Below are 72,089 nucleotides of genomic sequence, written 5' to 3' on the forward strand. Positions count from 1 at the left end.
AAGGGTTTTGGTTTTTTTTCAGAGATAGGATCTCATTCTGTCACCCAGGCTGGAGTGCTGTGGCATGAAACCTTATGAAGCCTTATGTAGGTGCTCTTTAAAAAAAAAAAACAAAAAACAAAAAAAACAAAAAACTTTTATTTTAGGTTCAGAATACACGTGCAGGTTTGTTTTATAGGTAAACTGCATGTCATGGGGGTTTGGTGTACAAATCATTTTATCACACAGGAAATAAGCATAGTACCCAATAGTTAGTTTTTCAGTTATCTCTCTCCGCCCATCCTGTACCCTCAAGTAGGCCTCTGTCTGTTGTTCCCTTCTTTGTGTCCATGTGTTCTCAGTGTTTAGCTCCCACTAATAAGTGAGAATATACAGTTTGGTTTTCTTTTCCTGCGTTTGTTCACTTAGCATAATGGCCTCCAGCTCCATTCATGTTGCTGCAAAGGACATGATCTTATTCTTTATGACTACATGGTATTCCATGGTGTATATGTGCCACATTTTCTTTATCCAGACTACCATTGATGGGCATTTCTGTTGATTGCATGTCTTTTCTATTGTGAATAATGCAGTGATGAACGTATATGTGCATGAGTCTTGCTAGTAGAAGGGTTTATATTCCTTTGGGTATATACCCAATAATGGGAATACTGGGTAGAATGTTAATTCTGTTTTAGGTTCTTAGAGAAATTGCCACACTGCTTTCCACAATGGTTGAACTAATTTATGTTCCCATCAACAGTGTTTAAGCATTCCCTCTTTTCTGCACCCTCAACAGCATCTGTTATTGTTTTGACTTTTTAATAATGGTCATTCTTACTGGCATGAAATTGTGTCTCATTGTGGTTTTGATTTGCATTTCTCTAATGATTAGTGATATTGAGAAGTTTTTTTCATATGTTTGTTGGCCACATGTATATCTCCTTTTGAAAAGTGTCAGTTCATGTCTTTTGCCCACTTTTCAATGGTTGGTTTTTCACTTGCTAATTTGTTTAAGTTCTTTACAGATTCTGGATGTTAGACTTTTGTTGGTAGAATAGTCTGCAAATGTTTTCCTGCATTCTGTAGGTTGTAAGTTTACTATGTTAGCAGTTTCCCTTGCTGTGCAGAAAAAAAACTTCTTTAGCTTAATTAGGCCCTATTTATCAATTTTTGGTTTTGTTACAATTGTTTTTGGCATTTTTGTCATGAAATCCTTGCAAAGGTCTATGTCCAAAATGGTATTTCCTACATTATTTTCCAGGGTTTTTATAGTTTTAAGGTTTACATTTAAGTCTGTAATCAATCTTGAGTTGATATTTGTAAGGAAGTGATCCAGTTTCAATCTTCTGCATATGGCTAGCCAGTTATCCCAGTGGCATTTACTGAATAGGGATTCCTTTCCCTATAGTTTCTTATGTCAAAGATCAGGGGTTTTAGGTGTCTGGCTATATTTCTGGGTTCTTTAGTCTGCTCCATTGGTCTGTGTGTCTGTTTTTGTAATGGTACCATGCTGTTTTGGTTACTATAGTCCTGTAGTATAGTTTGAAGTCAGGTAGCATGATGCTTTCAGCTTTGTTCTATTTCCTTAGCATTGTCTTGGCTATTCAAGCTCCTTTTGGTCCCATATGAATTTTAGAATAATTCATTCTAATTTGGTGAATAATGGCATTGGTAGTTTGATAGAGTAATATTAAATCTGTAAATTACTTTGAGCAGTATAGCCATTTTAACAATATAGATTCATCCTATTTGTGAGTATGAAATGTTTTTTCATTTGTTTATGTCATCTCTGATTTCTTTGAGCAGTGTTATAATTCTGGTTGTAGGGACCTTTCACCTCCCTGGTTAGGTATATTCCTAGGTATTTTATTATTTTTGTGTCTATTGTGAATGGGATTGTATTCTTGATTTGACTATTTGCTTGGATATTTTTGATGTTTATAAATGCTACTGATTTTTGTAAAATGATCGTATTCTAAAACTTTACTTAAGTCGTTTAGCAGAACTAGGAGCTGTTGGGCAGAAACTATGGGATTTTCTACTTATAGAATCATATCTGCTGCAGAGAGAGTTTGACTTTCTCTTTTCCTATTTGGATGCCTTTTCTTTCTTTCTCTTGCCTGATTGTCCTGGGTAGGACTTACAATACTATTTTTGAATAGAGTGGTGAGAGTGGGCATTCTTGTCTTGTTCCAGTTCTCAAGGGGAATGCTTCCACCTTTTGCTGTATGATGTTGGCTGTGTCTATCATAGATGGCTTATTATTTTGAGGTATGTTCCTTTAATGCATTGTTTGTGGCAGGTTTTTAACCTAAAGGAATGTTGAATTTTATTGAAAGACTTTTCTGCATCTATTGAGATGATCATGTGTTTTTTGTTTTTAGATCTGTTTGTCTGATGAATCACATTTATTGATTTGCATATGATGAACCAATCTTTAATCCTAGTGATAAAGCCTATTTGACCATGGTCTTCATCATGGTGGATTAGCTTTTTGCTGTGCTTGTTTTTTTTTTTTTTTTTTTTTTTTTTTTTTTTTTTTTTTTAGCTTTTTGATTCATTTTGCTAATATTTTGTTGAGCATTTTTGCATCTATGTTCATTAAGGATATTGGCCTGAAGTTTTCTTTTTTTAGTTGTGTCTCTGCCAGTATTTAGTATGAGGATGATGCTGGCCTCATAGAATGAGTTAGGGCAGAGTCTATTCTACTCAATTTTTTGGAATGCTTTCAGTAAGAATGTTATCAGTCTTCTTTATACATCTGGTAGACTTTGGCTGTGAATCTGTCTGGTCTTTGGCTTTCTCTGGTTGGTAGACTTTTATTACTGATTCAATTTCTGAACTCATTATTGATTTGTTTGGGGATTCAATTTTTCCTGGTTTAATTTTCAGAGGTTGTATATTTCCATGATTTATCTAGTTCTTCTAGGTTTTCTAGTTTGTGTGCATAGAGGTATTTATGGTAGTCTCTGAGGGTTTTTTGTATTTCTGTGGGGTCAGTGGTATTTGTCTCTATTTGTCCTTTCTGACTGTGGTTTTTTTTTTTTTTTTTTTTTTTTTTTTTTTTTTTTTTTAAATATTCTCTCTCTCTCTTCTCTTCTTCTTCTTCTTTTTTTTTTTTTTTCCTCTCTGAAAGAGTCTCACTCTGTAGCCCAGGCTGGAGTGCAGTGGCACTATCTCAGCTCACTGCAACGTCTGCCTCCCAGTTCCCAATTCAAGCAATTTTCTTGCCTCAGCCTCCCAAGCAACTGGGACCACAGGCATGCAACACCATGCCAAGCTAATTTTTGTATTTTTAGAAGAGATGGTGTTTCACCATGTTGGCCAGGCTGGTCTTGAACTCCTGACCTTGTGATCCACCTGCCTCGGCCTCCCAAGGTGCTGGGATTACAGATGTGAGCCACTGAGACCAGCCTGGATCTTCTTTTTTTTCTTTATTAATCTAGCTAGTGGTCTATCAATTTTACTTATTATTTCAAAAAGATAAGTAAAATTGATTTCTATCTTTATTTCTTTGTTTACCCAAGCCATTCAGGCTAAGTTTGGCAGGATATGAAATTTTTGGTTAGAGTTTCTTTTCTTTAAGAACACTGAATATAGGCCCTCAATCTCTGTGTCTTACAGAGTTTCTGCTGAAAGGTCCACTGTTAGCCTGATGGGGTTCCTTTTATAAGTAATCTGCCCCTTTCTCTATAGTTGTTTTTAATTGTTTTTCTTACATGTTGATTTTGAAGAATCTGATAATTATGTGTCTTGGGGATGGTATCTTATACAGTATCTTGCAGGGGTTCTCTGCATTTCCTGAATTTGAATATTTGCCTTTCTGGTGAGGTTGGGAATATTTTTATGGATGATATACTCAAATCTGTTTTCCAAGTTGCTAATTTTCTCTTACTGTCTTTCGGGGTGCCAATGAATTGTAGATTTGGTCTCTTTGCATAATTCCATGTTTCTATGTGGGGTTGTTTCTTCTTTATTTTATATACTTTATCTTTGTGTAACTGAGTTTGTTCAGGGAACCAGTCTTTGGGCTCTGAGATTCTTTTCTCAGCTTGGTCTATTCTGCTGTTAATATTTGTGATCATGTTACAAAATTCTTGTTGTGTGTTTTTAACTCCATCATGTCAGTTTGGTTCTTTCTTATAATGGCCATTTCATTTTTCAACTGTATCATTTTATTGTAATCCTTAGATTCCTTGAATTGGGTTTCAACTTTCTCCTGAATCTTCATGATCTTCATTCCCATCTTTATTCTGAATTCTATGTCTGTCATTTCAGGCACTTCAGCCTGGTTAAGAATCCTTTCTGAGGAACTAATGTGATCATTTGGTGGAAAGAAGACACTAGCTGTCTGAGTTGCCAGAGGCCTTGCACTGGTTCATGGGCTGATGTTTCTTGAACTGGGATGTAATTTGGGTATATAAGTTGGCTTTGTTTCTGGATGTTTTCAGAGGTCCAAGGCTTTGTGCAAGATCTTTATCTTAGAAAAATTCTTGTCCTTTTTTTCACAGATGTGAGTAATATTAGCAAAGAATTTCTGGCATTGAAGTTTGGGTTGTGACACAATAGATGGCACTTAAACATAATGGCTTGTAGGTAGGTTCTTACTCAGCCATGTGTGTGGTTTCTCCGTATTTCCTTATGTTTGTAGCCATGCTCCCTCTCAGTGCTCTGAAAGTGTAGACTCCTCTCACACTCAAGTGCTGGCTGCTGATCTCAGCGTGGCATTCCTGGGCTGGGTACCATAGCCCTGGGGCAAGCTCATGCTTTATGTTCCCCCACACCCACCACTTGGAGGAAGCAGAGGAAGGGACCTTGGTAGTGGTTGTGGCCGAGAGCCTTTCACTGTCTCTTGGGACTCTGCCCCACAGAAATGCAGAGCCACCACCAATCAGTATGATCAGCTTGAGTTGGGGCAGCTGCATCGCGGGTCCAAGGTTGGAGGCCCTGCCTGGTGATGAGCAGGTAGGGCAAGGAGATAATGGGGAGACAGACTGAACTCTTTTCTTTAGGGTGGCCATGGCTTGTTGGAGGTGTGGGTAAAGCACTCAGGATATTTGTTCCTTTTGTGTCTGTAATTCGTGGGTTCTTGGTCTCGCAGACTTCAAGAATGAAGCTGCGGACCCTTGAAGTGAGTGTTACATTTCTTAAAGATGGTAGTCTGGAGTTTGTTCCTTCAGAGGTTCAGATGTGTCTGGAGCTTCTTCCTTCTGGTGGGTTTGTGGTCTCGCCTTCAGGAGTGAAACTGCAGACCTTCGCGGTGTTACAGCTCATAAAGGCGGTGTGGACCCAAAGAGTGCGCAGCAGCAAGATTTATTGCAAAGAGTGAAAGAACAACACTTCCACACTGTGGAAGGGGACCCTAACAGGTTACCACTGCTGGCTTGGGTAGCCTGCTCTTATTCCCTTATCTGACCCCACCCACATCCTGCTGATTGGTCCATTTTACAGAGAGCTGATTGGTCTATTTTACAGAGAGCTGATTGTTCCATTTTGACAGAGTGCTGATTGGTGTATTTACAATCCTTGAGCTAGACACAGAATACTGATTGGTGTATTTACAATCCCTTAGCTAGACATAAAGGTTCTCCAAGTTCCCACTAGACTCAGGAGTGGATCCTGCACTGGGGCTGCAGGTGGAGTGCACCCTCACTTCTCAGCTCCTGGGCAGTTGATGAGACCAAGAGCCAAGGAGCAGGGAGCGGTGCTCATTGGGAAGGCTCCAGCCCAGGGGGAGCCCACGGCATGGGCTTCGGGCATGGCTGGCTGCAGGTCCACCGCGGGGGTTCACATGGCGGCTGCAGGTCCAGAGCCCTGCCCTGGGGGAGGCAGCTGAGTCCTGGCGAGACCTACGCAGCTGCTGGCCCCAGTGCTAAGCCCCTCACTGCCCTGGGCCATTGGCTCCCGCAGGCCGCTCCTTGTGCCGGCCGGTGGAACCCGTGCCCGCCCGCGCGCCAGCCTCTGCCGGAACTCCGGCTGGCCAGTGAGTGCTGCACGCAGCCCGGGTTCCCGCATGCGCCTCTCCCTCCACACCTCCGGGCAAGCAGAGGGAGGCGGCTCCCGCCTCAGCCAGTCCAGAGAGGAGCTACCACAGTGCAGTGGCGTGCTGAAGGGCTCCTCAAGCGCCACCAGAGTCGGAGGCTGAGAAGGTGCTGAGAGTGAGGGCTGCTAGCACGTTGTCACCTCTCACTTCCACAGACAGAGGGCAGCAAAGACAGTACCACTGTAGTGACAGAGGCAGAAGGCCTCTCAGTTGTCTCTGGTAGCTCCACTTCAGAGAAAGGCAGAGCTATTGCACTGCTGGCCCAAGTCGAGGGACTACTAGTAGGAATGCTCAGCGGTGGGTGGTGCAGCTACTCTGCAGTCCTGAGCCAGGGGCTCTACCTGGTGAAGAGTGCACGGTGGGGGCTCACAGGGGAGAGACACAGGGCTCTCCATATGGTGGCTGCTGGATGTTGGACTTGTCAGTGTGGTGACCGCGCCCTTTTTACATTCCCCAGCCCCAGGACAGGAATAGCAATGGCAGAGGAGTTGTGGGTGTCTCTGGGATTTCCTTGTCTGAGAAACACAGAACCATCACAGACGGAAGTGGTCAGGTGGGTGCGCAGGGTGGTTGTGCTGAGGGTCCAGGTGGAGAGGCCCTACCCAGTGAAGAGTAACAGGGGCAGAGCCCCAAGTGGAAAACAGTTTGTCTGCTTCTCTGTTAGGCAGCTGCCTGTGCTGGGGGTCTGCCTTAGTCCTTAATCACTGTGCACTCCCTCCCAAGCCGGGCTGCAGATCAGCACAAAATGGTGGCCGCGCCTGCTACCTCTCTGAGCTCCGTTCTAGGCAAGTACAGAGCTGAAGCCGTAGATCCTGGGTTGGGGGTGAGGTAAGGGGGTGGCTGGGGTGCCAGGGGGCGAAGGCCTGCCTGGCAAGGAGTAGGAGGGGCGGGAAGCTGCATGGAAAAGAGTCTGCCACTTTTCCATGAGGCAGCTACGCTGTGCTAGGGGTCTGCGTTAGTCCCAAATCGCTGCCCTCCCTCATGAGCCTGAGAGCAACCGAAGTGCAACCATGATTCCTATTTTATTAATAATTGTGCTGATGGTTTAATGCATATATTCATAGATCAAAACATTAAAGTGTACCTTCAAAATGTGTTTTTATTTTATGTCAATTATGCCTAAATAAATAAATAAATATTTATAAAATCTCACCATGCAAATAACATTTAGCATAAGAAACATGTGGAAATACGAGTCTACTCAAATATATGACTGTCTGTAATGTGTGCCTTTCCTCCCTCTGAATTTACTGTGCCTATTTAATTTTATGTATGTCAGTTGGTTCATTATTTTACATAGTAATTTAATATAGTAACCTATATTCTGCTCCTTGCAATTTTCTTATTTCTTATCTCTGGCATAGTTTTGATTGGTCTTCAGTTTGTTTCTTTATCTCAAGGTGTAGGGCATTTTTTTTTTTTTAACTCTTTCACTGTTTAAAAAACTCAAATATATGGTCAGAGTAAGTTTTTCCCAGTCTTAGACATAATTTTCAAATATTGTTTTCTATTCCTTGGTTTTGTCTGTTGTTGATGTTTTGGTTTGTGGATTTTTTTTTCTTTGATTTACATGATTCATTTTCCTCTAATTCTTTTTTCTCGCTTTTTCTGCGAGAATATTTAGTACTGGCAGCTGTATTTTTCTAATATCTTGATTCCATCCTCTCTTTCTTGAGATCTATCTTCTCGTTAGAGTGTGAGGATTTAAGTGTATCTTCTGTTTCAGGAAGTTATGGCAAGGAAGAGATGACCTTAGTTGAGTTACATAAAGCCTTAGAAGAATTGTGTTTCTACTTTTCCTTTAGATGTTAAATTTCCTGTCATGGTTCACTTCAGGTACTGGGGCTAGGGCTTGGAGTAGGCAGTGATGTAGTGTTTCATGATGTGGGGTGTGCCTTATCAGATGCATTTCTTTAAATCAGCTTGATACTTTGTAGCTTGTGCTTCAGTCAGAAAAACTTGTCCCCAGGAGCTGCTTGCTTAAAAGCCATGTTTATTTCCTACTAGTCAGGTAGAGTAATTTGTATGTATTACAAGAATTCTGACAATCATTTAGATTCAGCATTATGATTTTGGGTCAAAGAGAATTCAGAGCCATGTCACGCAAAACTTTTAGCATCATTTTGTGTTTCCTTGTTTTGAGTTTTTGGCAAATTGTGTATACTTTCTTATTTTTAGGAGTACTTTTTTGTAGCTATTTTGTATTTGTATAGGGAGAATATTTTACCAGACTTGATTTCACTATCTTTATCCATAAATTCCAAAGATAAACTCCATATTTAAATATCTGAATTATTATTTAAAAGAATTTGCCAATATATCAATTACTTAAAAATGTGATTTTGAATATATAAAATGGTTTGAATGTTAATGTAAAAAAATAAACTTTGCCCTGAGTGGATAGATCTATTAAATGAAATTCCAATGAGAATTCCTAAGAATTTGTCTAAGAAAGCACTCTAAATCATGAAGAGCTGATATAAAGTTAATTTTTAAAAATGCCTTCTCTGAGTTTTCTTTATTTAAATTTTTCAGTTTGTAGTGGTGGACCTAACAAATATGTACTTTGTTATTGCTGGAGTTCGTGTTCTCTTAGAATGCCCTTGGCAGAGCAACATATTTAATGAATAATGAAACTGGTGAAAAGGGGCAGTGTCCAAAGATTAAGAAGCTCTATGTTAACTCTAAGTAACACTAAATTCCTCGTTTGCTTAATCCAGCCTAAAATCACATACTTTTTTAATATTAAAATTACAACGTATTCACCTTTTATATCATCTTGAGAATTGTGAAAAGGGTGAAGAAACAGAGTTAGATCTTACATATTGAAAGATCCTATTTCTAGTGAGAAATGGACACTATTAAGACTATTTTTACATTTTTAAAAATTATGATAATCAGTATGCTTCTGCAAAGATCAAGTGTGGTTGAATATCATTAATCACTGGATAAATTTAATCTACGATGACTGATAAAGCTTTTGATATGTTCTTGAAAGATGCTTATCAATTAACCAGCATAATATCATATATAGGATAATAAAATACAGAGTGATAATTTTTCAAAATTTCATTTTATTTTGTTTTATGTGAGGATCCTACTTGTTTCAGCATTGAGAATTTCATCTCTTTTTTTGCTTTGGGTAATTTGGGGTTGTAACCACTTGATTTTTCAGTGGCTCTGCATGAAACAGGTACAGCATCATTCCAAATCAGGATTTAGGGCAGCCTCAAGAGCAAAGATTTTGAAATCATGCTCTGAAGATCCTTTGAATTTTTCTTGCCATCATATTATCATCAAAAGTGTCAAGTGGGCAGGAACATCTGTTAATGAGAACAGCTCTTTTTTTAATGCCTTATATACTGGGATTTGTGGTTAAATGTAATAGCACGAAGAGTTGTGCTCCTACAAAATTAAACCTAAACTCGGTGACTACACAATGTCAGTGAGGGAGATGTTTATTAGATTAGATGATCACATCCAGAGTGGACATGGATCTCATTTGCCTAAATTCTATTCTGGAACTACAATACTTTAACATTAGTAATCTATATGAAAATAATTAATATGTTTTGAAACAAAGTAGAAGTGGTGATAGTTATTAAGAGAAAAGCTGACATAATTCAGAAATATTCTACAAATATCAAAAAGAATAAGGCTGCATATAGAAACTTAAATGGTAACATGACAAGGGGAGGAGACATTCTCAAATTGAAGATGGCTAATGATAAAGTGTGGCCAAGCGTCATCACAACCTAAGCATCAAAAAGAATCTTCTGTAAAGAACGCCTTATATTTAAGCACGATATTATGTAATCAAAATATAAACTCTAAAAAGCCAAAATTCACTAGGTATCTATTATGAATTATATTAATCATACATAACTTGGTTTTTTAACTTTGGAAATTAAATATAGGCATAGAGAGATAATTACCTAATTGGGTGATAAGACTATATTCGGTGGTGGACTCTCAAAACTAACAAAGAATCTATACTTAGAAATTACTTATTGGATGCTCACTGAAGTGACAGATGGGAAAACAAACTATGAGAAAAATAGTGAAGAATTTTTAAACAGATGACCAAGTTTAAGAGTAATTCCAAGTAACTTGCTAGACAAAGGGTGGTGAATGAATGTTAATTTTCTCTGCTGAAAACCAAACTGACATATACAGAAACACACACCAAGTGTTGCACAGATATGCAGAAGTGTTGTGGGACTTAAGTTAGACATCTAAGGGATAAAGTGAAAGTGAACTTTACCATGAAATGACCAAAAGCACCAAGAATATAGAAAGTTTTGTTTTTCTAAATTTTACTGAAATTGATATTTTTGTTGAAAAGTGGGATAATGCATAGTACTTTTATTGAATATTAATATATATTTAAAAATTTCTCGTTAATAACATTTCAGACAAAAAACAGAAGAACAGAGATCAAGAAAGACAGCAATATGTGAATAAATGGATATAATTATGAGTTTAGAAATTAGATCTCGTTTCTAGTTAGAGAGCATTTTAAGCGGCATTTGTTTGCATTCTTGGGCCCTGTCATGGGCAGTTTGGGCTGCTATTAAAAATGGAGAAACCCCCTCTCTACTAAAAATACAAAATTAGCCAGGCGTGGTGGAGCATGCCTGTGATCCCAGCTACTTGGGAGGCTGACGCAGGACAATCGCTTGAACCCAGGAGGCAGAGGTTGCAGTAAGCCATGATCACACTGTTGCACTCCAGCCTGGGCAACAAGAGCAAAACTCCATCTCAAAAAAAAAAAAAAAAAAAAAAAAGTACTATAGACTGGGTGGCTTAAATAACAATTTTTTTCCTCATGGTTCTAGAGGCTGGAAAGTCCAAAGTCGAGGTGCCATAGACCCATGTGAGAATTAGGATGTTAGTCTCTTCCTACCCAGAAGACCTAGACACCTATTTACCTACTCACTAGTGACTAAACTATACATGCTAAGGGGAGGGTCATATTTTGCCAAAATACTAAAAGAAAAGTGTTTTCCCTTTGAATAATAGATTTCTTCTTATCATAATTTGGCAAATAGAGTCTTTCATAGGCGGTTCATTCCAAGTTGACTTGTGGTCCTTTACTCTTAGACATCGGATAATATAATTTTGTGGACACCTTTCAAAGAATTGCTTAATCTCATTGACTCTCTGCTTTAAGATACACCCCATTATACTAGTAATATAATAATATTCCCAGTGGGACAAACAGCCACATATACACACAGAATTGGCTGTAAGATATTGTATTCGTTTCCTAAGGATGTCATAACAAAATACCACAGACTGCATGGCTAAAACAACAGAAATTTATTTAGTCACAGCTCTGGAGTCTGGAAGTCTGAGATCAAGGAGATTTTTTCTGAAGCCTCTGTTTGTGTTTGGCTTATAGATGGCAATCTTCTTGCTGTGTGTTAACATGACTGTCTCTTCATGCATTCAAGTTTTTGGCCTCTATTTCTGTGTGTGTGTGTGTGTGTGTGTGTGTTTATATGTGTGTGTGTGTGTGTGTGTGTGTCTCTCAATCTCCTCTTATAAAGACAACAGTCATATTGGATTAGGGCCTACCCTAAGACTTCATTTTAATTTAGTTACCTCTTTAAAGCGCTAACCACCAACTGTGATCACATTTTGAGTTACTAGGATTTAGAACTTCAACATGAATTTTTTTTTTTTTTTTTTTTTTTTTTTTTTTTTTTTTGGTGAGAGGAGCACAGTTCAGCCCATAACCGAGATAAGAGTAAGGATGACCGTGAAAGGAGAAGTGAGCTGGTGTCCTTAAATTACAATGTTACAATGAGAGTTCTCAGAGGTTACATGCGGAAAACCATTCCATGAGTCAAGCTGCTGAAACAATGAATGTACTTACTGTCAGATTTTATTATTGGATGCTGACTCTTGGAATTATATTGATTATATTATCTCATTGTAGATTTGATGAGATAATTTTTGAGGGCTCTTCTTAGTCTATGAGTACAGATGAAAGGAAAAACAGTGAAGAGACAAAGGGAAGAACTGAGTGACTGAAATATGTACTCAGCTTGATCCACTTGCTGAAATGATTATTATTATCTATCACCACTAAATTGTTTGCCCTTTCTCATTTCCTCCTAAGAACTTGTTTACGTGTACACATCAAATGATAGTATGAAATATCCAGGATTCTCCAACAATAAAATTAATTTGCTCTTTTCCTGAATGTCAAAGATAGACATTTGTGGGGGTGAATTATGATATACCACCGTTTTACTCATTTTTTAATGTAACATATGCCTTAAATTTTTAAATGTTAATTCTGTACCAATACTGTGGAGGAATTTTTATGACATGAAATTTTAATGATCTTTCATTGTGATAAGCCAATAAAAAGAAAAAAGGCAAAAAGCCAGGTCTAAAAATATAATAAACTTCAGAGCCTCAGCAGTTGCAACTATAATCATGCACCACATAATGATGTTTCAGTCAATGACAGGCCGCATAGAGGACAGTAGTCCCATAAGATTATAATACCATATTTTACACAACCTTATCTGCGTTTAGATATGTTTAGATACACAAATGCCATGTACTGTAATTGCCTATAGCATTTATCATAGTAACATGCTGTGCAGATTTGTACCCTAGGAGCAATAGGCTATACCTTATAGCTTAGGTGCGTAGTAGGCTACAACATCTACATTGGCATAACTTGTGATGTTCACACAATAACAGAATTGCCTAAGGATGCATTTCTCAGAATATATTCCAGTCATTAAGCAACACGTCATACTGCACTTATGATCAATCTTGAAAATGAGCTGATACAGGGTATTTGGTATAAGGAAAGTTTCATGCATACCACATTCCAACATTATAAGACAGCCACCTTCTTCTCCCCTCAAGTCATTTGTCTGGATAAGCTAGGTTTTAAAGCTTTTGTTTACTTTTTCTGTAAGAAAACACTACCTTCCATTTGCAGTCATTTAGAAGCAGAATGTATTGAGTGATATACTGTGCAATTTCATGTAGCAAATGAAAACAAAAACATATTTTGATGGGTATTTATAGCCTAAGTAATCTCATTTAAATTATGCCCTAGTTTGGTTTGGTTTTCTTTCTTTTTTTTTCTTTCTACTTTGAAGGGTAGAATATGCAATGGCATTTATAATAAGGTATTCCCAAACGTGAGAGAAAAAAAAGAGAGAAAAAAAGAGAATTTTTCTTTATCAGTGATTCAACAGAACTAAAAAAATGCACAATTACAGAAAAAAATGGGTATTTTTGGTGGTTAACTTAACAAGAAAATGGAATTTTAACATGGATACAACTTTTTCCAAATAACAATCTTTTGCTTAAATCTGTCATTGAGAAAAGTATCAACCAATATAATAACAGAATGTATAGTAATAACAATAGAACATGTATTTGTTTTGTCTTTTATTTGCTTTCAAAAAGCTCATTGTCCTTTATGAATCAGATTTTTAAATCTCCATGGTCAGTGGATTAGTCTGAAGTGGGTATTAGTCTTCATTTTATAAGCTGCAAAGACTCATGTGCTGAGAGGAGGCTTGCTTGTAGAAAGTCCATAAAACTAAAAAGATTTAGAATTTGGGGCTCACAAATCAGTGCATTACTCTTTAGATAATACTGTTTCCCAGCAAATCTAACTTGTGTCTTAACTAAAAATTTGCTGTTTTGAAGTTTTTATTCACTGAAATAACTAACAAAATGGAAAATGCATAATAGCTCATTTACAGAACATTTTATATCCTGTAATTAAGACTCTATGAATCAAATTATACAGTGTCAGCTCTATTTCTTTTAGCAGATATCATTGAAAATGAGGCACTTAGCATCTGCCACTGACTTTGACTTGGAGGCAGCTAAATTAACCTTTTGCTTTTATAACAATCTTATTGGCTAAAAATATAGATACTTTCATATAGAGTGAGTTTAGATGTCTGGCAAGAATAACACATAACCATATTATTTTCTCATGCACTAGTTCTTTTATGATTCAGTAATTAGTGAATATAAGTGTCAACTTCTTAGGAATATGCTTGAAAACATATACAGTAGTTACCTCTTATCCATGGTTTCACTTTCCATGTTTTCAGTTACCCATAGTCAACCATGGTCCAAAAATGTTAAATGAAAAATCCCAGAATTAAGCAATTCATACGTTTGAAATTGCATGCCATTGTGAGTAGCATGATAAAATCTCATGGCATCCAGCTCTGTCCCACCTGGCATATTAATCATCCTTTTGTCCAGCATATCCACGCTGTGTACACTTCCCATCCCTTAGTCACTTAGTAGCCGTCTGTGTTACGGGATCGACTGCGGCAGTATCACATTGGTTGTGTTCAAGTAACACTTATTTTACTTAATAATGGCACCAAAAAGCAAGAGTAGCGATGCCAAAGAGAAGCCTTGAAGTTCTTCTTTAAGTTAAAGGTGAAATTCTTAATAAGGAAAAAACATAGTGTATGTAACGCTATGGTGGGAGCGTAAATTAGTTCAGCCATCGTGGAAGACAGTGTGAAGATTCCACAAAGACCTAAAGACAGAAATACCATTCAATCCAGCAATCCCATTACTAGGTATATACCCAAAGGAATATACATTATTCTATTATAAAGATACATGCACACGAATGTTCATTGCAGCACTACTCGCTATAGCAAAGACATTCAATCAACCTAAATGCCCATCAGTGATAGACTGGATAAAGAAAATGTGGTATATATTCACATTTCATATATCAGAAAATATGGTATATGCAATACTATGCAGTCATGAAAGAGAATGAGATTATGCCCTTTGCAGGACATGGGTGGAATTGGAGGCCATTATCCTTAGCAAACTAACACAGGAACAGAAAACCAAATACTGCATGTTCTCAATTACAAGCGGGAGCTAAGAGATGAGAACACATGGACACCTAGAGGGGAACAACACACACTGGGGCTTTTCCAAGGCTGGAGGGCATGAGGAAGGAGAGAATCAGGAAGAATAACCAGTGGATACTAGGCTTAATACATGTGCGATGAAATAATCTGCACAACAAACCCCCATAACACAAGTTTACCTATGTAACAAACCTGTGCTTGTACCCTTAAGCTTAAAATAAAAGTTAAAAAAAACAAAACAAAACATGTTGTATATAGGCTGGGCTCATGCCTGCAATTTCAGCACTTTGGGAAGTCGAGGTGGGCAGATCATGAGGTCAGGAGTTTGAGACCAGTCTATCCAACATAGCAAAACCCGTCTCTACTAAAAATACAAAAATTAGCTGGGCGTGGTGGTGGGCATCTGTAATCCCAGCTACTTGGGAGGCTGAGGCAGGAGAACCACTTGAGCCCAGGAAGTGGAGACTGCAGTAAGCTGAGATTGTGTCACTGCACGCCAGCCTGGGGGACAGAGTGAGACTGTCTCAAAACAAACAAAAACCAAAGAAACATAATATATACAGGGCTCAGTACAATCTGTTGTTTCAGGCATCCCCAGAGGGTCTTGGAACATATTCCCCACAGACGACGGTGAGCTAGTATAGTTTCAAATTACTCAAGTCATTTTAGCAGCATTCCTAATTTCTTATATTTTACTAAGTTTCGTCACTCTGGCAGTTTTTGTTTTTTTTTATTGTTTTGGTTTTTTTGAGACAAAGTCTTGCTCTGTGGCCCAGGCTGGAGGGCAGTGGTGCCATCTCGGCTCACTACAAGCTCCGCCTCCGCGGTTCACGCCATTCTCCAGCCTCAGCCTCCGTGTAGCTGGGACTACAGGCGCCCGCCACCACGCCTGGCTAACTTTTTGTATTTTTAGTGGCGACGGGGTTTCACCATGTTAGCCAGAATGGTCTCGATCTCCTAACCTCGTGATCCGCCTGTCTCGGCCTCCCAAAGTCCTGGGTTTACAGGCATGAACCACCACGCCTAGCCTCTGGCAGTTGTTTTAAATCATGAGCAGACTGTGATATCTATCAGAGTCAGGTCAGTATATAAACATATGAATTAGATTTGGGACAATAACAGGTAGGGGTGAGGGTTTGACTGAGCTGAAGAGTTTATGGCTCCTCTATCAGAAGTCTAGTTTAATTTTTTTTTTGAGACCAGGTCTAATTCTGTCTTCCAGGATGGAGTGCAGTGGCACAATCATGGCTCACTGCAGCCTCAAACTCCCAGGCTCAAGGGATCCTCCTGCCTCAACCTTCCAAGTAGCTGGCCCTATAGGTGTGTACCAAGATGCCCAGCTAACTTTTTTTCAGTTTTTGTAGAGATGAGGTTTCACCACATTGCCTGGGCTGTTCTTGAACTCCTGGGCTCAAGCGAATTTCCCGCCTAGACCTCCCAAAGTGTTAGGATTACAGGCCTGAGCCACCAAACCCGGTCTTAATTTTTATTTAAGACTTTGTCAGCCTGAAAAAGCACTTGTATATATGGGCTGGGTCTTGCCTGCTAATTACCACAGGGCAGCTCCTACAGTGAGTACTTGGTATGCTGTAATTGCCACTCCAGGACATTTCTATTCTAGTGACCTGAACATTTTAAACCATTATTTATAGTTGCCTAACTTCAAACTTAAATTGGAAGAAGCTATAACATCAATATGAAAAAACCATTAATGCAGCAAAAAATCAATTGTTACACAATTGCTTTAGATAAAAATCCCATGCAATTTGTGTAATCCATATGAATTGGATTTGACATCAGAAAGGTGATTTGAGAAAAATTATTTCAGAGAGTGGTGCAAATCATAACTTGTTACCATTTCTCCCACCCAACTACTAACTAGGCTCCACTCTGCTTAGCCTCCAAGATTAGGCACGTTCAGGGTGGTGTAACCGTAGACAGCTTATCACCATTTCAGTTCATCAAATTCTCTTTCTCTCCTTATTTAACAAGGCTGTGGAAGCTATGAATACTCACCAATGGCACTGGGAATTGGCTAGTCTGTGGATTTTAGTCTAAATGCCTCCTCAATCCAGAGTTGATAGTCTCCACAGTGGCTGAAATCCTTCCCCAAGTTGTTTATTATTGTGCATAGGAAGTATATACATCCGGTACCAAGATCTCTCTGTATTAGTTCGTTCTCACATTGCTGTAAAGAACTAGCTGAGACTGGGTAAATTATAAAGAAAAGAGATTTAATTGACTCACAGTTCCACAGGCTGTACAGTAAGCATGGTTGGGAGGCCTTAGGAAACTTACAGTCATGGCAGAGGGTGAAGGGGAAGCAAGCACATCTTCACGTGGCAGTAGGAGAGAAAGTGAAGGAGTGAAGTGCTACATACTTTCAAACAACCAGATCTCATGAGAACTCACTCACTATCACAAGAACAGCAATGGGGAAATCACCTCCATGATCCAATAACCCTCCCAAAAGGTCCCTCCCCCAACATTGGGAATTACAATTCAATATGAGATTTGGGTGGGAACATAGAGCCAAACCATATTCTCCAAGGAAATCTTGACTCCTTAGCACTTCCACATATTAGGAAAGAAGAAAAATACCATTTACATCAATTGTACACATGAAAAGTCTTAAACAAAGGGAGGCTAAGGTTGTTTTCTAGACTCACACAATGAACACAAATTAAAATGGTATACTATGGTCTCCTGGTTCCTCCTTGAATCACCCATTCCTTAAAGTTTTATTTATTTATTTATTTTTTCAAGAAAACCTTTGTGGAAGTTTGTAACATAAACAGTATAAAAGAAAAGAGAGACACATTTCCTAAAATGATGGAAACAGATCTATTATGTAAACATTAATTGAAGGAACCAGGAGTGGTCTGGTTGTTCATTCCTGTGGAATAACTGAGTATGCCTTACGGCAGAGTATGTTGTAGTGTATCAGAGTGTCTGCAGATTTTTTAATAAAACAGGTTTACCTGATCTGTCGTTTACATCTAACCATCTATCTAAATCTATAATCTATATCTGTATCAGTCATTTATACATATCAATCATCTATATCTATTCATCGGTCCTCTTTATCTCTCAGTCATCTATCAGTCTGAATCCATCAATTCATCCATCTGTCTATCCAATGCTTTATCAATCATCTATCTTTTTTTAATAGAAAAAGAAGTTTACTTATGAAGCCTTGAAAAGGGGACATGCTTTAAGTGGTGTTCAAATAAATATTCCAATTTGTATTAGAACCTTGAAATTGTGAAGTTGTGGAGCTGGTGAGAGGCCCTTTTTATCATCATGTGCTTTAGCTTTCTAGGCTACCCTCAGGTGCCATGTGGACGCTATTTTTGCCTGTCTTGGGCTCTGACTCCTTATCGAATATCCTCTTCTGCTCCTGATATTGATGCCATCTTCACCCTGCCTGGGTTCTGATACCCTTCACAAGGGCACTCCTTTGATGGGATCCTCCTCACCCTCTTAGACTGTAACTCCTCATGCTAAGTCTTCCCCTGCATGGATGTCTTTAACTAAGGCCCATGCAGCCTGCTCTTTTAGTAGGACATTCTCTTTGCCCTCTTGGACTCTGACTCCCTGCTAGATCATTCTCCAGAAGGATGTCCTGCTTATCTTGATTGGACTCTGACCACCTGCTTATAGACACTACAGCTATTTCCCCCCCAACCACCACTACAGACACCTGCCTTTTGTATACCACATGATAGCTGTAGGATGGAAGTGCTTAGGAAAGGAGGGAAAGAGAGGATTAAAAGTAGGGGGGTGGGGAGAAAGAGAAAAAGGAAGCTAAAATATACTTAATAAAATACTAGTTCAGATAATTGCGAATGCCAGTATTTTATCTGCCAGCTACATTTACACAGAAGTTTGGCTTTGGATTTACGGCTTATCAAATAGTTGCTCAGGTGCTTTGGTCTCAGATTCAGCATTTGGAAAGCTGAGGACCAAATGAATGTTCTGCTGTAATGTTTGGTACCTCTGAACCTGTTAGTGAACAATAATCATATAATCATGTTAGATCATGTTTAAATAGCATAAAAAAGTAGTCATTGAAATACGCCATCTGAATTTTGCTCAAATCTTATAGGTTAATATCTTGTAATTCCTTCAATTATAAATAAGAATTCCAGCTGTAACTTGAAATGAAAATCTCTTCAAGTGCTTTATATGCCAAAATTCTATTAGTTGGGTATATATAAATGTATATTTATTATTTCCACATTTATTGGTGATTATGAAAGTGGATAATTGATGTATAAATATTATTGGGCATATTTATTTAAAATAATAATATTTATACATAAACCGTCCACTTTCATAATCATCAATAATTAAAATAGGATATTTTAATTTAAATAATTAAATAAGAATTATTTAAATAATGTGAAATAAATAGGACCTCGTAGAGCATGTTTTGCAAAACATTGTTGGACAATTAATATGAATATTATGTAGCATGGTGCTAAAATACTGTGAGGACTTTAAATCCTTTTTAAGCCTTATATCCATATAACCTTACATATCCATGAGTAATAATTCAAGCTGCAATGATGGAGATTATCTTATTATCCATATTCTAATCTTTGTGCTAATATGTATAACATTAACCAGAATAACTTTATAATTTAAGAATTAAAGTTTAGCTATTTTTCCACTCAGGCCTGAAACATCAAAGAAAAAGTCCTATATAGATATACTTCACATTATAAAAGAAGAAAACTTTCACCTCTGAAAAATGTATAAGAAAGGAAAACTTTAAAATCAAGTACAATTAATAGGATAAGTCAGTGTTGATCAAGAAATAATCAAGCATATAGGGAGTTTAGAGATTTAAGAAAATGAAAATATTACAAAAAACCAAAGTATTCTTCAAATAGCTGACTCTCCATGGCCCTTAGGTGAAAATAAGCACACGTAAATACCATTTTGTACCACCAATCTTCATTAGATACTGCAGAAATCTAACTGTTGAAGGTGGTGAGAAAGTGTTGTTCCTGTATTACCAGTAATTATTAAATTAAAAATCCACTTGTTAAAAAATTGCATTTTAAAAATATTTAGATTATATTTAAAATTCAATCTGTATTATATTAGTACTTTTTCATTCATTCTATTCATAATGATTTTGGCTTTGTCTTCTTTCAGCCATTCAACATTAATCTAAAATGTGCATTAGTAGGGGCACCTCTAAGCCATACCTTTGCTTGAAAAGAAATCTCTTTTGAAACATAGATAGATGCCTATCATTTTCTCACATCACAGATTTGCTCCTGACTAATTTGTGTTTATTAGGACAGTGGAAATTGCATTAAATCAGTTAGGCTAAGCTACTGAAATTTCTCAGATAAACTGTTTGTTTTGCAAATTGTGTAAATGTAGATACCCTCAGAGGATTTCTGATACTTCCTGATTCTAGTCTCTTCCCAGAGCATTTGTAACTTCTGTAGAGTGTATTGTTTTATGTTTTCATCAAAGCTTCACCAGAATCATAGGGCACAGTCAGGGTGATACTGATTCAATAACCCTTCTTTCCTTAGTACTTTATAAGAATCACTCTCTTTTATTGCATTTGGTTTCTTTGAACTTTCAACAATTTCTCTTGGGCTTTCTGGAATATATTAAGATGTATGAAACACTAAAATATGATGTCTGAAACCTAACAAATGAGAAAATCATACTGGCTTCCTACGATAAATGTACTCAAGATGAATATAAGAGTTTAGTTTAGATATCCTAAAAGAAATTTAAACAGTAAATCACTTTAATGTGAATTATTTTCTGAAATCTTTGTCATCGTGTAATCTTTGCAAATCATTCAGCAATTGCATGCCTGAACTATTAATTTTTTAAAGTGTTAGACATTTAATGAGTCACGTAAAATTTATTGAGTCTCCTTCTATATGCTATCTAATTTATTCATCACAACTCTGTGGAGTCAGTACTATTAATATCACTATTTTACAAAAGAGGAAATAGATGCTTAGTGAGGCTATTATGCCCCAAATTATGCTGGAACATACAGAGCTAGATTTGAACTTAAAGAGTCTCATTTCAAAGCTTGGACCTTTATTCATATGGTACTCAGAATCTAGTTAGGGAAATCAATAAAGTATACTGGTTTACATAACGGCGATTCTTAACTCTGAGCAATTAGATTCCTAATACCAGTAAAGACAGATAATATGTGGCTTAGGATGAACATACAGTCATGGAGGAAGTGATTGGGACAAGGTGGGTGGTAGTAATATTGGCTGAATCTCAGAAGCTTTTGTATACCTTATATAGCTCATTAATGTCTCTGTTATCATTTCCTTGTTTTTTAATTAAAATACACTTTCAAATTAAATCATAGTAAACTATGATTAACATTAAAGTTACCATTTTAAAGTTGTACAATACAGGTTTTAGTATATTTACACCACCACCACCACTATCTAATGCCAAAACATTTCCATCACTACTAAAGAAACCCTGGGCCCACTGAACAGTTCTCTCCATTCCCTGCTCCCCGCAACACCTGGTAACCTCCATTTTACTTTATGTCTCTATGAATTTACCTATTCTAGATACCCAATATATGTGGAATCATATAATATTTGTCCATTGATGTCTGGCTTATTCTAATTAGCAGGTTTTCAAGGTTCATTTACGGTGCAGCATGTAACCCTCATGCCTTTTAATGGCCAGTCTTTCATTGTGTGTGTCTGTGTGTCTGTGTGTGTACACACAGTACATTTTGTTTATCCATTCACCTTTTATCGAACACTTGGGTTGTTTCGACCTTCGGGGCATTGTGAATAATGCTACTGTGAACACTGGTGTACAATTACCTGAGTCCCTGTTTTCCATTCTTTGGGTATATACCTTGGAGTGGAATAGATAGCTCATACGGCAATCCTGTGTTCAGCTTTTTGAGGAACCACTAAACTTTTCCACAATGGCTGCATCATTTGCTTTACCACCAGCTTTCAGGAGGGTTCCAGTTTCTCTATATCTTTGATTAGATTTATTGTTTTATATTTTTATTGTAGTTGTTATTGTAGTATAGCCTTCCTAATAAGTAGGAAATTTTATCTCATTGTGGTTTTGATTGGCATTTTCATTATGACTCGTGATATTGAACATCTTATGTGCATATTTGTGTATCTCTTTTGGAAAAATATTTGTTCAGATCCTTTGTCCATTTTTGAATTGGGTTGTTTTGCTGCTGTTGAGTTGTAAGAGTTTCTGTATATTCTGGACATTAATTGCTTGTCAAGGATGACTGTAGTCAACAAAGTTTACAATAATATGTTACATGGTTTCAAAAAGCTAGATGGAGAATATCGAATGTTCCCAACACAAATAAATGATATATGTTTGAGATAATGGATATGCACTAATTACCCTAATCTGATCACTATATGTTATATGTATGGAAGCATCACTATATACCCTATGAATATACAATATGTATAATTAGTTGTCATTCAAAAAAATAAAATTTAAAAACATTAAACAATTTTGTACGTCTAAGAACACTACCAAAAGAGTAAAAAGCAAATACGCAGAATGGGAGAAAATATTTGCAAATTATATATCTATTAAGATTTATATTTCACTGTTGACAATTAGGATGCCCTCAGAAACTTAAATGGAAATTGGAAACAAGTTTCAAAATACAGGTTCTGCAGCCTGTTTGAACTCAAATCCTGACCTTTCACTTTTTACTTACATTTGACATGTTAGTTAACCATTTTGTGCCTCAATTTCCTCACCTGTATGATACAGATAACGATAGAACTTATACCATAGAATTACTTTGAGGAGTAAATAAAATTAATACACGCAAAATACTGAAAATGATGCCTCCTCCATTGAAGCTGGCCTATAAATATAAGCTATCATTAAATGTAGAATGCATATTTCTGGGGCTTGTAGAAGGTTACTCTTCTTTTGTTTATGTGTAACATATCCTCTTAAGGGAACAATAGTTGATATATACGGCTGCACATCACAACAAAATGTCCTCACCAAAAATGTGTCTAGATTTCCCTAAGAAACTGAATGTAATATTTAACTTGAGCAAGGGATGTGGTTATATTTCCTCAGACAAACTCATCTTGGAGAGGGTTACTATTGGCTTTATGGAGCTACTTAGTGTATCAGCTTTATTTCCTCAAGGAATTGTAAAATGCAAAATAAAACAAAACAAACTCTCCAGCTTGTCGTCCACAGCTACAGCATAGTGAAAAAAGGTTTATTAACTTGCTAGCACAAAGGTGACATGGTTGACAAAAATGTGAAAAGGCGACAGTTCAGGTTCTAAACTTAGTGTAAGGTATATGTGTGTGTGGTAATTTCAGGCAGCGTTCTAATTTTTCTTGTTGACAAAAAAGATGTCCTTTTTTTTTTTATCACCACAAATAAAGTGTCCGAACTCAAAGCCTCAAGATTCAGATATCTTTAGTAAAATGAACACATGCAAATTTAGATGGTACATTTCTTTATCTCTGTATGGAGTTATGCTCACTGGAAGATTATTTGTTTCTATAGTGCTGACAGGGATGCTACTAGATTATTAAGGTCCAAGACAGGGTGATACAGATGCAAATTTTGGGAAGAAAAGGATGGATTTATTTTACAAACAATTAATACATCTGATTTTGTAAAGTAACAGGCTGAGACTGTACAACTGAGTGAAGGTTGGGCTTTGAAGTCTTGTGAAGGGGTGTGACAGAATTCAGTGATGAAAATCTCAGATCAGCAGGAAATAGTTTGAGTATAGGCTAAGTCTAACCAGGATGAGGAACGTGAGATCATAAAATGGAAACTGGCATTAATACACTAGGATTAGTTTGAGGTGCCATGTAAAATAATTCCTAAGACAGATATTTAATGAATACTTTTTCAGCCTTTCCCCTTTCTAATAGAAACATTTAAGCTTTATATTTATTTTTGAAGTCACCCTGTCCCACAAATTTTCATATATGATATTTGTAGTTTCATTGATTTTTGTATTCTTTTCAAGTTTTCATTATGATTAATTTGCTGACTACTGTTTTTTTTTGGGAAAATGTTCTAAAATATCCAAAAGTATGCCCTCTGTTAAGAATTTGTTGTCAAATTATATTTGACATTTGGCATTGCTATATACAATATCGATGTTGAGGATTTTTCACTTTAATTCTTCTGTTGTCAAAAATCACGGTCTGTATGATACAGAACTTACCATATGTTCTAGTAGATTGTAAGTTTTCATAAGCATTCTGTATGTGTTGAAGAGGAATGCCAATTTTATAGGGTTCTGTGTATATATATGTCCATTATACCAAGCTACCTAATCATTTTGTCAAATCTTCTGAATTGTCTCTAATTCTTTGTTTGCTTCAAATTTTGATTACTGGAAGAAGAATGTTAAATTCTCTCACTAAAATAGTAAATCAATTAAATCTTCTTTACATTGTGTCAGTTTTTGCTTTATATATTTTGAACCTATGTCATTACTTCAGATAAGTTTAGAATTGTTTTTACTTCTAGTGAGTACATCTTTTACATTATTTATTGAGACTCTAGCATTCCTCCTGATTCGACACTATAACTATTTCTGCATTTTTTTATTTAGTGTTTATTGCTATATAATTTTTATTCTTTTACTTAAAAACTTGTGATTTTTAAAGAGTAATTTAAAAATAGCACAGAACAGAATTTTCTGTTTTTAATTCCAATCTGATCATCTTTGCTTATTGATGCCTGAGTCAATTTACTTTTATTACAATATCTGATACATTATTGAAATATTTTACAATACTCTGCTTGCATACTTTTTGATCATTTTATTTCACTTTCTTACTTTTTGGGGTTGTTTTTATCTATTGTTCCTGCTGCTGTTGTCACTTATTATTATAATTCTGTTAAACCAACTTTAGTTTGGAAGTTTTACTATTATAATTTAGACAAAATTAACTAAAAGCTTAAGTTCACACTCTTCCTAAGCAATGAAAATAGTAGAAAATTCTTGAATTCTTTTTTTTTTTGAGATGGAGTCTTGGTCTGTCTTCCAGACTGGAGTGCAGTAGCACCATCTTGCCTCACTGCAACCTCCGCCTCCTGGGTTCAAGCAATTCTCTGTCTCAGCCTCCTGAGTAGCTGGGACCACAGACGCCCACCACCGCAACTGGCTAATTGTTTTCTATTTTTAGTAGAGAAAGGGTTTCACTATCTTGGCCAGGTTGGTCTTGAACTCCTAACCTTGTGGTCCGCCTGCCTCAACTTCCCAAAGTGCTGGGATTACAGGCGTGAGCCACCGTGCCCGGTCAGAAAATTCTTGAATTCTAACTATACTCTCCACATATTGTATATGTTAATCTTGAGTGGGCTTTTAATCTCTTTGTGTATCTCATAAATTTAACATTGATATGATTTTATATACTAAATAATTATTTGTATTGTCAAAATATGTGAGAATATATTTTCTCACCATTTCTTCTTGCTACTCAGATCCTCTTTCTTAATTTTGTTTTTAAATTATTTCCTTTAGAATTCCCATTAGTACGATTCTATCGTTGGCAAGATCCTTGTTTCCTTATCTGAAAATGTTTTTATTTTATTTTCACTCTTGAAAGATAAATTACTTGGCTTTAAAATTCTTATTTGCTTTTCTCTATGAATTTTGAAGATATTGTATTATCTCATATCTTTGATTGTTGTTGTTGAGAACTCATCTGCCATTTTAATTTGTGTTTCCTTGTAGGTAATCTGTTTTGTATCTCTGCTAAGATGTTTTATTTGTCCTTTTTCTTTCTGAATTTTGCTGACATGTTTTCTTTGAGCTGGGTTTATTTTTGACAAAATTTGTTTTTCCTCATATGTTATGATAATGACATTTCTACTTGAGGTTTGCTGTGCATTTTAATCTAAATATTCATTTGTTAATTTCTGGGAAACACTTTAAAACAGTCTTTTTATTCCCCGTTATCTCTATTCTATATCTGTAGATATCTGATTAAATATATGTATATTAGTTTATTTTCATGCTGCTGATAAAGACATACCTGAGACTGGGCAATTTACAAAAGAAAGAGATTTATTGGACTTACAGTTCCACATGGCTGGGGAGGCCTCACAATCATGGTGGAAGGTGAAAGGCATGTTTCACATGGCAGTAGACAAGAGAAGAGAGCTTGTGCAGGGAAACTCCTCTTTTTAAAACCATCAGATTTCCTGAGACTTATTAACCATCACGAGAACAGCACAGGAGACTCGCCCCCATGATTCATTCACCTCCCACTGGGTTCCTCCCACAACACATGGGAATTCGAAATGAGATTTGGGTGGTGACACCACCAGGCCACATCATTACACGCCTGGCCCCTCCCAAATCTCCTGTCCTCCCATTTCCGAACCAATCATGCCTTCCCAACAGTCCCCCAGAGTCTTCACTCATTTCAGCATTAACTGAAAAGTCTACAGTACAGAGTCTCATCTGAGACAGGGCAAGTCCCTTCCACCTACGAACCTGTAAAATCAAAAGCAAGTTAGTTACTTCCTAGATACAATGGGGATATAGGCATTGGGTAAATACAGCCATGCTAAATGGGAGAAATTAGCCAAAACAAAGGGGCTACAGGCCTCATGCAAGTCCGAAATCCATCAGGGCAGTCAAATCTTAAAGCTCCAAAATGATCTCCTTTGACTCCATGTTTTGCATCTGGGTCATGCTAGAGGTGGGTTCCCATGGTTTTGTGTAGTTCCACCCCCGTGGCTCTGCAGGTACAGTCTCCCTCCAGCTGCTTTCACAGGCTGGTGTTCAGTGTCTGTGGCTTTTCCAGGCACATGGTGCAAGCTGTCAGTGGATCTATCATTCTGGGGTCTGGAGGACAGTGGCCCTCTTCTCACAGCTCCACTAGGCAGTGCCACAGTAGGGACTCTGTGTGGGGGTTCTGACCCCACATTTCCTTTCCACACCACCCTAGCAGAGGTTCTCCATGACAGCCCTGCCCCTGCAGCAAACTTCTACTTGGACATTCAAGTGTTTACATACATCCTCTGAAAAGTAGGCGGAGGTTCCCAAACCTCAGTTCCTGACTTTTGTGCACCCACAGCCTTAACATCATGTGAAAGTTGCCAAGGCTCGGGGCTTCCACCCTTTGAAGCAACAGCCTGAGCTGTACTTTGACTCTTTTAGTCATGGCTGGAGTGGCTGGGATGCAGGACACGGAGTCCCTAGACTGTACACAGCAGAGGGACCCTGGGCCCGGTCCATGAAACCATTTTTTCTTTCTAAACTTCCGGGCATGTGATGAAAGGGGCTGCTGAAAAGGTCTCTGATATGTCCTGGAGACATTTTCCTCATTGTCTTGGTGATTAACATTCAGCTCCTTGTTACTTATGCAAATTTATGCAGCCAACTTTAAGCTTGAATTTCTTCTCAGAAAATGGGATTTTCTTTGCTATGGCATTGTCAGGCTGCAAATTTTCCAAACTTTTATGCCATGTTTCCTTTTTAAAACAGAATGCCTTTAACAGCACCCAAGTCACCTCTTGAATGCTTTTCTGCTTAGAAATTTCTTCTTCCATATATCCTAAATCATCTCCCTCAAGTTCAAAGTTCCACGTATCTTTAAGGCAGGGGCAATATGCCACAAGTCTCTTTGCTAAAACATAACAAGAATCACCTTTGCTCCGGTTCCCAACAAGTTCCTCATCTCCATCTGAGGCCACCTCAGCCTGGATTTTATTGTCCATATCATTATCAGCATTTTGGTCAAAGCCATTCAACAAGTCTCTAGGGAGTTCTAAGCTTTCCCACATGTTCCTGTCTTCTTCTGAGCCCTCCAAACTGTTCCAATCTCTGCCTGTTACCCAGTTCCAAAGTGGCTTCCACATTTTCAAGTATCTTTTCAGTAGTACCCCACACTACTGGTACCAATTTACTATATTATTCCATTTTCATGTTGCTGATAAAGATATAACTGAGACTGGGCAATTTATAGAAGAAAGAGGTTTATTGGACTTACAATTCCATGTGGCTAAGGAGGCCTCACAATCATGGTGGAAGTTGAAAGCATGCTTCCCATGGCAGCAAACAAGAGAAGAGAGATTGTGTGGGGAAACTCCCCCACCCTTTTTTTTTTTTTTTTTTGAGATGGAGTCTTGCTCTGTCACCCAGGCTGGAGTGCGGTGGTGCGATCTTGGCTCACTACAACCTCTGCCTCCCGGGTTCACAGGCGTGAGCCACAGTGCCTGGTCCCCTCTTTTAAAATCACCAGATCGGCCAGGTGCAGTGGCTCATGCCTGTAATCCCAGCACTTTGGGAGGCCAAGGTGGGTGGATCACGCGGTCAGGAGATGGAGACCATCCTGGCCAACATGGTGAAACCCTGTCTCTACTAAAAATACAAAAAATTAGCTGGGCGTGGTGGTGGACGCCTGTAGTCCCACCTACTCGGGAGACTGAGGCAGAAGAATGACGTGATCCCGGGAGGCGGAACTTGCAGCGAGCTGAGATCTCGCCTCTGCACTCCAGCCTGGGCAACAGAGCGAGACTCCGTCTCAAAAAAAAGAAACAAACAAAAAAAACCCATCAGATCTCCTGAGACTTATTAGCCATTATGAGAACAGCACAGGAAAGACCCATCCTTATGACTCAATCACCTTGCCACCTTGCAGCAGGTCCCTCCCATGACACGTGGGAATTCAAAATGAGGTTTGTGTGGAGACACTGCCAAACCACATCAATATGTTACACCCTTTCATTCTATCCTTTATCATGTTTCTCTCTGCTGCATTTTACATAATTTGTGTTGATCTATCCTTGAGTGCAACAGTTCTCTGTTTTTATATATCAAATCTTCTGTTTAACATTACTTCTAATTATTTAGTAGTAATTTCAATTAAATACTTCCAGTGTTTATATTTCTACTTCTGGCATTCTGTTTCAGTCATTAACACTAGAATTAAATGTTGATCATAGCATATGTGTGTGTGTGTGTGTGTATACACAAAATGAATTACCACATAATAATAAAAGTGAATGTATTACAGCTGTAACTGTGAACATATATGAATATCAGAAATACTAATTTTGAGCAAAATAAGAAAATAACCAAATGAATAAAGTACAGTTCTATGTATGTAGAATTTAGATATAAACAAAGCTAAATATTATATTAAGAAAACTGTGAATACAATTAACAGAATAATTATTCTATAAGTCAAGGTAGTGGTTACAATGGTGAGGAGGAAAGATCTTGATTGATAAGAATCATAAAAGGATCCTCTAAGGTTCTACAGAGTTTTTTTTTTCTTAAAAACTAAGTGGGGATTACATGGATATGGGCATGTACATTTTTTCTGCTCTTATACACAGATTCTATTTTATTCTTCTAAAAGCATTTCCAATTTTACTTGAAAATACCTTTTGTCTTATTCATGCTCTAAATTCATTTATTGTCAAAAAGAAAAATCACATGCGCTTACTCCAAAATCCACATTTGGTAGTTGGAATACCTAAACTCCTTGTTGTCTAATTCAATCGTATGTTCTTTCTGCTCACTACGCCTCACATTGGCATAGTTCTTTCTGTATTGTGAGTTTATGTCTGGTTGGGGTTTGTCGTTTTGTGCTGCATGTAGTCTCAATGGTTATGAATCCTTATAGAGAGGACTTTGGAACCTACTAACACAGGACCAATTGAATTGTTTAACTTGAGATTTAATTAATTGCAAGATCTATAAATTCAAATCCCTATCAGTGTAAAGGCAGGCCTGAGTTATACATTTTTAGAGCAGATTTTTTTCTATTTTATTATATTTTTCCACCAAGAGTCCTTTCTAAGCCAGATAAGTTTCCTGTGACATCTCCTTCCTGGAAGATGGACTTTCCTTAGTCTTACCTTTCTTCTCTGGCTTTGCTCCTGACTTTCAAGATTCTAGATATTAGAACAGTAAGTATCCCAAGACTGGTGGCTTCAGTGCAGCTTCCCAGTTTGGCATCCTAAAACCCTTTAATTTTTGATAAAAAATGTTAAGATTATTTCCCTTTTTCTATTTACTTAAAAAGCATGTTTATTTTAATTTTATCTAGCATTTCTTTCTCTCTCTCTCTCCTTCCTTCCTTCCTTCCTTCCTTCCTTCCTTCCTTCCTTCCTTCCTTCCTCCCTCCCTCCCTCCCTCCCTCCCTCCCTCCCTCCCTCCCTCCCTCCCTCCTTCCTTCCTTCCTTCCTTCCTTCCTTCCTTCCTTCCTTCCTTCCTTCCTTCCTTCCTTCCTTCCTTCCTTCCTTCTGCAGGAAGACTGTTAATATGTAGTCACAAATAAACAAGAAATAGAAGATACAATCAACCATTGTTGGCTTGGAATTTGCCTGTTAAAAGCCATGAACCAAGTATTAGTAAACAACTACATGATGACCACAGAATATACCTCTAAGGCAGAATGCGGGTTAAATCTGTAGCAAATGTTGCAATCCTCAAGTCACTTAGGTCAAACTAAATTTTAAAGAGTCCCTGACTCACCAAACCTGATTGCTGAATACAGCTTTATGCTTAATATGTAAATATCTCACTATAAGATTAATGTTTTTGGCCAGGTGCGGTGGCTCACACCTGTAACCTCAGCACTTTGGGAGGCTGAGGCGGGCGGATCACTGAAGCTCTTGAATTCAAGACCAATCTGGCCAACATGATGAAACTCCATCTCTACAAAAAATCAAAAAATTAACTGGGTGTGGTATTGTGTGCCCGTAGTCCCAGCTACTCTGGAGGTTGAGGTGGAAGGATGGCTAGAGCCTGGGAGGTGGAGGTTGCAATGAGCTGAGATCATGCCTGGGCCATAGAGCCAGACCTTGTCTCAAAAAAAAAAAAAGAAAAACAAAAAGATTCACTTTTTAAGGTATGGCATTAAAGACTACGTCATTATCTACAAAAGACTATCATTAGATTTCCATGGGTTACCCTATAGGGGTTCAATTTTGTTTTCTAGGGAAAACAGGATATGTAGCCTCATTATTTGTAAGTCCACTATATGTAAATGTATTAAGATATGTATCACATGTCATATAGAGAAAGATGATTTTTGGTATTGATAACTTTGAACCAGCTCCTTTCTATGGTTTAGGATGCTGAATTATCTGGAGGAGATGAGATCCTTGTTGTGGCAGAGCTAAATAAGTAACGCAGCTCTTTACGTCAATGATGTAGTTAGCTTGGGCACAAATGTGCTTACTGAAGGATGGGAGACCAGTGAATGAGTTTTATTGAGCTGGAGATTGCCAGGAACAGAGAATATGCCATCATGGTGACTGTGAGGTGGTAGGATCTCCAATATCTGGCAAGTCTCAGCAGGACAGTTGTGCCTTCAATGACCAGCTAAACATCTTATTCACCCAGCACATTTCTTAAAATATATACTGTACCCTGGGATGTCAGCAGCTCTTGGACAGGGCAGATGAATCTGTTTACTTATGACTCTCATGGAGATTTGTACACAGACTAGATAGCAAACCACCTTTGTTCCTGCAGCGCCTTGTCAAGTGCCAAGGATCCCAGAACCTACTGCTCTCCGTGATTCCAACATAATAGGTTCACAGACCTGCATTTTGGAACCCTTGAAAAGATGAACAGGCCTCAGGAATCATGAGCACACCACTCACCAATACCCCTGGGGTCTGCAATTAACTGCCACTACTTGGGCCTGCTGCAGTCTGGTATTTATGAGTCTGTTTCACCCTGTGTTACAGTTTGCCTTGTTTATGGTCAAGAGGGAACCTCTTTTTCTCCCTCTCCATTTGCCAAACTTGTGGAGGGCAGAATCCAGACCTTGTTAAAAATTTAATCCTCTGAAAGAATTCAAAAACTACTTTGTGAACTGAATTAAATTTTAATTGTTATCATTTTCCCAGTTATGCTCACCCAATATCCTGATTGGTTGTTTATAATAACAATAAATCCTGTCAAGCACATAATATGTAGCTGTAGGCTCTTTTTGGAACTAACACGACTCACTATTTTCTGCTGCTTCTGCAAGCTTTGTGGAGTGGCACTGTATTTTTTTTAGTCTACATTGACAGCATACAATATAATGGTTCATTTAGGATGAGTTTTTATGGGGCCTGTCAAGATTTAGCTGTGTTTTGCACAGTAAACCTAATACTAAATGACAAAATGCATCATAGCAGATACTTCACAACCATTAAGGTGGAGGCAGCGAATTTGTAGAAGATTACTGTGCATTGCAAATGGTGGAGCAGCTAAGATAATAAATAAAGTATAATTGAAATCCAGGGGGCTTGGAATATTAGTGGTGTAACAACCCTCTGATCTACAGAGTGTGTGAGAAATGCTGTAGGAAGATTGGCTGCAACTCGTGTTTGTTGGTCTCTTTGCACAGCAGGTGATGTGCTGAACTTAATAACCCGCTGTTCAATCTTTTTATTTAAAAAATAAGATGGGAGCTAAGTCACAATTGCTTTGGGCAAGTGTCTTACAAGAATGTTTGTGTTTAGAAGTGAGCTAATTTGATTAGAGAGCCATGAAATCTGTTTAACAGGGTAATGGAACGTCAACTAAATCTAAACTGGCAAAAACCCAGGACTTTGAAAATTATTGAATATTCAATATTGACATGCTCTGAAAATAGATGTCTTAAATATGAGGAAGGAAAAAGGGCAGGAGAGAGGCAGAGATATTCTACAGCATTTGTGACATTTCTATTTCTATCATAAAGTATTGTGGCAAAACAATCACACAGGTAAGTCACCATAACAATTTATAACTCTGTGAGGTCAGGGAATATGTTTTATTTATTTTTGTAATTCCTGACCCTCAAAATCCGTATCTCATGCTTTTCACCTGCTAACATTTCAAACACTTGCTACATTTTTGCCAGATAAGGAATAACATCATCTGTCAGGATGTACTTCATATTTATTGGCTACAGAGCCAGTTGGATACAGAACAGGGAATTGGGTTTTAATGACAAATAAAGGAATGACCCCTGCTTTTAAAAAAGTTAAATGAATGGGAAAGACATTGCTTATATCTATAAAAACGATTGCTAAAAACATGAGAGTAAGTAGACCGCTAGTGTTCACTTGCTTTGTTAGAGGTCAGACACGGATCTGGGTTATCAAAGTGTTATTAATACATAAAAGAATCCTCCATTTCTTTTTAATTAATTAATTAATTAATTTTTGATACCGTCTCACTCTGTCACCCAGGCTGGAGTGGAATGGTGCAATCTTGGCTCACTGCAACCTCTGCCTCCCGGGTTCAAGCAATTCTTCTGCCTCCGCCTCTCAAGTAGCTGGGATTACAGACACTACTATCATGCCCGGCTCATTTTTGTATTTTTGTAGAGATAGGGTTTCACCGTATTGGCTAGGCTGGTCTTAAACTCCTGATCTTGGGTGATCCACACGCCTAGGCCTTCCAAAGTGCTAGGATTATAGGCGTGAGCCACTGCGCTCAGTCCATTTATCTTATTAAAATAGAAAAGAAGAATATTTTCCAATACCTCAAAAATACCTCCTCAAAAATAAATAAAAAGTTTTAAAAATATATCGCATTTAAATATGTAACACTACTTAACCAATGTCACAACAAAACCTTGTCTACTCCATTGCTCAGTAAAGACATGAGACCTTTATGTGTGACACAGTTAAGTTAATTTATATTTTGGCTCACTTTCTTTTTATCTTTTTTTTTGATACAGGGTTTTTCTCTGTCACCCAAGCTGGAATGCAGTGGCACAATCAGAGCTCACTACAGCCTTGGCCTCTTGGGCCCAGACAATCCTCCCACCTTAGCCTCCTCCTTTGTAGCTGGGACTACAGGTGCACACCACCACACCTGGCTAATTAAAAAAAATTTTGTGAAGATGGGGGTCTTGCCATATTGCCTAGGCTGGTCTCCAACTCCTGGGCTATCCCAAAGTGCTGGAATTACAGGTGTGATCTATTGCAGCCGGCCTCCAGCTCACTTTCAAGCAACACGGGAATCCTACTATAGCTCAGTCGCTGGATGACATTAATTCTTAGACTCTTCTTTATTTCTACATGACAAAGCATATTGAATAGTAGCAGGCTTTGTTTAGGTGAAGGATGAGGCATGGCAAAGCCATGGCAGGACAGAGACACAGTAACAGATGCACTATTTAGGTGGCCTAAGTAAAACAAATCTTTAACTCAACAAATATTTATTAGAATCTTTTCCATATGCAGCATTATGCTAAACCTAATAGTTTACAAAAGTGAATCAGAAGCTGGCACTGCCTCAGAGAATCTTAGATTGCAGTGGAGAAAATAATTCACAGGCATAAATAGTTAAGAGGGAGAGAATTTCTACCAAAGAAATTACCTCCTTGGTAGAGCATATACATTGTTTATGTTGACAAGATTTCAATTTCTATTTCTTGTCTTATGTTCTCAACTGACCATTAGTTTGTCCTTGTACTATCAAATGCTATTTGAGCTGGGAATTTCCAATTTTATGTCCAAAAAAATGACTCTTTTATCTGTTTTCTCAACTCCCACATACTTAACTTTATTGCTTAATTTCTTATTTGCACAAAAATGAAATCTATTTCTAAAGAATTCAGGTTTATAATCTAAAAATGGTTTATTCCTAAACTGACTATACATCTCTGTTTGATGGAAACCGTCCTGGAATATACCTATTTTCTTACCTTAAATATTAATGGATTTCTTTTAATCACTTCCAAAAGTGTTCTGCTTTGGATAAATTATATGATTATCCTATAAATCCCATCCCTTCATGTTTCTTATTTCTCCATAATTAAGAGATCCCATGTATCCTTTGTGATTCATCTTTACTTTTTGTCAACCTCATGACTCGGGCTTGCATCACTTTTTGCCCAAATGTCTTTAGGATTCTCTAGATTTTCTTTGAATCATTCAGTCTTTTCATCACCATTTTACTGTAAAAAACAAAAGGAATAGGCTGGGCACAGTGGCTCATGCCTGTAATCCCAGCACTTTGGGAGGACGAGGTGGGCAGATCACTTGAGGTCAGGAGTTCGAGACCAACCTGACCAACATGGTGAAACCTTGCCTCTACTAAAAACACAAAATTAGCTGGGCATGGTAGCGCATGCCTGTAACCCCAGCTACTTGGGAGGCCGAGGCAGGAGAATCACTTGAATCCAGGAGGTGGAGTTTGCAGTGAGCCGAGATCATGCCATTGCACTCCAGCTGTGGCAATGAGAGCAAAATTCTGTCTCAAAACAAACAAGCAAGCAAACAAACAAAAAACAAAAGGAATATAATGAAATCATACTTTCAACATGCTCTGATTATACTGATAAAACTTTTCTGATTTTTTTTTTCTTATTAATCAAACTCTAAAGCCCTCTGGATTTAGGGTCTTTATTAACTTGCCTTCTCCTGGTGATTCCACTTTTCACTTTCCTTAATATTTCTCTCTAGTTTAGTTAGGCCAGTCCCACTTTTTGCTAAGTACAACTCATTGTTTCCCATATTGTTCCCATATCCTAACTGACCTGTAGTGTCATTCATGGTCTTGACAGGAAGTGGATGGCACATTCTACCAGGTGGGTTGAAGGAGTTTAGTTAGTGGACTAGGAAGTGTGTGCATGACTTAAGGAATCCAACATTCCAGCCCTTGGGCTAGCCAGAATAGGAAACCCCTAATCCTAGCTTTGAAATAACAGGAGACAGGAAGAGTTACTGGAACCAGAATAGCTCTATGAGGAAGACCTGTTAATAAGAGTAGTGAAATTGTATAGAGGGACACAGCTGACCCATGGTGAATTACTAGAGGAGAGAGAGCTGGGGAAAGAATTTGTATGACATTACTCTCTACCTCCCTACTTATTTCCTGCTGGTGCCTCTTAATGGCCAAACCCAACCAGGAATCAGAAGAGCAAAGGAATAGATTCAGTCTATACAAATTACATACTGGAACACAGGCCAGGGTGCAGAAATGCAGGAATTGAATCTGGAGGAACAAACAGAAAATACCCAGCACAGCTCTAACTTGTGCAATGACCTCTTCTCTACTTAGTGAAGCCTTATTATTTTTTGCATAGAGAATCTGAAGTCACAAATACCCTAATGCCAGGTTAATAATTTGTACCTGTTCATCTATTCACGTATTTTACATACCCACTGACTTATATTTGGACTCATACTAATTAACTCAGGGGCCCAATTAGAAAAACAGAGAACTGAAAACTGAGGAACTGAAGCATATGGTTTGCTTCGGAAAGGTAAGAGAATTGTGGAATATAATTTAATTAGTGGTGGGGCTGTATGCATTATTATCTCATTCTCCTATTGGGTAGAAAGCCATTTACATTTAAGATTTTTTTTAAGAATTAACCAGTAGAGTACATTATCAAAGGGATTGTATTCAGTGACTTCTTGGGTCATTTTCCATGGATGTTGGAACTCTAAATTGGCAGGAGAAAGGGAGAAGGCAGCTTCTTGTAATGAACACATTTGTTGATGGGGCTCTTCGTGGAAGGAATGAGAATTTGCTTGGTAGTTTTGTAGACTCTGATTTTTACACAAATGATTTTTCTATTAATTAAAAGACAAAGAAACAATTAGTGGGAAGGTAGAAATGTTTGACACAGTTGTATGTATTTTCTGTTGGACAGCCAGCATCCATTCCCCTTTCCTCTTGATAAAAGTATATTCTTCTTTTTATTGGGGTTTTGTCATTTCCCCATGCAGCCCATATATTTCAAAGGAAACTGGATGCTTCTTCAGCCATAGAAGTAAGGCCTCATTGGCTAAAAATAATCTACCACATCTCTTCCTCTGTTCAGAGTGATTGGTTCAGGGCCTATATTCTAAATGTGAGCAAGGAACTGAGGGGTAACAATATCTGAAATTTCTGGAAAATACGCTTTTTCACATTCTGACAGAACCATGGTAGAGGCATTTGCTCTTATCTATGTGACATAAATGAAAAAGAATAGAAGCCTGAAGACATGGTGAGACAATGTAAGACCACAAGGACAGAAAGTTGCTAAGAATGAAGTGAAGACCAAGGACAAAGAACTGGGAAAGAACAGGGTTTTGGTCGGAAATGTGAACTGCCAAAGCAAGCTTTCTCTGAATATAGATAGAAAATTTCAGAACAGGCCGGGCGCGGTGGCTCAAGCCTGTAATCCCGGCACTTTGGGAGGCCGAGACGGGCGGATCACTAGGTCAGGAGATCGAGACCATCCTGGCGAACACGGTGAAACCCCGTCTCTACTAAAAAATACAAAAAACTAGCCGGGCGAGGTGGCAGGCGCCTGTAGTCCCAGCTACTCGGGAGGCTGAGGCAGGAGAATGGCGTAAACCTGGGAGGCGGAGCTTACAGTGAGCTGAGATCCGGCCACTGCACTCCAGCCTGGGCGACAGAGCGAGACTCCGTCTCAAAAAAAAAAAAAAAAAAGAAAATTTCAGAACATTTTACTTAGGTGGGCCAATATAATTCTTTTATAGTTTGTGCTATTTTGACTTGAGTTTTCTTTGATAGTAACCAAAAGATTATACACTGATATCGAAGAGTAGAACTATAATAGTAACTCAATTTTTGGTATTTTCCTTTCCCATTTTGGTCTACTGCTTATTTGATACGATTATTTTTTATTTCTGTGAATTAATCATTCTTTGCCTTTTAAAAGAGTTATATGTATTAAAATTTAAATATGAGAACCATTTTGAGTTTTGCTCAAATCTTACATTAGTCTTTCCCTTATCTGAAGATAATTGTAAATGCCACATATTCCTCTTACCCAGTATCAGGGACAGATTACATTAAATTGAGCCTCACCTAACCCTCATTACCGCCCAAAGGCCCCATCTCCAAACACCATCACATTAGAGGTTAGAGTTTCACCATATGAATTTTGGAAAGACATAAACATTCAGCTCATAAGAGCGGGCCTGGAAAGTTTTTATTTATCCAATGCAACTTATATTGGCCCCAACTAGTTTTCCTGGCACTTATCCCCAATCTTTTGCTGTTTCTATATACATCACAGCAAAACTGGTGATAATGTAAGGGACTAGTGCCCATATAAGAAGAAACACCAGAGAGCTTACTCTCTCTTTCTCTTTACCATGTAAGGACACGGTCAAAAGGTGGTTGTCTGCAAGCCTGGAAGGGAGCCTTCACTAGGAACTGAGTTGACTAGAACCTTAACCTTGAACTTACCAGCAATCAGAACTCTAAGAAAATAAATTTTTTGTTGTTTAATACATTTGATATTTTTTTTGTTATGGCAGCTTGAGCAGACTAGGACATCACCCTTTCTTAATGAATATTTGGTCATGTTTTCATTCGCATTTTAATATTTTTAAATTTTAACAATCACTTTTGTATTTTTTTTAGCAGAGGGATGATGCATTCTTCAAGGAGGTTATATATGAGAGCAATAATTTGTAGATGTTAGTCATTATGTGAAATCCATCTGTCTTTACTAGGCTTTTCTGTTCCTTTAGAAGCTGGACAAGTGGAAAAATACAACATTTCAGTAGAAAGAAAACCTATGGATTTGCAGAAAAAATTTAATTCACTTGTATACACTAATAAAAGTTTCAATATGTTAGTATAGCTGACAATCAAGATATATTAAATTCTTAATTTGAGGAATGAATATTGTTAGGATGAATAATAATCAGTAATCCTCATTTTCTAACATGAAACATTAAAACATTCACTTCCTCCAAATGGCTGAGCAGTTTTATGTCAACTATAACAAATTTAACCATGAAAATCTTTTAGCAAATTTCATGTGTATTAACTTAAAAATGTGTAATAAAAACTTTAGTTTACAACAAAGAGCACCTTAATTTATTAAATTAAATACGGAGTGCTAAATACAATAATATATACTGCTTGAACAACCAACAATTAAGAAAAATTATTTCTGAATGTTTTGTCAATTACTTGCTAATCTGCAAAGTTCTGTAATACGGCCTCCTGCCATAGTAAATTGAGGTTTCAGTGTAAACTAGATGATGCATTCCTTTGGAAATTCCTTTTACAACACAATTAACCTCTTCACCTTGCCAAAAACACATTGTTACCATATTGGGATGTTATTTAATTTAATATGCTGTATATGGTACTAATCAGTGCCAAATAACATTTTTAATTTCCCTAAAATTTATTTTACATTTCTTAGGCTTTCAGCTACTAATTACACCATATTTCAGTTTTTATACAATACTTTGATCCAGTATATAATAATAATGTGATAAACATTAACTGCAGGGCATTCTGGTGGTGGAATCTGTTTTATCAGATGTTAGTGAGTTGTTTAATGAAAAACCAAGAGAAAGTCACTAGGAATAACTACATGATGTGTCTTGCATGAAACTACCATTTCAAAAGACATGCCAATCTTTTTGTTTTTCAGAAAATGTTTCATTCAAGAAGTAATAAAAGTGTTTCAGAAGCACATATGAATAATGAATAAAGAAAATCATAAACAGGAACAAAAATACTAACACGACAGCAAGCGAATGCTTTAAGAAGGGGTTTATTTTATAGCTTTAACTGTAAACTATATTATTTTAGGGCTTGTGTTAAAATTGGAAGTGCACTTAGAAATGATTCACTGCCACTCTCTAGCCTCATATCAATCCGTGTTATGACAATGCCATTGAGTGGAAGGCCAGCCTGTGCTTGAACACCTCCAGGGAGAGGAAATTCATTACCTTGTAGGGTAGCTCATTACCTTGCCATGAAATAGTCCTTCATAATCTATAAGGCTGCATATATATATATATGTCACCATTCTTTGATTGTAAACTAGAGATAGAGACTAAATCTTATTCATATTGTTATATTGTCATAATATCTAGCACAGGGCCACTTACATGAAAGGTGCTCAACTAGTGTGTTAGCTGGATGCTGAGATAAGGATGGATGTCTATTCTATGTAGCTTTAAAAGAGTCCTAGCTGTGATCTCCTTAAAGAATCTCAGAAAGCTTCTCTAGAGTGTCACCATAGATATGTGTAAAAATAATAGATAACCAAAATGTGTTTTATTTAACTCTACTGCCAGTGTGATTTTATTTCATGAATTCTCCTTTTGTTGCTCATCCTTTTGCTGATGCTTATATTAAATGTGTCTGAACTAGATAAATTGTATCACAAAAACTTTATTTTACCATATTTAGGAGGAAAACACAAACTGAGACACTGGTCATAAAAATTTACTGTTTCAGCAGCTGTTTGGTTATAAAATTATTGTACTAAAAGCTTATAAATATGTGCTGCACATTCATTTAGGGAGAAAGTAGCACTTTATGACTTTTTATCACTTTTTAGACATGATGTTCAGTAATGAGTTAAAGCAAGTTTTAGGAAAACCACTTTTATGAATTTGCTCCAGAATCACACTGTCTTGTCAGAATTAAGACAAGGAAGAAAAGGAACATTAACCCAGAGTCCAAGGTCTGGGTTGAGTACTGACCTGCTACTTTTTACCAAGTGACATTGAAATATCATTTAACTTTGAAAAGATTCAGCATTCTTATGTGTAAAGTGATGAAAAGGCACACGTCTTGCCTATTCAAAGGGTAGCAGCAGGATCAACCAAATCATTGTGCTGAAAATTACTTTGTGAAACAGAAGGCTCTCTATGTGCCCCTGATGGACTATGTCCTCCCTGCAGTGTCCCTGCTTTCCCCACTGGAGCACTTTTTCTGACAGCCTCCCACCAGGGTGTGTTTGCCCACAACCCCACCGCCATCCCTCAACCACCAGAGTGCTTTCTGCCTCTGCCATCTCCACTTACCCCACCAAAAAGCTTCTCCCCAGCACCCCTGCCACTCCCGATGCAGTACTGCTGACAGTGGTCTGGGAGCATGTTGGCCCCTCCAGCCCAACTGGGACTTGACCTCAAGAGACCAGAAGACAAAGTCACAGGTCCAGTTCCAACCACCCAGTGTTACAGCATGCATCCCAGGAGTGAGGAGTTGAGCTTTGGCCCTTTGAAGTGAAGTCATTTAACTCTAGCCAACTTGTACTATAGTCAAACCCTCAAGTACAATAAAGAACATAAAAACAAAAACTCCATCTAAAACATAGCAACTTTAAAGGATAAAGTAACATCAGCCCTAACAGATGAGAAAGGACCAACTCAAGAACTCTGGCAACTTAAAAAGCCACAGTGTCTTCTTATCTCCAGATGATTACACTAGCTTCCCAGCAATGGTTCTTAACCAGATTGAAATGGCTGAACTGTCAGAATTAGAATTCAGAATCTGGGTGGCAGGAAAGCTCATCAAAATACAATAGAAGGTGTAGAAACCCAATCCAAGGAAAACAGTAAAGTGATCCAAGATTTGAAACATGCCACAACCGTTTTAAAAGGAAACCAAATGGAACTTCTGGAAATAAAAAGTCACTACAGGAATGTCAAAATACAATTGGAAGCATTAACAAAATAATAGATCAAGCTGAGAAATAATCTCAGAACCTGAAGACCACTCCTTCAAAGCAACACAGCAGACAAAAATTTTTTTAGACAGCATTTTTTAAAAATGAGCAAAACCTTTGAGAAATATAGGATTACACAAATAGACCAAATCTAGGTATCACTGACATTCCTGAAAGAGAAGGAGAAAGAACAAGCAATTTGGAAAACTTATTTATGGATATAGTCCCCATGAAAAATTTCCCAATATTACTATGGAGGTCACCATGCAAAATCAAGAAATTCAGAGAAACCTTGTGAGATTGTATACAAGATGACTACCCCCAAGACACATGGTCATCAGAGTGCAAGGTCAACATGCAAGAAAAAAATCTTAAAGGCAGCTAGAAAGAAGGGGCAGGTTACTTATAAGGGGAAACCTATTGAGCTAACAGTAGACCTTTCAGAGGAACCCCTACAAGCCAGAAGAGATTGGGGCCTATTTTTGACATCCTTATGGAAAAGAAATTTCAACCAAGCATTTCATATTCCACCAAACTAAGATTCGTAAGTGAAGGAGAAACAAAATTCTTGTCAGACAAGCAAATGCTAAGGGAATTCACTACCATTAGAGGTGCTTTTCAGGAAGTCCTAAAGGAAGTGATAAACATGGAAATGAAAGAATAATAGTTGCCACCACAAAAGCACACTTAATTACATAGTCCATTGACATTATAAAACAACTATACAATCAAATCTACATGACAACTAGCTAACAGTATAACAGGATTAAACCCTCACATATGAATACTGACCTTAAATATAAATGGGCTACATGCCATACTTAAAAGGCATTGAGTAGCATGTTGGATTAAGAAGCAAGATCTAATTTCTGCTGTATTCAAGAGATCTTTCTCACAAGTAATAATACTTACAGGCTCAAGGTAAAGGGATAGAGGAAAGATCTATCAGGAAAACAGAAAAAAAAAAAAGAGCAGAGGTAGCTATTCTTGTATAAAATAAAATAGAGTTTAAATCAGCATGATCGATTAGGGCAAAGAAGGGCATTATTACATAATGATAAAAGATCCAATCTAACAAAAGACTCACATCTTAAATATATATGACCCAACATTGGAGCACCTATATTCATAAAACAAGCTGTTAGGGATCTATGAAGCAATTTAGATAATCACCCAATAATAGTGGGGGACTTCAACATCCCACTGATGGCAGTAGAAAGATCATCAAGAAAGACAACTAACAAAGATATTCAGGACTTAATCTCAACACTTGACTAATTGGCCCTAATAGACATCTATAGAACACTCCACCCAACAACAACAGAATATGCATTATTCTCATTTGCATGTGGCACATAATGTAAAATCAACCAAATGCTCAGCCATAACACAAGTCTGCACAAATTCAAAAAAAGTCAAATTATATCAACCACACTCTCAGCCCACAGTTCAATAAGAAAATAAATCAATACCAAGAAGATCTGTCAAAACCATAAAATTGCATGGAAGTTAAACATATTCCTGAATGACTTTGGGTAAAGAACAAAATTAACACAGAAATGAAAAAATTCTTGGAAACTAGTGAAAACAGACATAACATATCAAAATCTCTGGAACACAGCTGAAGCAGTGGAAAGAGGAAAGTTTACAGAACTAAATGCCTACATCAAACATTAGAAAGATCTCAAATTCACAACCTAATGTTGCACCTAGAGGAACTAGAAAAATAAGAACAAACCCAAAACTAACAGAAGAAAATAAATAACCAAAATACAAGCTGAACCAAAAGAAATTGAAATACAGAAATTGACAAAAAGGCTCAAGAATGCAATAGCTTATTTGTCTAAAGATTACAGAAGATTGATAGACCACTAGCTAAATTAATGAAGAAAAAAGAGAAAATATCCAATTAAACACTGACATGGTCTGACTGTGTCTCCACCCAAATCTCAGGTTGAATTCCCATATTTGTGGGAGACACTTGGTGGGCAGTAATTGAATCACGGAGGCAGGTCTTTCCCACTCTGTTCTCATGATAGTGCGTAAGTCTCATGAGATCTGATGACTTTATAAGGCAGAGTTTCCCTGCATGAGCACTCTTTTTGCCTGCTGCCATTCAAGTAAGATGTCACTTGCTCCTCCTTGCCTTCCATCATGATTGTGATGCCTCCCCAGCCATGTGGAGCTGTAAGTCCATGAAACCCTTTTTTCCTGTATAAATTACCCAGTATTGGTGTGTCTTTATCAGCAGTGTGAAAATGGACTAATACAGTAAATTGGCACCAGTAGAGTGTGTGCTGCTGAGAAGATACCTGAAAATATGGAAGCAACTTTGGAACTGGTTAACAGGCAGAAGTTGGAACATTTTGGAGGGTTCAGAAGAAGACAGGAAAACATGGGAAAGTTTGGAACTCCCTAGAGAGTTGTTGAATGGCTTTGGCCAAAATGCTGATAATGATATAGACAAAGAGATCCAGTCTGAGGTAGTTTCAGATGGAGATGAGGAACTTGTTGGAAACTGGAGCAAAGGTGACTCTTGTTATGTTTTAGCAAAGAGACTGGCAGCATTTTTGTCATGCCCTAGAGATTTGTGGAACTTTGAACTTGAGAGAGATGATTTAGGGTATCTGATAGAAGAAATTTCTAAGCAGAAAAGCGTTTAAGAGGTGACTTGGGTGCTGCTAAAGGCATTCAGTTTTATAAGGGAAGCAGAGCATAAAAGTTCAGAAAATTTCCAGCCTGACAATGTGATAGAAAAGAAAATCCCATTTTTTTGAGACAAAATTCAAGCTGGCTGCAGGTATTTGCATAAGTAACAGGGAGCCAAATGTTAATTGCCAAGAGAATGAGACAAATGTCTCTGGAGCATGTCAGAGGTCTTCATGGCAGCCCCTCCCATCACAGGCCCAGAGGCCTCAGAGGAAAAAGTGGTTTCATGGGCTGGGCCCTGGGTCCCTGTGCTGTGTACAGCCTAGGGACTTGGTGTCCTGCATCCCAGCCACTCCAGCTGTGGCTGAAAGAGGCCAATGTAGAGCTTGGGCCATGGCTTTTGAGGGCATAAGCCTTAAGCCTTGGGAGCTTCCACATAATATTGAGCCTACAGGTGCATAGAAGTCAAGATTTGGGGTTTGGGAACCTCTTCCTAGATTTCAAAGAATGCATGGAAATACCTGGATGCCCAGGCAGAAGTTTGCTGCAGGGGCAGGGCCCTAAGGGAGAACCTCTAGTAGGGCAGTGCAGAAGGGAAATATGGGGTTGGAGTCTCCATACAGAGTCCCTACTGGGTCACTGCTTAGTGGAGATGTGAGAAGAGGGCCACTGTCCTCCAGACTTGAGAATGGTAGATCCACTGACAGCTTGCACCATTCACCTGGAAAAGCCACAGATACACAATGCCAGCCCTTGATAGCAGCCAGGAGGGAGGCTGTACCTTGCAGAGCCACAGGGGTGGAGCTGCACAAGACCATGGTAATCCACCTCTTGCATCAGCATGACCTGCATGTGAGACATGTATGTATTCAAAGGAGATCATTTTGGAGCTTTTTTTTTTTTTTTTTTTTTTTGAGATGGAGTCTTGCTCTGTCACCCAGACTGGAGTGCAGTGGCATGATCTCGGCTCACTGCAACCTCCACCTCCTGGGTTCATGCCATTCTCCTGCCTCAGCCTCCCAAGTAGCTGGGACTACAGGCACCCACCACCATGCCTGGCTAATTTTTTTTATATGTTTAGTATAGACGGAGTTTCACTGTGTTAGCCAGGATGGTCTCGATCTCCTGACCTCGTGATCCACCCGCCTTGGCCTCCCAAAGTGCTGGGATTAAGGCGTGAGCCACCGCGCCCGGCCATTTTGGAGCTTTAAGCTTTGACTTCCCTTATGGATTTCAGACTTGCATGGGGCCTGCAGCCCCTTTGTTTTGGCCAATTTCTCCCATTTGGAATGACTGTATTTACCAATGCCTGTGCCCTAACCTTATCTATGAAGTAATTAACCTGCTTTTGATTTTACAGGCTCATAGGTGGAAGAGACTTGCCTTGTCTTGGATGAGACTTTGGACTGTGGACTTCTGAGTTAATGCTGAAATTAGTTAAGACTTTGTGGGACTGTTGGGAAGGCATGATTGGTTTTGAAACATGAGGATGTGAAATTTGGTGGGGTGGACAGGGGCTGAATGATGTGGCCTGACTGTGTCCCAACCCAAATCTCATCTTGAATTCCTACATGTTGTGAGAGGAACCTGGTGGGAGGTAATTGAATCATGAGGACAGGTCTTTCCCATGCTGTTCTCATCATAGTGAATAAGTCTCATGAGATCTGATGGCGTTATAAGGTGGAGTTTCCCTGCAAAGCTCTCTTTTTGCCTGCCACCATGCATGTAAGATGTTACTTGCTCCTCCTTGCCTCCTGTCATGATTGTGAGGTCTCCCCATTCATGTGGAAATGTAAGTCCATTAAATCCTTTTTCCTGTATAAATTACTCAGTGTTGGGTATGTCTTTATCAGTAGTGTGAAAATGAACTAATACAAACACAATCACCAAAAGCAATGTAACATTACAATTGACTCCACAGAAATACAAAAAATTCTCAGGCACTATTATAGACATCTCTATGCTACAAACTAGAAAACCTAGAAGAAATGGATAAATTCCTGGCAAAACACAGCCTCTCGAGATTGAACCAGGAAGAACAAACCAATAAAGCATTCCAAATTTGAGTCAGTAATAAAAGAAACTACCAATCAAAAGATGCCCTGGATCAATTGGATTCACCGTCAAATTCTACCATATATACAAGGAAGAGCTAGTACCAATCCTACTAAAATTATTCCAAAAATCAAGAAGTAGGGACTCCTCTCTAATTCATTCTATGAAGCCAGAATCATTCTGATGTCAAAATCTGGCAGAGACACAACAACAAAACAGAAACTTTAGGTCCATATCCTTGATGAGCACAGATGCAAAACTCTGCAACAAAATACTACTAGGAAAATGAATCCAGCAGCACATCAAAAAGTTAATTCACCACAGTCAAGTAGACTTTATTCCTGGAATGCAAGGTTGGTTCAACATACACAAATTAATAAATGTGATTCACCACATTAATAGAATTAAAAAGAAAAACCACATGATTATCTCAATAGATGCAGAAAAGGCTTTCAATAAAATTCAACATCCTTTTGTGTTAAAAAACCCTGCACAAATTAGTCATTGAAGAAAAATATTTCAAAACAATAAGAGCTATATTTGACAAATGACAGCCAAAATCATACTGAATGGGCAAAATCTGGAAGCAGTCCCTTTGAGAACTGGAACAAGACAAGGATACCCAGTCTTACTACTTCCATTCAATTTACTATAAGTCTTAGCCAGAGAAATTATGCAAGATAAAGAAATAAAAGGCCTCTAAATATGAAGAGAGGGAGTCAAATAATCTCCTTTCACAGATAATAAGATTCTCTACAAAGAACATCCAGTAGGTTTTGCCAGAAGACTCCTAAAACTAATAATTGACTTCAGTAGTGTTTCAGGATACAAAGTCAATGTACAAAAAGCAGTAGCATTTCTATGCCACAAAAACATCCATGCTGAGAACAAAATCAAGAATGTGACTCCATTTATCAAAAAGAATAAAATACATAGGAATACAGCTTACTAAGGAGTTGAACGATTTCTACAATGAGAATTATAAAACACTCCTCAAAGAAATGAGAGATGATTCCAGGCTGCCATTGTAAAATGGTGGAGCCTTTGCTGCTGAGCTACAGCACTAGGTAGTTTCCATTACCCTTCCCAGAAGGAGCCTGGAAATCCAATTTTGAGCTTGCAAAAGCTTTTAACTGCTCAAGATAATTTTTAGAGCTAACTATGACAAGAATTCCAAAATTCCTGTTCTCTGGAAGGCAGAGACCAAAAGAAAGTACCACCATGTGGTTATAAGGTCAAGCTCCCAAGGACATAGAACAGGAGGAGAGGAGAGCCTCATCCAGACTTTTTTTTTCAGGGACCTGCAGCAAAGTTTATAACTGACTAGTTTGCTGGACTCTCTTGAACAGGCTATAAGGAATCCTAGGACTGCATTCTATCCTATGGTACCCTGCTTTTATGACAGAACAATACAGGAAGACAGAAAAAGCACACCAGATTTGCTACAACTTAAGACTGCCCTCACAAATCCTTTTTCCAATTAATCAAAACTTTGCAAGAGATAATGAGTTTTGTTTGTTTGTTTGTTTTTAACCATTCATTAAATTGTTTTGCACAGAGAGAGAAAGAAAAGGGAGGGAGAAAAGTATTGTCTGTAGCAGGGTGGAGAAATTGAGGAGCTCAGGAAGGCCAGAGAAAGGCCTACCCATTGCAAGTTGACACTGAATCAAAAGTTCAGGTGGCCGCTTTTCAGTTGCGAAGGGATGTTTTCCAGCAGTCCGATCAGTTCTCAAATTTCCCCCTTCAGGGAGAGAAAATACTCCCCATGTCCCATGATCATGTTCCAGCTTAGGGAATGAGTTTTTTTCTGGTTTGATATCTGTGTTACCTTTACTGTTTGTTAATTCTCTTCCCCTCAATAAACTGTCTTGAATTTTCCTTTCTCTGAGCATACAAATGCTGCCTATTTAGACTGGATAGAGTCTGTTAATAACAGATTTAAAAAAAAAACTTTTTAGGCCGGGCGCGGTGGCTCAAGCCTGTAATCCCAGCACTTTGGGAGGCCGAGACGGGCAGATCACGAGGTCAGGAGATCGAGACCATCCTGGCGAACACGGTGAAACCCCGTCTCTACTAAAAAAATACAAAAAACTAGCCGGGCGAGGTGGTGGGCACCTGTAGTCCCAGCTACTCAGGAGGCTGAGGCAGGAGAATGGCGTGAACCCGGGAGGCGGAGCTTGCAGTGAGCTGAGATCCGGCCACTGCACTCCAGCCTGGGTGACAGAGCGAGACTCCATCTCAAAAAAAAAAAAAAAAAAAAAAAAAACTTTTTAAAGAGTTGAAAGCCAGCTTAATTAAAAATGAATATTCAAGTTCTAACAGCCTGGGACTCCTTGGTAAAAACAGAAGAGGCACCACAGACTCTGTTTTGGGAAAAATCTGTTTCACTCATAAAACTCCAGAAATTGGAAGCAAATAGATTCCTCATAATCCAAGGCTCTCTTCTCTTTTGTATTTTGTTAGCTGATTTTTTTACTTCTATGGGTATCAGAAATTACTTCACATTATGAGAGAGCTTTAGTGTGTAATAAACTAGGTAGAAAAAATACTTTTGGAGATGGCTAATAGCAGTTATGGAGGGATACTAGGCTTCTTACATGTTTGGATCAGAGACACATGTTCTTGACCACCAAGGAAATATGGAAATGTCCCAATTCCCACTGAGTGATAAGACTCCCATGGAGATGGGCTGATTCCCCTTTTTTGGATCCAGAATTTGTTATAAAAATGAGACTCTTAATTTCTGAGACCTGCTTTGCCTTCCAGCTATGCCTGCTTATTAGGCCCTAGAAACCTTATGCTTTAAAGAGAAACTTAGAAACTGGCAAATGAAAAATATTACAACTACTGGATCTTCTGTCTGTCTGTGTGTTTATACGTGTTGTGTGTGTGATATGAAAGAGCTTCAATTAATTTGTTTAAAAATAATAAGTGTTCAAATCAAATATTTTGTCTGAAAAGTAAGAAGTATAATGTCTTTTAGTTCAAGTGACTTAAGTAATCTTTGGGAAATAGAAACAGTGTTACATACAAAATGTGTAAGGAAAGTGAAATGTGTTTTTGTTAAAAAATTATTAAGAAGGCATGGGAATGTGGATTTTTTGCCTAGACTAAAGGGTAAAATGATTGTTTTAAGTGAGACAGGGAATATTCTAAAGGTTTAAACAAGTTGTAGAAGGTTTATGAAAATATTAATTGTAAAAGAGATTCTCTGTGTGAACATATTGGCTAAAGTTAAAAGGGTATTCAGTTTTTCCATAAATTAAACATTGGAATAAAAGGACAACAGGTTTTTTGTGAGCACTAATCAACAAAAACTTGTAAAGGGTTATAGAAGGTTTGTGAGAATCTTACCTTTTGGTCAGACATTAAAATGTGATACATTTGTCTATAAGATTTTATTAAGAATTGGGTTTGAGATTAATAGTACACTAATGTAAAGGTGAAATTTGGCTCGTTTAGTATAAAAAGCATATGGGAACCGTTGTCAAATATGAAATGGTCCTTGGCTTTCTTTGGGCTATATTTGTATGAACATGTTATTGTTATGTGTTTCAAACATTTGAGAAACTCTGATAATTCTGATATAACTCAGTGTATGTTATTAATAATTACAATTGTTATGCAAAATTGTTATATGCCACAGAAATAATCCAAGTTCTTTGTCAATTGTGGCTTTAATAGAGGCTGCCCTAAGATATTTTGCCATCCACAGACAATTGTTGTTTTGATCCTCTTTAAAAGGTGGTTTATAGTCTGCTGTAGGACTCTAACAACTGCTCTTAAATGCAGGTTTCTGATAACTTTGGAGATGGTGACATTAGAATAGAGGAAAAACATTTCAGGTCTCATGGAAAGCTGAAATGTTCATGAATCTCAAGCAGCACAGGAGTTAACTGCATGGGCTAAACTAACAGAAAACTGAAGTAATCTTTTCAGTTTTTGGCTAAAAGTGTTGCTGATCCTTTGTTTTGTTTTGCAAAGTCAAGAAAACCCTGTTCTTTTGAGCTGTTTACAGCTTTTAACAATTGAATGGAAAATGTATTACTATGAACAAAATTTAGGGCATATTTATTTCTCTCTACCTGGTTTCTCCAAAATTTGGAAACTATCTGTGAGTATTCTTAACTCATGGCAGTACTTGTTATTTGTGTAAGTGCAATAAGAATCTGTTTTCTTTTCTTTTTCTTCTTCTTCTCCCTTTCTTTTTTTTTTTTTTTTGAGAAGGAGCCTTCCTCTGTTCCCAAAGCTGGAGTGCAGTGGCACAATCTTGGCTCACTGTAACCTTCACCTCCTGTGTTCAAGCAGTTCTCCTGCCTCAGCCTTCCAAGTGGCTGGGATTACAGGCACAGGCCACTATGCCTGGCTAATTTTTATATTTTAGTAGAGATGGGATTTCACCATGTTGGCCAGGCTGGTCTTGAACTCCTGACCTCGTGATCAGCCTGCAAGAATCTGTTTTCTTTTGCAACAGAACACAATTGGAGAAACTGGTTATTTTACCAAGGCTTTGATTAGAATGGTGTGCTTTCCTTTAATGAATCAAATTTGACTTATAGAGCCAATGAAAGCCCCTTGGGAAAACAAATACCTTGCCTACATAGAACCTGTGCAGGGTTCCTAGCCTGTGGTACATAAAGAATATTACTTTCTGACAGGCCCATGGGTCCCAAGTTTTCTTGAGACCCCAAGAGGAGAGGAATTTACCCAACTCATAAGTATTTGATGGCACAAAGCCATTGTTGGGCTTGCCTTTTTAAAAGGTCTTATCCGAGATTACTTATAGAATAGAATTCAATCAAAGCCAATTTTAAAAGCCTATGTAAAAAATAATTATTCTTGTACTTTATGCAAATAATCAGGCCAAGCATAATAAAGCAAACCAGTCTTACCATGATTTGTCTGGGTAAATCTGACACATGGGAGACTGGAGAGTGAAAAATTATGTTTCAAGAACTATGGTACACCTGTTATTAAATTATAGTCTCATCAGTTGTTTTCAAGGTGTTTTTCCTGTTATTTAGACTGACCCTGCTTATTCCTGTGAACCAACCACTATTAGGTAATGTAAAAATTTGGATCAATATTCTAATTCCAGGCATACATTGGAATCAGCGAGAAACCTCAGCTTGGTTCTAACAGTTGCTCAGTTCATGAAAAAGCTTCTTATTTAGTTTACTTAAAATAATTTTGCTTATTTTGTTTTACTGTTGTGGAATATATTGCTGTTGTACTCTTGTATATGAATGCAAGATAAGCTTACTGAATATTTTCTTAAATTGAACCCTTCTTAATCTTCCAGACACCACCTTTTTTTGGAACCCAAGGGTTATGAATGGTCCTTACCATACCGACACTTTCTGACTATACTACTCTCTAGCCTGAATACAAGAGACTCTAATAGTGAAGCAGGAATATAATCACCTTCATTCAGAATGAAGAATTTACGAAAGATGGATCTTCATCCTCTGTGACTCTTACAATTAAGGGTTCTCTTATAAAAGGGAGGGGGGAATATCAGAGGTGTTTGAACCAGAGCAATTCCATCTTGAACAGGGGTGGGTGAAATAAGGCTAAGACCTACTGGGCTGCATTCCTAGTAAGTTAAGGCATTCTTAGTCTCAGGATGAGATAGAAGGTTGGCACAAGATACAGGTCACAGAGACCTTGCCGATAAAACAGGCTGCAGTAAAGAAGCTGGCTAAAACCTACCAAAACAAAGATGGCAATGAGAGTGACCTATGGTCATTCTCTCTGCTACACTCCCACCAGTGCAATGACAGTGTACAAATGCCATGGCAATGTCAGGAAGTTACCCTATATGGTTTAAAAAGGGGAGGCATGAATAATTCACACCTTGTTTAGCATATACTTAAGAAATAACCATAAAAATGGGCAACCAGCAGTCTTCAGGTCTGTTCTGCCTATGGAGTAGCCATTCTTTTGTTTCTTCTCTAATAAATTTATCTTCACTTAAAAAAAGGAAATCAGAGACAACATAAACAATTGGAAAAACATTTCATGCTCATGGATAGGAAGAATGAGAATTGTCGAAATGGCCGTATTGCCCAAAGCAATTTACAGATGCAGTGATATTTCTATCAAACTGCCAATGCCTTTATTCACCAAATTAGTAGAAATTATTCTAAAATTCATATGGAACTAAAAAAAGGACCTAATAACCAAAGCAATCCTAAGCAAAAAGAATATAGCTGGAAGCATCACACTACCCAAATTCAAACTATACTGCAGGGCAACAGTAACTGAAACAGCAGGGTACCATTACAAAAACACACACATAGACCAATGGAACAGAGTAGAGAACCCAGAAATATAGCCAGACACCCACAACGACCAGACCTTTGACAAAGTCTATAATAACAAACTATGGGGAGAGAACTCCCTAAACAATAAATGGTGATGGCATAACTGGCTAGCCATATGCAAAAGGTTGAAACTGGACCCCTTCCTTTTATCATATACAAAAATTAACTCAAGATGGATTAGGGACTTAAACGTAAGAACTAAAACAATAAAACCTGAAAAAGAAAACCTATGAAATACCATTTTGGACATTGGCCTTGAGAAATAATTTATGATTGAGTTACCAAAAGCAATTGCAACAAAAACAAAAATTGAACAAGCAGGACCTAATTAAACAAAAGAGCATCTGCACAGGAAAAGAAACTATCAACAGAGTAAACAGGCAACATACAAAATGGGACAAAATATTCACAAACTATGCATCTAACAATGGTATAATATCCCGAATCTATAAAAAACTTAACAAACAAAGAAACAAACAAAAATCTCCATTTAAAAATGTCCAAAGGACATGAACAGAGACACTTCTATAAAAGAAGTCATACACATGGCCAACAAATATAAGAATGATAATCATCACTAATTAGAGAAATGCAAATTAAAACCACAATAAAATTCCATTTCATACCAGTCAGAATGACTATCATTAAAAAGTCAAAAAACAGATGATGGCATGCTTGCAGAAGAAAAGAAATACATATACATTGCTGGTAAGAATGTAAATTAATTCAGCTACTATGTAAAGCAGTGTAGACATATCTCAAAGAACTTATAAAAGAACTACCGTTTGACACAGCTATTCCACTACTGTGTACACACCCAAAGAAAAATAAATTGTTCTAAAAAGATACATATACTCATATGTTTATTGCAGCACTAGTAACAATAGCAAAGATACGGAATCAACCAAGATGCTCATCAGCAGTGGACTGGATAAAGAAAATGTGGCCATAGAATTCTACACAGCCACAAAAGAATGAAACCATGTCTTTTGCAGCAACATGGGATCAGCTGGAGGGCATTGTCCTAAGTGAACTAACACAGGAACAGAAAACCAAATACTGCATGTTCTCACTTACAAATGGGAGTTAAACATTGAATATACATGGTCACAAAGATAGGAACAATGGACACTGGGGACTATTTGTGGGAAAAGAATGGGAAGAGGTTGTAGGTTGGAAGGCTACCTATTGAGTGGTATGCTCACTACCTGGGTGATGAGATCATTTATTCACCAAGCCTCAGTGATTTACCCATGTAACAAATCTGTGTATTATACCCTCACACTCTAAAATAAAAGTAGAAGAAGAAAAAATAAACTCTATATCCCTATAAGGAACTGCAATCTATATTGCTATAAGGAACTGCAATAATCCATATTTGAATACCATACAACAGATCAATGGTTATGTTCATAGAAATCATAGACTAAGATATTATCCAGTCGCTGTTCCAACCTGGTGGGCCAGTGCTAATGTGATCTGCACAAACAGATTAGGAAGGTACAGTAGTTTCATGCCTCTACTTTATTTAATATTATATATATTCCAGAGTAGGATCAGATAATTTTAAGTTTCATGAGCTATACATGCATCAAAATCTACTTTAATAAAATTTTTAAAATTAAGGACTACAATTCTCAGTAAAAAATTACCCTATTTTATCAAAATTATTTCTACAGTTGCTTGAATATGAATGAAGTGTGCCTTAAAAGGTTAGCAAATTCCCACCTCATACCATATATAAATTAACTGAAAATGGGTCATGACCTAAATGAAAGATCTAAGAATTAAACTCTTAGACTAAAACATAGGGGTAAATCTTCGTGACCTTGGATTTAATAAAGGATGCTTAAACATGACAGAAAAAATACAAGCAACAACAAAAAAAATAGACAAATTGGACTTCATCAAAATTTAAAACTTTTGAGCATCAATGGACAATATTGAGAAAGGGAAGAGAAAATCCAAAAATAGGAGAAAAAGTTTTAAACCATATATCTAATAAGGGATAATACTCAGAATATCTAAAGACTGTTACAAATCAACAACAAAAAGATAAGCGATTGGCCTGGCATGGTAGCTCATGCCTATAATCCCAGCACTTTGGGAGAATGAGGTAGGTGGATCACCTGAAGTCAGGAGTTTGAGACCAGCCTGACCAAAATGGTGAAGCCCTGTCTCTACTAAAAAAAAAAAAAAAAAAAAAAAAAATTAGCTGGGTGTGGTGGTATGCACCTGTAGTCCCAGCTACTTGGGAGGCTGAGACAGGAGAACTGCTTGAACCCACGAGGCAGGAGTTGCAGTGAGCTGAGATCGCACCACTGTACTTCAGCTTGGGCGACAGAGCAAGACTTTGTTAAAAAAAAAAAAAAAGCAATTAATTTAAAAAATGGCAAAGGGCTTGAAGAGACATTTCTCCAAAGATGATATACAAATAGCCAACAAACACATGCAAATATCTCCAACAGAATTTGGTCATTATAGAAATACACATCAAAACTAAAATATGATAAGACTTCACAACCACTAGGAGAACTGTAATTGTCTACATTGCCCACATCATCTTATCGTCATCATTATTGAAAAATAACCAGTGTTGGAGAGAATGTGGAGAAATTTGGACCTTCATACCTTGCTGGTAGAAATGCAAAAACAGTGAAGCCATTATGGAAAATAGTTTGGCAGCTCCTCAAAACGTAAAAGATAGAATTATTATATGACCTAGCATTTTTTCTCCTAGGTATATACCCTAAAGAGTTAAAAACACAGATGTTCAAGCAAATACTTGTACATGAATGTTCATGGAAACACTTTCATAATAGTTAAATGGTAGAAACAACCCACATGTGTTACCAGATAAATGGATAAACAAAGTATGATATATACATACAATGGCATATTATTCAGCTATACAAAACAATGAAGTACTGATACGTGCTACAACATGGACAAACCTTGAAAGCATTATGCTAAGTGAAGGAAGAGAAACTCAACAGGTTACATGTTGCATATTTCCATTTATTTGAAATATCCAAACTAGTTAAATTCATACAGACAGAAAGCAGGTTCCCATTTGCCAGAAACTGAAATAGGAAGAAATGGGAGATGGGGGAATGATTGCTCAATAGATGCAGGGTTTCCTTTTGGGATGATGAAAATGTTTTGAAACTTGATAGATGTGGCAGTTGCCTAACTTTATGAATGTATTAAATGCCACTCGATTGTATATTTTAAAATGATTAATTTTATGTTACATAGATTTCACCTCAATAAAATAAAATCATTCTACCTGTTATTTCTTTTTTGCACTGGTAAAATGAAAAGTTAAAAATACATAATATCCAATGTAATTTCCTTTCTGCGTATATCAGTTCTAGTTTTAGATTTCAGTTTGGATAATAAATTGGGTTAAATACACACAAATTGCAGCTGATAAAAATTAAAAGACTCTTTCATACATGTTATGATATGGAAATAAAAGTTCTTACTGTTTTTCTGTGGTAATTAAGTTGTCATGGGGATATGAGTCTGAACCATAGAAAAGATCTGCTATTCAAGAGCACATTTTCCTTTTTTTAAAAAATTATCCTTCCCTATCTTTCCCGGGGGGAAATGACTTTCAAGAAATTTCAAGAAATTGCAGGAGATACAGTTGGATTTTGAGATACTCCATATTTGGAGACAGAAAGAGGCAGGGGGTCAGGACATTGAAAGAAAGAAAGAAATTATTAAAAACAAATAGATACATTTCATTTTTGAAGTAAATGTCTACATTTAGGAATATTTTGTCAATGCAAATGAAAAGAAGTCCAGTGAATATAGAATCAATATTTTATAATTTTATCGTCTTTTGAAGCTAACATTTTCATGTGCAAAATGCAAGATTGTCTTTTAAAATTAAACTGTTCCCTAGCTTTTCTTTTCAAAATTGACAGATGATAGAAAAATTATTGAATTAAAATACTGTGTTATTGGAATGGGAGTAAACAAACTCAAAACCTGTCTGTATGATAAAAGAGGACTTAAAGATTTGCCTCTGCAATTCATTTAAATAAAGAACTTTTGTTACTGTGATATCATGTGACAAATAATATTCTGAATCAAGCCCTCAATTTTATTTTCATTTATATGGGCAAGAGTGGATAGCAATATTTCTGAAATATACTTTGTTTTAAACCTGGTAACCAACAGAAGATATTTCAAATGTGTTTCTGTAGAAATATAATTATCATTGGAATATTCAGGAAAATTGTGATGCCAAATTTTTACAGAAAAAGGCAGGTATAAATAAATATATCCGTAAGTAATCGAGTAACTAATCAGTTAACCATATAGTGACTACAAATCAAGTTTAACTATTTGTTAGAAGCGTATGAGATTATAATTTTTATTGCTCAAAATAGCTGAATATTAGCAGTTTCATATATTTATCTTATCTACTTTCTCAATTCATTTATATATATAAAGATCATAGACATCTATTATTATTTAGTTTTTCAAGTGAAAATATTATAAAAAGTGAAACTAGAATATATTCCATATCTATTTGTATATATTGTTACATTTATCAGGGCCCTGAGATATAGGTGACAGAAATCCAATCCAGACTAATTAAATAAAACATAAAGAAACAAACAGATGGATCCTTTGACTCAGAAATGATGATAGTGTAAGTCTCTGGCACTTGGAGAGAGGGTTTCTCTCCAAGTGACCAGAAGCTCCAAATCTACAAATAAGTGATCAATGATAAAAAAATAAAAATAAGAACACTCTTTCTTTCATGGTCCATGAATTAATCTTAGAACTGAGACTGACCAGCGGAAATCACACTTGCCATGCCTAAATCATTCATTCTAGTCAAGGGAATAAAGTTCTTTCATTGGCCAGCCTAGTTCTAGGCATTAATCCTGGCAGATGGGAAGCAAGGCCCTATCTGGCTCATGTTTAGTGTGGGGAGGAAGCAGAGCATAGCTTCTCTCCCCAAATATAGCTTCCTATTGTTAGAAGAAATGGAAATGGATACAGGCAGACATAAGTGAGAGAGGTCCAGTGTTACACTTAGTTTTTCAAAATACATTCAAAATTTTATCTTTAGAATAAAGCTTGCCAAGTATAACATAAAAATTCCAAGAAGTAACTTTGATGGGGTTACTTTCAACCTAAAAAAATAATTAGTACATTTAGGAGGCTGGTGCAGCAAAGTGACATTATGATAAAACTTTAAAAATATTTTTTCATTTTGAAATAATTATGAATTCATTTTGAAAATGAAAAGATAGTACAGACAGTTCCATACATTCTTAATCCAGTTTCCCTTAATGGTTACATCTTACATACTTATAGTTCAATATAAAATCCAGGAATTAGGCATCAGTGCAATGTGCATGTATGTTTCTATGTCTTTTCATCACATATGTAGCTAGCTTTGTAGAATCACTACCTCAATCAAAATACAGAACTATTTCCTCGCCACGAAGATCTCTCATGATACTCTTTTATAGTCACCTCCATCCTTCTCCCTTCCAACATCTTTGATCCCTAGCTACCACTAATTTGTGTTTCTTCTCTATCATGTTTTCATTTTGAGAAAGTTATATTAGTAGAAATATGCAGTATGAGACTTAAAAAATAGATATAGGGTGTACATTTGGTTGTTTGTTACATGGGTATATTGCATGTTGCTGGGGACTAGGCTTCTAGTGTACCCATTACCAAACAGTGAACATCATACCCTGTAGGGAATCCTTAAGTCCCTGTCCCCATTCCACCCTCCGCACCTTTGGAGTCCCGGTGTCTATTATTTCCATCTTTAAGTGCATGTGACCTTTTTAAATTAGCCTTATTTTTCACTCAATATAATACCCTGAGATCCATACAAGTCACTGAATGTATCAATAGCTTGCTTCATTTTATTGTTGACTGGTATTCCATGGTATGGATGTACCACAGTTTGTTTAACCACTGACTTACTGAAGGACATTCTCATTTTTTCCAGGTTTTGCTATTACAAATGAAACTGACATGAGCAACCATGTTCAGATTTTTTTGAGGGGGGCATGCAAGTTTTCATTTCTCTGAGAAAAAAACGTAGCGATAACATTGCTGGGTTGTATGGTATGCGTACGCTTTGTTTTTTAAGAAACTACCAAATTATTTCTAAAGTGACTGTATTATTTTACATTTCCATCAACAATGATTGAGACATGCAGTTTTCTCTATATCCTCACCAGCATTTTCTGTTGTAACCTTTTAGATTTTACCCATTCTGATAAATATCCCTTGATAACTCATTGTGGTTTTCATTTGCATTTTCCTAAAGCTAGTGATGATCATCTTCTCATGGTCTTCCTCCTTTCATGTACTACCCACATATCATTTTTGGTGAAATGTCTATTCATTTGTTTGCCCATTCTCTCACTGAATTGGCATTATTATTATTATTATTATTATTATTATACTTTAAGTTCTAGGGTACATGTGCATAACATGCAGGTTTGTTACCTATGTATACTTGTGCCATGTTGGTGAGCTGCACCCATCAACTTGTCAGCACCCATCAACTCGTCATTTACATCAGGTATAACTCCCAATGCAATCTCTCCCCCCTCCCAATAATAGGCCCCGGTGTGTGATGTTCCCCTTCCCGAGTCCAAGTGATCTCATTGTTCAGTTCCCACCTATGAGTGAGAACATGCGGTGTTTGGTTTTCTGTTCTTGTGATAGTTTGCTAAGAATGATGGTTTCCAGCTGCATCCATGTCCCTACAAAGAACACAAACTCATCCTTTTTTATGGCTGCATAGTATTCCATGGTGTATATGTGCCACATTTTCTTAATCCGGTCTGTCACTGATGGACATTTGGGTTGATTCCAAGTCTTTGCTATTGTGAATAGTGCCACAATAAATATACGTGTGCATGTGTCTTTATAGCAGCATGATTTATAATCCTTTGGGTATATCCCCAGTAATGGGATGGCTGGGTCATATGGTACTTCTAGTTCTAGATCCTTGAGGAATCGCCATACTGTTTTCCATAATGGTTGAACTAGTTTACAATCCCACCAACAGTGTAAAAGTGTTCCTATTTCTCCACATCCTCTCCAGCACCTGTTGTTTCCTGACTTTTTAATGATCGCCATTCTAACTGGTGTGAGATGGTATCTCATTGTGGTTTTGATTTGCATTTCTCTGATGGCCAGTGATGATGAGCATTTTTTCATGTGTCTGTTGGCTGTATGAATGTCTTCTTTTGAGAAATGTCTGTTCATATCCTTTGCCCACTTTTTGATGGGGCTGTTTGTTTTTTTCTTGTAAATTTGTTTGAGTTCTTTGTAGGTTCTGGATATTAGCCCTTTGTCAGATGAGTAGATTGCAAAAATTTTCTCCCATTCTGTAGGTTGCCTGTTCACTCTGATGGTAGTTTCTTTTGCTGTGCAGAAGCTCTTTAGTTTAATTAGATCCCATTTGTCAATTTTGGCTTTTGCTGCCGTTGCTTTTGGTGTTTTAGACATGAAGTCCTTGCCCATGCCTATGTCCTGAATGGTACTACCTGGGTTTTCCTCTAGGGTTTTTATGGTATTAGGTCTAACATTTAAGTCTCTAATCCATCTTGAATTAATTTTCATATAAGGAGTAAGGAAAGGATCCAGTTTCAGCTTTCTACTTATGGCTAGCCAATTTTCCCAGCACCATTTATTAAATAGGGAATCCTTTCCCCATTTCTTGTTTCTCTCAGGTTTGTCAAAGATCAGATGGCTGTAGATGTGTGGTATTATTTCTGAGGACTCTGTTCTGCTCCATTGGTCTATATCTCTGTTTTGGTACCAGTACCATGCTGTTTTGGTTACTGTAGCCTTGTAGTATAGTTTGAAGTCAGATAGCGTGATGCCTCCAGCTTTGTTCTTTTGACTTAGGATTGTCTTGGAGATGCGGGCTCTTTTTTGGTTCCATATGAACTTTAAAGCATTTTTTTTCAATTCTGTGAAGAAATTCATTGGTAGCTTGATGGGGATGGCATTGAATCTATAAATTACCTTGGGCAGTATGGCCATTTTCATGATATTGATTCTTCCTATCCATGAGCATGGTATGTTCTTCCATTTGTTTGTGTCCTCTTTTATTTCACTGAGCACTGGTTTGTAGTTCTCCTTGAAGAGGTCCTTTACATCCCTTGTCAGTTGGATTCCTAGGTATTTTATTCTCTTTGAAGCAATTGTGAATGGAAGTTCATTCATGATTTGGCTCTCTGTTTGTCTGTTACTGGTATAAAAGAATGCTTGTGACTTTTGCACATTAATTTTGTATCCTGAGACTTTGCTGAAGTTTCTTATCAGCTTAAGGAGATTTTGGGCTGAGACAATGGGGTTTTCTAAATATACAATCATGTCATCTGCAAACAGGGACAATTTGATTTCTTCTTTTCCTAACTGAATACCCTTGATTTCTTTCTCTTGCCTGATTGCCCTAGCCAGAACTTCCAACACCATGTTGAATAGGAGTGGAGAGAGAGGGCATCCCTCTCTTGTGCCAGTTTTCAAAGGGTTTTTTTCCAGTTTTTGTCCATTCAATATGATATTGACTGTGGGTTTGTCTTAAATAGCTCTTATTTTTTTGAGATACGTTCCATCAATACAGAATTTATTGAGTGTTTTTAGCATGAAGAGCTGTTGAATTTTGTCAAAGGCCTTTTCTGCATCTATTGAGATAATAATCATGTGGTTTTTGTCTTTGGTTCTGTTTATATGCTGGATTATGTTTATTGATTTGTGTATGTTGAACTTGCATCCCAGGGATGAAGCCCACTTGATCATGGTGGATAAGCTTTTTGATATGCTGCTGGATCTGGTTTGCCAGTATTTTATTGAGGATTTTTGCATCGATGTTCATCAGGGATATTGGTCTAAAATTTCCTTTTTTGTTGTGTCTCTGCCAGGCTTTGGTATCAGGAAGATGTTGGCCTCATAAAATGAGTTAGGGAGGATTCCCTCTTTTTCTATTGATTGGAATAGTTTCAGAAGGAATGGTACCAGCTCCTCCTTGTACCTCTGGTGGAATTCAGCTGTGAATCCATCTGGTTCTGGACTTTTTTTGGTTGGTAGGCTATTAATTATTGCCTCAATTTCCAAGCCTGCTATTGGTCTATTCAGGGATTCAGCTTCTTCCTGGTTTAGTCTTGGGACAGTGTAAGTGTCCAGGAAATTATCCATTTCTTCTAGATTTTCTAGTTTATTTGCATAGAGGTGTTTATAGTATTCTCTGATGGTAGTTTGTATTTCTGTGGGGTCGGTGGTGATATCCCCTTTATCATTTTTTTTTATTGTGTCTATTTGATTCTTCTCTCTTTTCTTCTTTATTAGTCTCCCTAGCGGTGTATCAATTTTGTTAATCTTTTTAAAAAACCAACTCCTGGATTCATTGATTTTTTGGAAGGTTTTTTTGTGTCACTATCTCCTTCAGTTCTGCTCTGATCTTAGTTATTTCTTGCCTTCTACTAGCTTTTGAATGTGTTTGCTCTTGCTTCTCTAGTTCTTTTAATTGTGATGTTAGAGTGTCAATTTTAGATCTTTCCAGCTTTCTCTTGTGGGCATTTAGTGCTATAAATTTCCCTTTACACACTGCTTTAAATGTGTCCCAGAGATTCTGGTATGTTGTATCTTTGTTCTCATTGGTTTCAAAGAACATCTTTATTTCTGCCTTCATTTCGTTATGTACCCAGTAGTCATTCAGGAGCAGGTTGTTCAGTTTCCATGTAGTTGAGCGGTTTTGATTGAGTTTCTTAGTCCTGAATTCTAGTTTGATTGCACTGTGGTCTGAGAGAGAGTTTGTTATAATTTCTGTTCTTGTACATTTGCTGAGGAGTGCTTTACTTCCAATTATGTGGTCAATTTTGGAATAAGTGTGATGTGGTGCTGAGAAGAATGTATATTCTGTTGATTTGTGGTGGAGAGTTCTGTAGATGTCTATTAGGTCTGCTTGGTGCAGAAATGAGTTCAATTCCTGGATATCCTTGTTAACTTTCTGTCTCATTGATCTGTCTACTGTTGACAGTGGGGTGTTGAAGTCTCCCATTATTATTGTATGGGAGTCTAAGTCTCTTTGTAAGTCTCTAAGGACTTGCTTTATGAATCTGGGTGCTCCTGTATTGGGTGCATATATATTTAGGATAGTTAATTCTTCCTGTTGAATTGATCCCTTTACCATTACGTAATGGCCTTCTTTGTCTCTTTTGATCTTTGATAGTTTAAAGTCTGTTTTATCAGAATCTAGTATTGCAACCCCTGCTTTTTTTTTGTTCTCCATTTGCTTGGTAGATCTTCCTCCATCCCTTTATTTTGAGCCTATGTATGTCTCTGCATGTGAGATGGGTCTCCTGAATACAGCAAACTGATGGGTCTTGATTCTTTATCCAGTTTGCCAGTCTGTGTCTTTTAATTGGATCATTTAGTCCATTTACATTTAAGGTTAAGATTGTTATGTGTGAACTTGATCCTGCCATTATGATATTAACTGGTTATTTTGCTCGTTAGTTGATGCAGTTTCTTCCTAGCCTCGATGGTCTTTACATTTTGGCATGTTTTTGCAATGGCTGGTACCGTTTGTTCCTTTCCATGTTTAGTGCTTCCTTCAGGGTCTCTTGTAAGGCAGGCCTGGTGGTGACAAAATCTCTAAGCATTTGCTTATCTGTAAAGGATTTTATTTCTCCTTCACTTATGAAACTTAGTTTGGCTGGATATGAAATTCTGGGTTGAAAATTCTTTTCTTTAAGAATGTTGAATATTGGCCACCACTCTCTCTGGCTTGGAGAGTTTCTGCAGAGAGATCTGCTATTAGTCTGATGGGCTTCCCTTTGTGGGTAACCAGACCTTCTCTCTGGCTGCCCTTAAGATTTTTTCCTTCATTTCAACTTTGGTGAATCTGGCAATTATGTGTCTTGGAGTTGCTCTTCTCGAGGAGTATCTTTGTGGTGTTCTCTGTATTTCCTGAATTTGAATGTTGGCCTGCCCTACTAGGTTGGGGAAGTTCTCCTGGATGATATCCTGAAGAGTGTTTTCCAACTTGGTTCCGTTTTCCCCCTCACTTTCAGGCACCCCAATCAGACGTAGATTTGGTCTTTTTACATAATCCCATACTTCTTGCAGGCTTTGTTCATTTCTTTTTCTTCTTTTTTCTTTAGATTTCTCTTCTCACTTCATTTCATTCATTTGATCCTCAATGGCTGATACTCTTTCTTCCAGTTGATCGTGTCGGTTACTGAAGCTTGTGCATTTGTCACGTATTTCTCGTGTCATGGTTTTCATCTCTGTCAGTTCGTTTATGGCCTTCTCTGCATTAATTATTCTAGTTATCAATTCTTCCACTCTTTTTTCAAGATTTTCAGTTTCTTTGCTCTGGATATGTAATTCCTCCTTTAGCTCTGAGAAGTTTGATAGACTGAAGCCTTCTTCTCTCATCTCGTCAAAGTCATTCTCCGTCCAGCTTTGATCCATTGCCGGCAATGAGCTGCGTTCCTTTGGAGGGGGAGATGCACTCTTATTTTTTGAATTTCCAGCTTTTCTGTCCTGCTTTTCCCCCATCTTTGTGATTTTATCTGCCTCTGGTCTTTGATGATGGTGACGTACTTATGGGGTTTTGGTGTGGGTGTCCTTCCTGTTTGTTAGTTTTCCTTCTAACAGTCAGTACCCTCAGCTGTAGGTCTGTTGGAGATTGCTTGAGGTCCACTCCAGACCCTGTTTGCCTGGGTATCAGCAGCAGAGGCTGCAGAAGATAGAATATTGTTGAACAGTGAGTGTACCTGTGTGATTCTTGCTTTGGAAGCTTCCTCTCAGGGGTGTACTCCACTGTGTGATGTGTGGGGTGTCGGTCTGCCCCTAGTGGGGGATGTCTCCCAGTTAGGCTACTCAGGGGTCAGGGACCCACTTGAGCAGGCAGTCTGTCCATTCTCAGATCTCAACCTCCGTGTTGGGAGATCCACTGCTCTCTTCAAACCTGTCAGAGAGAGTCATTTGCGTCTGCAGAGGTTTCTGCTGCTTTTTGTTGTTGTTGTTGTTGTTTAGCTGTGCCCTGTCCCCAGAGGTGGAGTCTACAGGGACAGGCAGGTTTCCTTGAGCTGCTGTGAGCTCCACCCAGTTCGAGCTTCCCAGCAGCTTTGTTTACCTACTTAAGCCTCAGCAATGGCGGGCGCCCCTCCCCCAGCCTCGCTGCTGCCTTGCTGTTAGATCACAGACTGCTGTGGTAGCAATGAGGGAGGCTCCGTGGGCGTGGGACCCTCCCAGCCAGGTGTGGGATATAATCTCCTGTTGTGCCCATTTGCTAAGACCCTTGGTAAAGCGCAGTATTGGAGTTGGAGTTACCCGTTTTTCCTGGTGTTGTGTGTCTCAGTTCCCCTGGCTATTAAAAAGGATTCCCTTCCCCCTTGTGCTTCCCAGGTGAGGCGATGCCTCGCCCTGCTTCAGCTCTGGCTGGTTGGGCTGCAGCAGCTGACCAGCACAGATTGTCCGGCACTCCCTAGTGAGATGAACCCAGTACCTCAGTTGAAAATGCAGAAATCACCTGTCTTCTGTGTCACTCGCTCTGGGAGCTGGAGAGTGGAGCTGTTCCTATTCGGCCATCTTGCTCCACCCCCCCTGAATTGGCATTTCAATGTTGAATTTTGAGTGTTCTTTGTATAATATAGATATGAGTCATTTGTCAGATATGTGTTTTGCAAATATTTTCTCCCAGTCTGTAGCTTGTATTTTCATCCTCTTGATAGATTATTTTGGAGAGCAAATATTTTAAATTTTGATGATGTCTAATTTTTTGCTTTTTGGAGGGCAAATATTTTTAATTTTGATGAAGTCCAATTCGTAAATTTCTCCTTTTATGAATCACACTTTTGGTGTCATGTCACAGATTTGTTCACCAGGCCTTAAGGCTCAACCTAAATGTCACATCTTATACAAAAATTAACCCAAAATGTATCCTAGGTTAAAATGTAACATCATACAACTTTTAGAATATAACACGAAAATTTTTTTCATGTGAAATTGATTTATATTCTCTTTCTTTCTAAAAATTTTTTAATGTAAAAATTTATGTAAAATTGATTTATTTTGTCTTCAATTTAAAATTGATTTGAGAGTGTAGGAATGTAAGGAAATATTCATAATTTCTTGTGTAAACTGAAAAGGCAGTTAGTTAAGAATTATTTTGGGTTATTTTCAAAATAATCTTTACTTAGCCTGCTCCGCTCCTGAAGCATTAGTTAATTTTAGCAATAGTTGATGAGTTCTTCCCTGATTGCAAAAAGGCATTAAAACTGATAGACACCAAAGTGGTCAAGGCATTTATTACCATTGTAATGACATAAAAATCTTATTAATCAAAATGTTTGTGTAATAAGTAGTAATTGTAGTGTTTAAAGATTTTGACTTCAATTGAAAATTACTGTGATAGAAAACCGCTTTTGAGATACAGGGCATTTGTCAAAAATATTGGTGGAAAACAGTTCCTCAGTACTCTGTTTTGAGGAGGTGCTGAGTGTTTTATAATAGGAGTATTTTCTACAGATTGAAGCAAACGATATCTGTCATAACACAGTCAGGGCCAAACTGAGAGTTGCTGAAAGGAAATGGCCTTTCCTTCCTCCTCAAGTTGTATTTAAAACTTCCTATTCATTTTTAGTTTGGCTACACTGGTGTGGAAATTTGCTTTTGACTGAGCCATAAAATAAATAAGAATTTACTTCCAGCTGATTGGTAGATAAATTCAAGATCAGCAGTTAAAACAGTAATAGAAAGCACTAGGAATCGAATAAGGCAAACTTTTTTTTGCAAGCATCCTTAACAAAAGTGTTGGATGAGTATTGATCTGCAAGTTAAGTCCTAGACTCCTTTTAATGGAGAATGTTTAATCCATAAGAGCTATAACTTATTATAAGCAAAACATCATCTTACCATTTGGCAGGTTTTGTAAAAAAGAAAATTATAGGCTTATGGTACTCTACAGTTTAGTTTTAAATAAAATGGATGTGATTAAGTGTAAAATAATTCGATAACTGACAGGAGACCAGAGTTAACTGAACTTACCAGAGAGCAGAATTTAGTTCTCTAGGCTACAATATTGACAGAAATTCTCAATGAATCATTCAGAAAACTTAAGAGGGGCTGGAGTATGTTGGAGCTGTTGCCAGTCTAACCTTGGAGACCCTTTGTTTTAAAGAATGGAAGAGTAGTATCAGATGGTAGTGATGATAAGGTGTAGGAGAGGAGATATTCTTTATTACTGCTGTCAACCTTGTAGAGACAATTGGGAGACATATTTTGGTTACTGTGGGTATCTCTTGGGATAATAGTGACAACTATCACCTTCCAATTTATTAAATCCCAATAGGAATGTTTCCATCATCTCTTTGCAAAAAAAAAAAAAATTGTTAGATGTAACATTTTCCAGAAGTACTGGAAAATTTATTTGTGTGCCAAAAATAAGAGTGAAATTGACTAGAAGCAGAAAGTCCCTGTCCAAGCTAAGGAAATGCAAAAAGTAAACAAATGGTATAAATAGCAAAAGAATGTAAGTCTGTGGTTAGCAGTGACGTCTGAATGTCCAGTTTCAAGTTTTCTGCTTTATTCCCAACCCTAGTTACAAAGTGAATGAAACTGACACAATATAAATATCTGAATCTTCTGACATTCCCTTAATATGTGGTTCCAAAATGTTTTGAGATTTCAATCTCAGAAATGATCATCTGTGTCAAAAGCAACTTGTTCTAATTGCTCCTTTTAAATTCATGTTACAGATAATTGTATATTCTCTTAACCTAGGCACCCCAAAGAGCCTTTTACTGTGGGTCATAGATTCTCCAATCCTGAATTATGTTGGTTGCTGCTATTAATTACCATTTGAAAAATTGTTGATAGGGATGCTTAAGGAAACTTACTGTTGTTTGATTTAGTTTTGTTTTTGGTCTTAAATCTTTAGGATATTCATTTTCAAATGCAAATGTTCATAACCTAACAGACATGCAATATTTTCAAGTTTCTTTCTACAACTTCTTTGAGCAGAGATTCTCCCAGGTACTGGTAACCCTGAATGTTACTGAATAAAGACTTTTTAAAAGGAAATAAATGTTACTATCAATACCATATAATTTACCTGTTAGTAATGTAATATTTTGAAAGTACAGCAACTAACTATGAAAATACACTAATAGGCATTTTCGTTCTAACACTTTGGAAAAGAGATTAGCATTACAGATGATTTAGATTCATGTTTTGATAGTAAAGGTATCTGCTGAAAGATACAGCAATTCATTTATTTTATATTCTGTATTTTAAATTCTATGATTATATTGGCTCTAATTTTAAAATGTGTTACAAAACTTATGGTACATATCTTTAATTGCAAATCATTATTTTACAATACCTAATGAAAATGATCAGTTATGTCATTTCTACACAAGCTGATATAATAAGACATAAGAATGAGTGAAACAGGTGTTAAATCTCTTTCCCTCACACTGGGGTTGTCATCTGCTTTTCTGAAATATATTTTGTACAAAGAGAAAGATCTTGGAAGAGAGTCATTGGTAGTCTAAAATTTCTTGCCTGGCTCTATTTTGGAAAATAGTACACTAGTATTTTCTCCTTTCCTTTCTGTATCTCTTCTATTTATAACTATTTTACAACTAACTATTTAAAAAATGTCTTAGAGTTTAACTGGCCTACAATATATGAACTGTAGAGATTGATCAAAATAGATTTTATCAAAATAGCTTTGATCAATCTCCACAATTTTATGTATGAAGAAACTGAAGTCTGCAAGTATTATGCCTTTTGTGTCTCTATTCTGACAGGTAGTGACAAAATTAAGACATACGACCAGCATCTGCTGAACCGTGGATCTTTTTATAACTAACTATATTATTTCTTTTTCCCCCCAGAAAAGCTGATGGCAGGAAAAGCTTAGAAAAACACATATTTTTTTTGTCTATTTTATCTACCTAATCAATCAATCAGCTTTGTTTCACTGTAACCCTAACCTTTGTCAGTGTCATCAATAGCATGGCTTGTTCAGAAAACAAATGTACATTTTTGGAGTCAAAAAGTCAAACTCAAACTCTATCTTACTGATATGGAAGTGCTGGGAAGAGAAGAGCGTGGTTCCTTTAAATGATAAGGAAGGGGTGAAGGAAAGTGCTGGATAGAGGAAGGGCGTGGTCCCTGGTTAGGGCTCCACCCCTAGGGACCTAGGTGAGGACAGGCACTCCTGCCTTCACGTCCAAATGTTGTATTTCCCAAGACTGTCCTGGCCCGCTGTGTCCTCATCCTGTGCCCATAAAAACCAAGACCCTAGCAAGGCAGAGAAGAAGCAGCTGGACGTTGAGAGGAGCACATCAGTGGAGGAATACACAGGCACAGAATGTTGAGAGCGACTCACCAGCACCCACATGCTGGCAGGCTACTGACCAGCAGAACAACATGGAGTTTGGCTGGGGTGGTTGGAGGTGAGCCCAGGCCTCTGAGTGGCGCGACTCCAGGGGAAAACCATCTCCTTTCTGGCTCCTGCATCTGCGGAGAGCTACTTCCACTCAATAAAACCTTGCACTCATTCTTCAAGCCCACATGTGAACCAATTCTTCCAGTACACAAAAGCAAGAAACCTGGGGATACAGAAAGCCCTCTGTCCTTGTGACAAGGTAGAGGGTCTAATTGAGCTGACACAAGCCGCCTATAGAGGGCAAACTGAAAGAGCACTCTGTAACACATCCAACTGGGGCTTCAGGAGCTGTAAACATTCACCCCTAGACACTGCCCTGGGGTGGGAGCCCCACAGCCTGCCCGTCTGCAGGCTCCCCTAGAGGTTTGAGGAGTGGGGCACTGAAAAAGCGAGCCACACCCCCATAGCACGCCTGGCAAGGGGACAAGGGAACTTTTCCTATTTCATTACTAGATATATGACCTTTGAAACTTACTTAAATCTTCACATTTTAAAACGGGAATTATAATGAATACCCCCAGGTGAAATGAGTGATTTTAAGCAGTCTCATTTTGCTTAGTGACATGATCCAGAGATATGTTAGTCATTTACTGATTTGTTGATTAATTATTCCTGTTTCTGAAAAAAAAAAAAATCTCATTTGTATCTGGTGAAAGATAAAGTTGAAAAAGCATCTTTATCTTCAGTTTTAGAAACTGCAATGGACTGAATGTTTTTCTCCAAAATTTATATGTTGAAATTCTAATCCCCAAGGTGATCATGATATTAGGATATAGAGTCTTTGGGAGCCCTCATAAATGAGATTAGTGCCCTTATAAAAGAGACCACAGAGAGATCCCCCACCCCTTCTCCCATATAAGGATACATGAAAAGAAGCAGGCCCTTACCAGATACAAAATGTACTGACATCTTGATCTTGGACTTCTCAGCCTCCAGAACTGTGAGAAATAAATGTTTGTTGTTTATAAGCCATCCAGTTTAAGGTATTTTGTTACAGCAGCCTGAATAGTGTAAGACAGCAATTGAATAAGATTTAAAAATGCATGAAGTACTGCTGCTTAAATATTAAAGTCAATGAGAACTCACTGAAATTTATAGATGGAAGACGATTTTGAATTTATTTGTTACTAATCGCACATTTTACAGTACCAAAGGCAAAAAACTTCACCTGAGATGGTGGTGGTTACACGGAACGTTAATGTTATGTCTGGGGCTAAAACACAGATCTCCTAATTTTAAGTTCTCAGCATTTTCCTTAATAGCATGTCACCTTTCTTAATAAAAGGGTAATTGCGTTGGGACCAGGAACACTAGTATATTTTAACAGATATGTCTAGACCATGAGAATTGCCAGGTGCATTTTGCAAAGATTTTATTAATTATACACATACATTAGGATATGAATTTCTTCAGATTAATATTTAATTATTAATGTGACACAAGTTGGAATCAATTGTTAAGTATGTGCTTTAAGCTATACCAAAACTAAACGTTACACTGGAAATTATCATAGGCCATTTTCTTGTGTTAAAGTAAAGCTACAATTTTTTTTCTATAACTCATGAAACATAACATGTTTCCCTTATTCTTTCTTTTATTGTTTTTATTTTTATTGTTTATAATTATTATTATATGCATTGGTTCACAGGAAATGCAAAGGCATATTTTCAACCCACTTCTTAGGTATTATTTTATGGCATTCATTGGTGTATTAACTTTCCTCTGACTTTATGTCATTCATTCTCCCTTTATTTTTATCACTTATTTTTTAGCCTATCAGAATGCATGCAATTGTATAAAGAGCCTTAAATCATTCTGAGAGTAGATGTTTGAATAAATAGTATTTGTTATTCAAATGTCCATTACTGGAGAAGTGATTCGATATACAATTATTTTGCTTTGCATACAGCTACCTAGTAGCTAAAATGCAGCTTCTTTAAAGGATAACTGAAAAATCTTTAGAAAACAGAATGTGTCCCTGAATGTGTGAAAATGGCAATGACACCGATAATATCAAACTAAAAGAAGAGAAATATTAAGGAAGTTAAAGACAGGAATGAAAAAGGAAGAAGGGAGAAGAACTTAGTGTGTACTAGGCACCGTGCAAACAACAGACAACAACAACAAAACATCTAACTCAATTTAACTCAGGAGGAAAATGAATCATAGGAGTTAAGTAACTTGCATGATGTTAGACAATGTGTAAATTACAAAAAATTAAACCCTTTTAACTCTACTACAAATTTTTTTTAAAATTAAAAGCTTGAATTAAAATTCTGTTTTCTACTTTTACTTTCGTCTGATTCATTAATCTCACAAGTAACTTTGGATCCCACTGGAGTTTCTCATATAATCCATGCTACTACATCCTGAGAGAATTTAACTCTGTCCTGAAATGACATCTGAAGCCAATATTTATAACCCAGTCCTGTGTCCTTGACAAGTTTCCTGTGCTAATGATCTTAAGCTTCAATAACAGCTGTCATGTAGATGAATTGCAAGGTACTTTGGGAGGTACATGAACGTATTGCACGGCTTATATCACACATACATTTCCTGAATCACCTCTGGATTAAAATGTCACTTATTTTAAGAATTCTAGCAAAGTACAAAGAAAAGCATGACTACCAATACCATAGCCAACTGAAAATTCCGAGTAAAAATTAAGGTTGACAGAATGTCATTATCACACAAATTAGATTGGACATGGAAATTAATCTTTGGAATTTATAAAATGATAAAATTATCATTTCTTTGTATTTTTATTCATTTGCTTTTAAAAAGAAAATGTAGGAACAAAACTAGTTATCAGCACTTTATGGTTAATTCAGGGGTTATTCAATGGCATAAAATGACATGTTATAATTGAGAAATAGCTAATTTAAATCTTGCCTCTACTAAGGCATACTAAATAAATTATTTTTATTATAAAATATTTCTCTTCTATATATAATGTAGCCTCAATATATTTTAAACTGTTATATAAGTTTTGGGGGAAAACTTTGTATTTTGATATATTCTTTTTTTATAGAAGTTACTACTAAGCAAAATCCATTAGGTGTGTGTTTTACAAACATGTCTGGTCACAAGACTCTTGTTAAAAATCCAGATTCTTAGGCTCCTCACAGACAATATTGAATCAGCTCTCAAACGGAGGACCTGAGAACCTAAACCTATTTTACAAATCTAGTGGATTCTTATTACCAAGAAAGTGTGGGAAATAAT

The sequence above is a fragment of the Macaca nemestrina genome, chromosome 5 (genome assembly GCF_043159975.1).
Source record: "Macaca nemestrina isolate mMacNem1 chromosome 5, mMacNem.hap1, whole genome shotgun sequence".
Classification (NCBI taxonomy): Eukaryota; Metazoa; Chordata; class Mammalia; order Primates; family Cercopithecidae; genus Macaca; species Macaca nemestrina.